The 61700-nt window shown below is 37.9% G+C and overlaps 4 protein-coding genes across 5 annotated transcripts in view; 3 read left to right on the forward strand and 1 right to left on the reverse strand.

The window, feature by feature from the left end:
• LOC125177825 (zwei Ig domain protein zig-8-like) overlaps window positions 1–10394 on the forward strand; it is an 84336-nt gene extending 73942 nt beyond the window's left edge. Inside the window, exons 5-9 of the mRNA XM_047880302.1 lie at window positions 2693–2749; window positions 6146–6318; window positions 9252–9411; window positions 9766–9891; window positions 10255–10394. Coding sequence (XP_047736258.1) covers window positions 2693–2749; window positions 6146–6318; window positions 9252–9411; window positions 9766–9891; window positions 10255–10394 — 656 coding nt within the window. The remainder of the gene's footprint in view (window positions 1–2692; window positions 2750–6145; window positions 6319–9251; window positions 9412–9765; window positions 9892–10254) is intronic.
• Window positions 10395–19691: 9297 nt separating this feature from the next.
• Window positions 19692–24060, forward strand: LOC108679397 (V-type proton ATPase subunit F). Its single transcript, XM_018168014.2, has 5 exons — window positions 19692–19861; window positions 21737–21818; window positions 22163–22245; window positions 22736–22861; window positions 23583–24060. Exons 1-5 carry the CDS (start codon window positions 19811–19813, stop codon window positions 23610–23612), a joined length of 372 nt encoding a protein of 123 aa, XP_018023503.1. The 5' UTR covers window positions 19692–19810; the 3' UTR covers window positions 23613–24060.
• Window positions 24061–24511: 451 nt separating this feature from the next.
• On the reverse strand, window positions 24512–50658 carry LOC108679396 (polycystin-2). 2 transcript variants are annotated; one of them, XM_047880297.1, is made up of 19 exons: window positions 50552–50658; window positions 45243–45428; window positions 40572–40682; window positions 39921–40054; window positions 37561–37692; window positions 36378–36505; window positions 35824–35908; window positions 35196–35335; window positions 34178–34406; window positions 33275–33394; window positions 32283–32393; window positions 31688–31777; window positions 31146–31298; window positions 30593–30822; window positions 29970–30100; window positions 29361–29466; window positions 28355–28512; window positions 27799–27869; window positions 24512–27031 (listed from the first exon to the last, which is right to left on the reverse strand). In XM_047880297.1, the coding sequence occupies exons 2-19, from the start codon at window positions 45424–45426 to the stop codon at window positions 27026–27028; spliced, it is 2319 nt and encodes a 772-aa protein (XP_047736253.1). In that variant the 5' UTR covers window positions 45427–45428; window positions 50552–50658; the 3' UTR covers window positions 24512–27025. The 2 variants fall into 2 exon arrangements, with proteins under 2 accessions (XP_047736253.1, XP_018023502.1); XM_018168013.2 differs by having other exon boundaries at window positions 45243–45445.
• A 1807-nt stretch (window positions 50659–52465) lies between these two features.
• LOC108679398 (inactive selenide, water dikinase-like protein) lies at window positions 52466–60658 on the forward strand. The gene is made up of 7 exons (XM_018168015.2): window positions 52466–52955; window positions 53679–53783; window positions 54122–54270; window positions 54646–54758; window positions 55496–55686; window positions 55966–56156; window positions 57381–60658. The coding sequence occupies exons 1-7, from the start codon at window positions 52931–52933 to the stop codon at window positions 57585–57587; spliced, it is 981 nt and encodes a 326-aa protein (XP_018023504.1). The 5' UTR covers window positions 52466–52930; the 3' UTR covers window positions 57588–60658.
• Window positions 60659–61700: the final 1042 nt, after the last annotated feature.

Genomic DNA, 61700 nt, shown 5'->3' on the forward strand with positions numbered 1-61700 from the left:
TGGACTATGGGTTGTCAAGACGTAGAGTTTGTAATTTTTTACAAATTAGAATAGAATAGAAGTGTCGGCGTTGAAGAAATAGGCCCATGGCCAACAAATTAAACTGAATTTGTTCCGGAATACAATATTGTAAGAAATGCGTTGTCTCTTGGCAAGTTTCCTTTCTCAAATACTTTTTCCCATAGCAAAAAAATATTTTTCCCCTAACAAAAAAAAATTTTTTTTAACACACGGACTGACAAGCTACACCCCGCACACGGGCTGACAAGCTACACCCCGCACACGGGCTGACAAGCTACACCCCGCACACGGGCTGACAAGCAACACCCCGCACACGGGCTGACAAGCAACACCCTGCACACGGGCTGACAAGCAACACCCCGCACACGGGCTGATAAGCAACACAACCCTGCACACGGGCTGACAAGCAACACCCTGCACACGGGCTGATAAGCAACACCCTGCACACGGGCTGACAAGCAACACCCTGCACACGGGCTGATAAGCAACACCCCCAATATATATTTAACCAATATATATTTAACAAAAGTAAATAGCATTTTCCCTTAGCAAAAAGTGTTTTTTTCCCTTAGCAAGAAATACTTTTCCTTTTGCAATAAGTACTTTTTCCCATAGAAATCAAGATTCTTTTTGCAATTCATTTAACACACGACAATATTTCTAGTAAAATAGAACGTCACTTTTACATGAAATTTGAATACTTTTTTTCCAATCATCGATGTCAATAATCGCCAAAGCTACATTCTTTTCTGTGTACAATTTTTGTATACTGACATCATTATGAGAGCTGTGATGCAATCGTTGAGGGCTGTGATGCAAATTTTGTGGGCTCTGATGCAAATTTTGAGAGCTGTGGTGGAAACATTTAGGGCTTTGATGCAGACGTTGATGGCTGTGGTGCAAGAGCCTCACAAACATTGAGGGCTATGATGCAAACATTGAGATCTCTGATGCAAATATTGAGAGCTTTGGTGCAAATATTGAGAGCTGTGAGGCCGACGTTGAGGACTGCGATGCAAACATCACAGCTCTGTAGGCTCGGGAGGCCTAAGCTGTCCGCATTAACCTCAGTGCGACTACAGGCGCTGATAAGGCGTGTGTGCCAAGACAGTCGTGCCTGTTCTCAGAAAACTTAATGGATTATATTGTCCAAATGGTGACACGCTTACTCGCCAACAGCACGAGAAAGGAGCGGTCGTAGCACTGATGCCTGGTTATTCTGGGTCCGGATAACCTACACACGGGCAAAAAGTGCATCTTTATTTGAACAAACCTCTCTTGTTTCTCTGTGTGTGTAATCTTTGTAATTCAGCTCCACCAAACTAGTTTTTTTAAGAATTTTGTTGTCGCTTAGGCTCTTAAAAGTGATATAAAAGTTGCGTAAAACTGAGTTCACAATTGCAGGGGCACTACGAGCCTGAATTTAATCAGGTGTTACCGGCCATAACGACTTTGTTTGCCGGTTCACTTGCGTTTGTTTCGCTCGAAAAACGTTGACCTTTTGTTAATCTCATTCAATTTGTTCTTCGATTGAATCTGATTCTATTTCGTGACTATAGAAGCCTCGTTTGTTATTGATCTGAGCCATCAAAATGTTCGTGATTACAAATTTCTTCTTATTTTTATTTTCGGAAACCAGCAATTGCGGTGATTGTTCCACGACTGGTTTTCGCTATAAAATTTTCGAAATTGCAGCTGAAACCTTCGAAAGGATAAGCTATTTGAGTCAAATGACCTGGCAAAGACCTAAAATTCTGGCTCATAGAGTAAATAGAAAATTTGCTGAAAATTAATCTTTGAAAACGAAGCCTATTAAGGGAATTGGTAAATTGTACCGCATTCTATGATCTATGTTCTAATATTTAGCTGCCTAAATAAAGCCTCACTTGAGACAACAAATGAAGTATTGTAGAAATAAATTGAACCAAAAATATTAGGTGGATCTGTTGTAATTGGCAGATAAAAAAATCATTAAAGATGCTGCCATTGGATCCGAGTTTGTTCATCGAATACATATTAATCAAGCATCCATATTATGCCTTCGTTTGTTGCTCATTTTATGAATGAAGAATCACATAAGCTCAGTGAAAATTCATTAAGGCAAGATAATCCTTTATTCCGTGCATTTTATTGGTACAATTCATAAAACTGCTCCGTTTTATCTACTTTCATTTTGAACTATTTACTCAGCTGTCCCATTGCCATACAGCTGAATCTCTTATAATCCCCGCATTTTATAAATTCAGTTATATATACACGCATGCCCCATTCACAGGATGGTACTGATGATTTTATGCAGCAACCGATCTTCAAGTTAAAATGTGACATTTGCTTCATCTCAATTAATTGGGTGGTTACAAAATTTGTCTCTCGATACTGCAGTGGTAGCTAATTATTAGAAAAGTACGATTTGAAGAAAAGCGGCTATAGTTCAAAATGTTAAAATATAGTACCACGGTATTTCCAACATTCCACATAATTCGGGTACATAAATATAATATTTATCTTCATGCCGCTCCCTTCAACTACTTTCTGGAAAACTCGAGAAACTTGTTTATTCAGGTGAGGTTGTGGCATCCAATCTTCCTTTAAAACTTCGCCAAACTAACCCAAACTTTTACCCCGCGAATATCACCTGAAACTTAACTCTTATAAAACTTTGTTCTTTCAGATCGAAATCTGCTGGACAAATCCCTGTACAAGATTCCTTCGGAGCATTCCAAAGAAGGTAAGTCTTGGAGATTTGTTCTTCCTACATCGAAGGAGGCGCCTGAAGGAAACGCCTGAATCCTTTACCATCAGCTCGACCAAACCCCACGCATTAACGTGCAAATTCGCTCTCCGCAGCGTCTATTTTCTGACTTTGTTCCTTCACTTCGTTTCGCTCATTAACCGTGAAAGGATTATATCAACTGGAAAATTTTCAACTTTTTTACGTGAATTAAGATGAGAAATAAAATTTGGTCATCTCTAATATAAAAAATAATTTATAATCCCCTCACTAATGACCGATCAGCGTAGACATACACTGAACTTTGCGAGATCAGTAAAATAAGCTTAAAAGTTACAGAAATTTTATAGAAAGAATAATAGAAGTTTTATTTTTTATTCCCTATCGTGAAATATAAGAATTGATCTTAAGAGGTAATGAATCCGAACTTTAAAAGGCCCTAACATCTTTTGTAGCGAAAAACCCTGCTGGCAAAATAATTTAATCTCTCCCGAGAAGCACATATTTTTTTCAGGTTTAATAAAAAAGAAACCTTTATAAAAGTTTCATAGTGCATGAAAAGTTTCACGAAACGATTGTGTTGAAGATTGAGATTATTAGGGCAAGTATTAATAATTTCACATTGTCCAGCCTCTCCATGAGCCAGGACATCGATTAAAAAAGTTTCTTCGTTAAATATTGAATGGTATAACTTCACTATGAATGATGGAGGAGCGTGAAAGTTAATTTTGTAAAACCAAGGACAAATTCAAATAGAATTAAATCTGTATGACGAATTACCAGCCGCCCAATTTTTCTGTAAGGAAGGCAAATTTAAGTCAAATATGCTCTTTATCAATTTTAATCAAGGCTCACACTGGACAGAGCGTCCACAATTAACTATTTTACGCGCTCAGAAGCAGACAGTTGAACATCAACTTTAAATTCGAAAAAGACGTTGTCTCAGCGTGGCTTATGACTGCAGCGTTCACAACGTTAACAGCTAGTGAGGAAACTTATCAATAAAAATTGTCGGTTACGATATCTAAAGTTCCTGTTAGGAGAGTCGATAGTGATTAGTAACAAGAACAGTAAGTGACAACAAGAACAGCCAGTGACAACAACGACAGTAAGTGACAACAAGAACAGCCAGTGACAACATGGACAGTATATGACAACAACATCAGTAAGTGACAACAAGAAGAGTAAGTGGCAACAACAGTAAGTGACAACACGAATAGCCAGTGACAACATGGACAGTAAGTGACAACAAGAACAGTAAGTGATAACAACACCAGTAAGTGATAACAACAACAGTAAGTGACAACAAAAACAGTAAGTGACAACAACAACAGTATGTGACAACAACAACAGTAAGTGACAACAACAACAGTAAGTGACAACAACAACAGCAGGTGACAACAACAACAGTAAGCGACAGCAGCAATAGTAAGTGACAACAACAACAGTAAGTGACAACAACAATAGTAAATGACAACAACAACAGTAAGTGACAACAACAACAGTAAATGACAACAATAGTAGGTGACAACAACAACAGTAAGTGACAACAACAACAACAGTAAGTGACAACAACAACAACAGTAAGTGACAACAACAATAGTAAGTGACAACAACAAAAGTAGGTGACAACAACGACAACAGTAAGTGACAACAACAATAATAGGTGATAACAACAACAGTAAGTGACAACAACAGTAAGTGACAAAAACAATAGTAGGTGACAACAACAACAGTAAGTGACAACAACAACCTTAAGTGACAACAAGAACAGTAAGTGACAACAAGAACAGTAAACTGCACCATGGACACTGGACAGTGAGTGTCAACATTGAGTGGTGACATGACCTCTACCATTCACAATTACCAAATGCATTTCTCATAGCATCCAAACTTAAACTAAAATGGAAGCCAGAAATGACCGTTGCTGGTGGTTAGATGGCAGCGGCCGTTGCCGAGACATGTGATGCCCTCGTGTAGGCAGTAAACTGCCGTATCTGAAAACTTTGGCTGCTCCAATTACTGTACGGATGTTCGACTGTGGCATCACGACGCTCGCTACGAAATGGGTTTCCGCTAGCAGCTCCACTTCGGTATTTTATTCGATCTTGAGACGTGAAATTTAAAGCCCTGACCTGACAGGTCCAAAGCTTAGAGCCAACCATGCAAATTGATTTCCACTCCTTGTTCCCATCTTGAATTTCCATATTTTTTAGCTTCCAATCGAATATCTACGGAGGAATCTCCTTAAATCCTTAGAAGAAATTACCTGTTGTGAATTCACGGAAATTCTGTAAAAAGAACTCGGCATGCACAGTGAACGAAAAAAAAAGATTTTCCTAGAGTCGGACAGAAAAAAATTTGTATTACGTACATTTGAAGCCAGTAGAGAGTATGAGCTTTCATTCTAATTTTTAAATTTGGACACTTTTTGTACGATTTTCTTGTCCGTATTGTTATCTTCTTAATTAGTTAACGTTTTGACCAGCATCTCACTTTAGTATCAAAATCCCTTCATTCGTTTACAAGTGATTTCGAAAAGTAAGCCGGGTTACACAATGTCAAGCGCCGGTGTAAGTCCACTGACAGTTGTTTTCGAGAGGTCATGTTTCCGAAGGTATGCCGCCAAATTAATCTAGTTTAATTTGACTACAATTAAGGGGCACTACAGGATCATTCTCCTGCCTCATTCCGCTGCCTCATTCCCTGCCTCGTTTCCTGCTTCATTCTCCTGCCTCATTCCGCTGCCTCATTCCGCTGCCTCATTCCCTGCCTCGTTCCCTGCTTCATTCCCTGCCTCATTCCGCTGCCTCATTCCCCTGCTTCATTCCCTGCCTCATTCCCCGGACGATATTTAGTCCGCGCCCAGGCTCGTTTGTCTACCTCAGGCGCTCGTACGTAAGGCCCAATGTCCAGCGAATGTTCTCCATCGCAAGGCAATTTCTACCAATGTCCAGTGAATGTTTTCCGTCGCAAGCCAATTTTCTACCAATGTCCGGCGAATGTTCTCCATCGCAAGCCAATTTTCTACCAATATCCGGCGAATGTCTTCCATCGCAAGCCAATTTTCTACCAATGTCAAGCGAATGTTCTCCATCGCAGGCCAATATTCTACCAATGTCCAGCGAATGTTCTCCATCGCAGGCCAATATTCTACCAATGTCCAGCGAATGTTCTCCATCGCAGGCCAATATTCTACCAATGTCCAGCGAATGTTCTCCATCGCAGGCCAATTTTCTACCAATGTCCAGCGAATGTTCTCCATCGCAGGCCAATTTCCTACCAATGTCCAGCTACTGTTCTCTATTGCGGCAACGTTTTTTTAAATTTCCAGCAAATTGTCTACATCGCAGGCTTATTTTTTCAATTTGTATAAAATATTTACCATCGCAGGCGTATTTTCGACGGTGATCGTGGGCAAGGAACAGCGATTCCTGCAGGCGGGTTCACTCCTGTCGCTCGACTGCGTCGTCCGACACACGAAGAACCCGCCACCCGCGGTCCTTTGGTACAAGAACGGTGAATTGCTCGATTATGACTCACCGAGAGGAGGAATTGCCATACAGGTAAAGTGTTCTATGCATCTAAAATAATCCAGGTCTCTGTTAAACTTGAACTAATAACTTAAGCCTGAAAATCGGACTGAACTCCAAAGGTAGCTCTAGCTCCATGGGTAATAATTTACAGAAAATTCGTACCTTGGTCCGCAGGAAATATTCTTAGATGTAACATCTTTTCGTTATTAAATTTTATTTGAGAAAAAAGTGGGAAGCTTTAACTATTCCTCCATACTTGGATGGACCACAAATTATGCAGCAGCATAGGCTGGAGCGTCGGATGAACTAGCGACACAATGTGAAAGATGTACCTTTGCCAAAATACTATTTTAGCTTTTTGACCCATGCACCCAATAATCATTTTGAGCGTTATTTTTTACTGAAAAATATCGACCACACAGACATCTGAATAATTGAGAATATTACGCTGAAAATTTGCGAGAATATTACGCTGAAAATTATAAGTGAATTGTCTCTGAATTAAAATTGAAACATGATTCCTCTGGAAATTGAAAAAGTAAAAATGAATAGAATTTAGAATCAAGTGCTCTACTTTAATTGTTCTGAGAGAACAGCGGTTGAGAGAACTGCAGTTCATTTTAATTCGCATTTATGGCTATAATAAGCATAAAGCTTCGAGTGCATTACAGCCACTCCTGTCGGGAGCAGCTGCTGTGTAGAGAGCTCCGCGCCTCAAGTTAATAACAGTGAGACTCATCTAGCGAAGTTACCCTTGAAGTAAAGGAATATCCTCTGGTAGCGGTGATACCGAGACGCTTCATCCAGCAGAGTTACCCTTAAAGTAAAGATATATCACTCACTAGGAGTAATACCGAGGCTTCAGTTCATCTAGCGAAGTTACTCTTAAAGTAAAGAAGGCCTTGAAGTGAAGGTGTATCCTTCTGTAACCCTGATACCGTGGCGTCGCTTTACTTATCAATGTATGCCTTAAAATATTGGTGTATCCCTCAAAAGCGTGATACCGAGTCCTTCTTTTAGCAAAGTATCCATTTGAAGATAGATTGATCGTTTTGTAGCCGTCTAGTAGTAGAGTAAAATAACATTAAATTATAAATTGAATTTATGTTGCCACTTCCATTTTTCAAAAAATATGGGAGGAGCATAAATTTCACTGTCCGAGTCAAAGCTTCTATTTCAATATTCATATTTTAATTTTTGGACATGATATGGGGTTGTATGGGTTGTCTTGACACATTTTGGACTGACGAAAGAACATGTCAGAGCTACGCCATTTCTCTGCTCGTGCTGTGGGTAAGATAGCGTTTCACTATTTTAACAATCTGACCCGTTCAATTTTATGATGTCAGAGAGTCGGTCTACATCCAAACAGTTGCGGTGCCCATTGAAGAAATGCATCTTTCCATCTATGCTAAACTTACAAATTGCAGAGAATCCAAATTTTAAATACCTAGAAAGTAAACAATTGTACATTTATATTTAACATTGCTTTTTAACCTGTTAAAGCTAACTGCTGAGCTCAGGTCATTGATTTCTGTCTACACACTGAACTGCTGCACAACATGACACGGCATGCAGCAAGATTGTTACTTGTGTAGCGTAATTATACATAATCACGTCTCTGATGTTTATCTTCTTGACTCGTTTAGTTATCTGCAGGTCATGATTGCTGGGTAATGTAGGACGAGCTAGGTACTAATAGCCCTGGTCAGTGCGTGACACGAAGCTGCACGCTAGGGTGGTCATTAATTTTTAATTAAAATGTCTGTTTAATTAGTTTCTGTACAATGAATATTTCAAATGTTGCATCTTAACAATAACGAATAATATATATTGAATTAATATTTTAGTAAATATCTTAAATGCCGCATCGTGATCACGGTTAAATGCGTAGCTTGGTTTATTGCGTTTGAAGTCGGGTTTAGTCAAATTAAAAGTTATTGATCAACAACTTTTAATTTCCGCCCAATAAAGAGTATTTCTGTACTCATCAGTTTAATTTTTTAGCTGAGAAGTAAGAGGCTAATTAATCGAACTTTCAACCAACCAATACAATGTTAAGCTTGCTAAAGAATATATTGTGATTATTTATTGACATTTATTGAACTGATGTTAATTTTTTACAAGAAAGATGTTCGACTGAAAAAATCTATACTTTTTTATGTACGTTCAATTATATTGGTCGCCGAACTGATGCTCTATTCCCGAACTCAATTCTATTCAATGCAAATAAGTCGCTATGTAACTTGTGTCTCCGGACCTTATTCTTTTTATAAACCTAATTGTTCTTCAAATGTCCACTTCAATTATTTTCATATTTGTATGATCGTTTCGACCGTGTACGGATGTGTTTATTTTATAATTATTCGCCATTATTTATGAGTACTTTCTCTTCATTTATTGTTTATTCATCATCATTAATTACTTCTTTGTTGTCATCCGTTACTTATTTTTATCACATAATATATCATTGTACTAATTAATTTTCATTTGCCATTATTAAACATTTCTTTGTCATCATCAAATATATATTGATCAACATTAATAAATTATGTAATTCCGCGGCTGCGTTGAGAATTGGAGAAGACGGGGCAGTCAAGCTCGCATTTGCTGCTAATAATATATAATTTTATTAATTATCATTATTCTTTGTTTTGATTAAGCATTTGTTGGTTATTATTTATTTTGTATCGCTGTGATGGCAGTTGAAGAAGCACACGAGTGCGTTTTGCGGCTATTAATATTTAATTCTATTAATTAATTATTTTCTTGTTCTGTTTAAGCATTTATTATTCATTATTTATTAATTTTGTATGGCTGTGATGGCAGTTGGAGAAGACGGGCGCGCAGACGAGCTCGCATTTGCTGCTAATAATATTTAATTTTATTAATTATTTAAATACTTGTTCCGATTAATCATTTATTTGTCATTATTTATTTATTTCGTATCGCTGTGTTTGCAGTTGGAAAAGACGGGCGCGCAGACGAGCTCGCATTTGCTGCTGTCAGCGATGAGGCTCTCGGACGCCGGCAACTACACGTGCGCTCCCGTCGACGCCCCAGCGGCGACTGTGACTGTACACGTGTACAGCGGTGAGTGGGACTGTGATGAGTGGGACTGTGGTGAGTGGGACTGTGATGTGTGGGAGTGTGATGAGTGGGACTGTGATGAGTGGGACTGTGATGAGTGGGACTGTGGTGAGTAAGAGTGTGATGAGTGGGACTGTGGTGAGTGGGACTGTGATGAGTGGGACTGTGATGAGTGGGACTGTGATGAGTGGGACTGTGATGAGTGGGACTGTGGTGAGTAAGAGTGTGATGAGTGGGACTGTGGTGAGTGGGACTGTGGTGAGTAAGAGTGTGATGAGTGGGACTGTGATGTGTGGGAGTGTGATGAGTGGGACTGTGATGAGTGGGACTGTGATGAGTAGGCCTGTGATGAGTGGGACTGTGATGAGTGGGCCTGTGATGAGTGAGACTGTGATGAGTGGGACTGTGATGAGTGGGACTGTGGTGAGTGGGCCTGTGATGAGTGGGACTATGATGAGTGGGCCTGTGATGAGTGGGACTGTGGTGAGTTGGCCTGTGATGAGTGGGACTGTGGTGAGTAAGAGTGTGATGAGTGGGAGTGTGATGAGTGGGACTGTGGTGAGTAAGAGTGTGATGAGTGGGAGTGTGATGAGTGGGACTGTGATGAGTAGGACTGTGATGAGTGGGACTGTGATGAGTGGGCCTGTGATGAGTGGGCCTGTGATGAGTGGAACTGTGGTGAGTTAGAGTGTGATGAGTGGGACTGTGATGAGTGGGACTGTGGTGAGTAAGAGTGTGATGAGTGGGAGTGTGATGAGTGGGACTGTGATGAGTGGGACTGTGATGAGTGGGACTGTGGTGAGTGGGACTGTGGTGAGTAGGACTGTTATGAGTGGGACTGTGATGAGAGGGACTGTGATGAGTGGGACTGTGAAGAGTGGGAGTATGATGAGTGGGACTGTGGTGAGTGGGACTATGATGAGTGGGACTGTGATGAGAGGGACTGCGATGAGTGGGACAGTGTTGAGTGGGACTGTGATGAGTGGGACTGTGATGAGTGGGACTGTGGTGAGTAAGAGTGTGATGAGTGGGACTGTGGTGAGTGGGACAGTGATGAGTGGGACTGTGATGAGTGGGACTGTGATGAGTGGGACTGTGATGAGTGGGACTGTATTGAGTGGGACTGTTATGAGTGGGACTGTGTTGAGTGGGACTGTGATGAGTGGGACTGTGGTGAGTGGGACTGTGATGAGTGGGACTGTGATGAGTGGGACTGTTATGAGTGGGACTGTGTTGAGTGGGACTGTGATGAGTGGGACTGTGATGAGTGGGACTATGATGAGTGGGACTGTGATGAGTGGGACTGTGGTGAGTGGGACTGTGATGAGTGGGACTGTCATGAGTGGGACTGTGATGAGTGAGACTGTGATGAGTTGGACTGTGATGAGAGGGACTGATGAGTGGGACTGCCATGAGTGGGACTGTGATGAGGGGGACTGTGATGAGTGGGACTGTGATGAGTGGGACTGTGATGAGTGGGACTGTGNGGTAACTCCTGATAGCGCCTCACATGGTAACTCCTGATAGCGCCTCACATGGTAACTCCTGATAGCGCCTCACATGGTAACTCCTGATAGCGCCTCACATGGTAACTCCTGATAGCGCCTCACATGGTAACTCCTGATAGCGCCTCACATGGTAACTCCTGATAGCGCCTCACATGGTAACTCCTGATAGCGCCTCACATGGTAACTCCTGATAGCGCCTCACATGGTAACTCCTGATAGCGCCTCACATGGTAACTCCTGATAGCGCCTCACATGGTAACTCCTGATAGCGCCTCACATGGTAACTCCTGATAGCGCCTCACATGGTAACTCCTGATAGCGCCTCACATGGTAACTCCTGATAGCGCCTCACATGGTAACTCCTGATAGCGCCTCACATGGTAACTCCTGATAGCGCCTCACATGGTAACTCCTGATAGCGCCTCACATGGTAACTCCTGATAGCGCCTCACATGGTAACTCCTGATAGCGCCTCACATGGTAACTCCTGATAGCGCCTCACATGGTAACTCCTGATAGCGCCTCACATGGTAACTCCTGATAGCGCCTCACATGGTAACTCCTGATAGCGCCTCACATGGTAACTCCTGATAGCGCCTCACATGGTAACTCCTGATAGCGCCTCACATGGTAACTCCTGATAGCGCCTCACATGGTAACTCCTGATAGCGCCTCACATGGTAACTCCTGATAGCGCCTCACATGGTAACTCCTGAAAGTGCCTCACATGGTAACTCCTGATAGAATATAACTGAAGCTAATTTAGTTTTAATTTATTATTTTATGTGTGATGAACTGGCGTTTAATTTTGGATATGATATGGAAATATTTTAAATAATGATGCTAATACGAGGCACATTTCACTTTCTGCGATCATTTTAACCTGGCTTTAGAAAACTTACAATTCACTGCATCCTCAAAGATCGCGGCTCTCAAAAAATTGAATTTGTGTAAAACATCAGTTATTCTTATGATCATCTATAATCAAATATATTCATACGATGCATTTCTGATAGCGACACAACCGATGAATGTCTAAATACAAATCCCTCTGTTAAAATTCTATTTTATTTTCACTCATCTGATGAAATTCAAGACTTCAATATCAATTCTTTTTCTTCAATTCTATCACACAAGCAGACTTCTGATATTTATAGTTCTGAAAAAAATTCATATAAACTTCAAACACCTATACTTTAGAGATACTTTTAAAAAATCTTGACACAAATTCATGCATATACTCCTGATAAATTTTTTATATTGTATACTTCTTGATTTCTCACAATTTCAATTCTATATTTTTTAGATTCAAATATTTAAGTTTTTTGCATATTCGGAATATCGATCCCTCTTGTAAACTTCAAACATCTATGTACAAGTATGCTTGTGAAAACTGAAGGATATTTTAGTCACCTCAGTCGTCTCCTTCAATTCAAACATCTGTTCTCCTGATATATTGTCAACTGTGTAGTGTGTACTACTAATTTATTTCAAAATTACATGTATAATATCAATTGTTCTGGCAAATTTTTAAAATCGTTGGCCCGTGGAAAATTCAAAAATCTTCATTCCTAATAAATTTACAATAGTTCGTCACCTCTAGTTAAATGCATGCATTTAATTTCCTGATGAATTTCTAAAATCTTTACTGAAGTAGTAAATTTCAATTAAATTATTAACTGAATTATTAAATTTCAATTACCTTATTAGGGGAATTAGTTAATTTCAATTGAATTATTAAGTTAATTAGTTAATTTCAATTAAATCATTGCCTGAATTAGTAAATTCATTTAAATTAATACCTGAATTATTAAATTTTAATTAAATTATTAATTGAATTAGTGAATTTTAATTAAAATTAATGTAACAATTATTATTCTAATATCACTGATAAGAAACGAACATCATTCTACAGGTGAGACTCGACGAAACGGAAGAAAGCTTCGGTCGACAACCACAGCCTGCAAATAAATTTTCTTTAATTCAAATGTTTTGGATGATAAAGTGTTTTGCACGTTCAGATGTATAATAATATCACGACTAATTTTGTTTTTTCCAAGTCAGCAACAATGATTTTTTAATTTAATTTTATAGTCTACGCAATATGCTCCAATTTTTTCTCGAAGCCGTGAAAATGAAGGCATTCTTCCAAAAGGAAACTGATTGGAAATTCGCTTACCCCGATCAGTGACAAATATTTCTCTCTTTTTTGTGATTCCGACATCCTTTAGAATTTCCGAATTTCTGTAATCTACCGCCGAAATATTTACTAGAATATTAACATTTCGGTTTGGAGTATTTTCATTAGCCGATCAAACATCTTCTAGAATCATACTATTTCTGTTATATATTTTTTTCATATCTTTCCGATATTCACTAGAATATTCTAACACATTAGCCAGCTTTGCCGTCTTTTTACCCACTAAATTCATTTAAATTTAACGAACAATGCATCCTCTATTTTTATAATGTACATAGACATAGACATCGTAGTAGTTGTACTGACTTCATTCAAAATAGGTTAAGCTAGAATAGATCCTTCTTCAAAGTCTATTGATACACTCAGAGCAAAAAATGGGTAATAGTGTCTAAATAGTGAAATACTTTCTCACCGAAAGCATGAGCAGAGAGCGGAAGCAGATACGATGAGTCAGACTGGGTCAGGATGACCCACTCAAGGGTTAAAAAGTGCATTGTAATTGGACAAAGTCTCACTCATTTCACTGATTGTAGAAATTTAACTTTTCGATGAGAGTGGAATAATTTGTACGTACTAAATAAGATCATCGATATGTCAAAGTGTCTATTAAATTGTTAACTCTTCGTTCCGCATCACCGTATAATCACCGATGTGCTCCTGATGAATATCTTCTCGTAATATCCCAAGCGACAACGTGAAAGAAATGGTATAAACAAAATTAAAAATAATGAATATTTAAATGTTCTAATGTTCATTGCGAATAGATAAAAATTGCATTGTGAAGATACAATGATAATATACGCACCAACTGAGTCATTGATCAAGCATTCAATGATAATTTTATTTTGAAAAAGAAGGTTGCTGTATTACCATTAGAGATTTCTTGGTTATTTCTATTCACTCAATGGAAGAAAAATATAAAAACTCTTACGACAGCCATATTCAAATGATTCCGTTATTCAAAACATTATTAGTGATGCTGTCTTGAAGTCAAGTGCTCATCACTAACTTCATGAAGATTGAATTAATTATCAAAGCAGTGTAATTAAGATGGTCAACGTGATAACCTTTCTCGTCTCTAAGCTCCGGCATGCCTCTTAACTCTATTTTATTCGCTTTCCGTGTAAAGTAAAGTCGTATTTGTGAAGTGTGTCGTAAAGTAAAGTCGTAAGTAATTGAAGTATGAAGTAAAGTCGTAAATAAATCATTTGGCTTGCTGGCGTTTACAGCAATTGAAAGACACTTGATATTCTAGCAAATAATAATTGGATATATTAACGTCCATTGTAATGTCAAAGATCCTACTGTCGTGAACAGTGTCACTCTCAGAGAAATTGTTGTGACTTTGTCCAAATAGCATTTCACTATTTGGACATTCACTATTTTGGACATTATATTTGGACATTCACATTTCACTATTTTCACTCAGTTACGCCCCGTAAAAAAGAGAACTTATGCTATGGGCAGAAAGAATGTCACTATTTGGACAATTTAATCCATTCATTTTTTTTATTGGTGTAGTTTGGCAGAAGATTTTCTTTAATGTAGGTTTCATTGAGGACCAGAGAGTTTTTTAGTGCATTTTTCAAGAATTTTGTTAACATTCATTGAGTGGATAAATATACTTATTACACTGTAAAATAATTTAATTTATTTTATTTCATATTGATTTTTTAATAAAGTGTTTTACTAAGAAATATAAGATAATTTGAATCCCTAAATTGGAAATTAACAAAAAAAAATAAATGCAAACTTAAATTAAAACTTACATTATTTTCCGTTCTACCTTTTTACTAGGCATTTAGGTCAACTGTGAATTACTTTGTAAATTTAATCATTATTTGCAGACGTATAATTATTCGAAAAGTAAAATCGAACTCGACTGCTAATTATTATAATCATTACGTTATTATTATATATGACCTTCGTTAAGTTATTGTTATATTTGGACTTTGTTACGCTATTATTTTCCTTGGCCTTCGTTCCACTATTATTATATTGGGCCTTTGTTATTATATTTGACCTTCAGTGTTTGTTTTCCCCCCTAAAAACTACTTCAAACTTTGAGCATTTGTATATAAGTGAAGACTCATGTGTTTGCGAGCTTAAAATATTAAGATAAATGTATAACCTGTCGCATTTAACAATTGTTATGTAAATAAAACTAAATAAAATATATAATACCTTTCTGGCAGTGAATGGCTTGCGATCTTCCGAATGATCCCCATTATCTTAATTAACTTCGAGCTATCTTATTCATAGGGCGAAATATACGAATTATGAATTTTCCATGTCTTTTTTGTAATAAAATATAAAGATAATTACATATTAGTGTTTACTGCCCCACTTCATTATACATAGGCGCAGCGCATCAACTCCGCGGATAACGAAACAAACTTTTAACTTACTTAGCTTGTTCAAGTTAATTATACCTATCAAACTTCGATGCCACAGACAAACTGCGGCATGTAACCTTATTTGTAGTGTCTGAAAATGCAGTATCAAATATTTAATTCGAATAAATTATATATTTCAAATATATGCAATAAGTTTTATATTAGTGTTATTTACTAATGAATTGCACTTAATGCTATTTCAATTAAAACTCGAGTTCTTAGTCATTAAACTGTTATTTGTCTTGCTGATGTGATATTAAATTAGTATAATAGTTCAGTGAAACTCAATGGGTTTATTGATGGGAAAAATAACATGGATGCTCTTGACCTCTGGAACATGTATTACAATACAATTTGCGTTGCAAAATCTGATCAATGCAGTAATGTAATGTAAAAAATCAATATTCTTGTCACATGAACTCAATTAAGTCTCAAACCCCGCACACCAAGAAGCAATCTTTTTTTAGCAATCTTTGCTTGGCTTTATGACGCCAAGAAGCAATCTTTTGTGCAAATTTTTCTATATGTCGATACTAATGTGTATACATCTAAGTAAAAAATGAATTCGTATATCAAGTATTTCAGATACTTAGGATGTGAGATATTATATTACATAAACCAATATTGAACACTTATCCTAACAAAATTTTCGGCATGCTAGATCGGATGTGAGAGAATCTCTCGTTAGGTTATTCAAGAATGAAATTTTCAGTATCGAATTTTCAACGATGCCTGGTCTTTGGTGTCTACTCGTCGGGAATTCTGAGAGGAATCTTCATGTCCTTGCTTCTCACAACCAAGAACTATCTCGTTTAGTTTCAAGTCTTCGTCATTAATTTCTTCAACACCAACCACGCACTCGTCTCACCGAACTTCCACTTCAGACTCGGACGAGTATGAAGAACAGCTCGGGAAGATGCACCATGGCTGTCAAATTATAAATATAGCTTGAAACATTCTGAAAAATTAAGAGCTTTAATTGAACGAACCACGATGTGCTTCTTGTCCTTGTATGATCAGTCTTGGCCGGCCAAAGGGCGTATCAGTGCTACGTGCGAACAGTTTGTCACTATTTAGACAATAAGATCCATTCATTTTCATGAGTGTTAATTAAACGGCTCCATTAAATTCCTGCAAATCAATGTAGTTCAATAAGATATTTACCGAATTAGTTATGAAATGATTTTCAGTAAATCCCCTAGCAAAAAACGCTCCACTTTCATTTGTGAAATTCAATCCAATTTCAATAGATATTTACACCTTAGATACTCAAAAGTTGTGTCATGAAGCATATGTAAGAATATAACTCAGTAGTCAGTACTCACTGCAGTGAGTGACAGAGAGCGCATTTTCTCGTCGACGAAAACGTGAAGTCACGGACGGACAGACAGACAGACGGACGGATGGACATGGCGAGCTCAATAGCGCCTTTTTCCCGTAAATCAGAAAATGCGCTAAAAACACTTTAGTGATCCCTCGTACAAAAATGGCCCAACCGACTCATCACTAAAGTAGCATCCAGACTCACGCTCCAATCTGTTCGCTTTCAGCGAGAGTCTGTGTCAGTGGGCATCCTGTCGTCTCCGGTAGGAATAACATAGAGAGAGCTGAAACCACGGCGAACATCCCGAATATGAACAGCGGAAGAGCAGGGTTAGTCTTGCCCTGTGGGTATGAATGAAATATATGAATAATAGTTCTAGCACTAACAAATGAGACGAGCATTTGTTAGTGTTTAACTAATTTTTGACATAAAGAAAATTTTTAGTTGAGGTCATTCATGCCAATATCAGAAGATCTCTCGAATTTTTTGTCCGGCAATTTGAACGAACAATAAATGACCATATAAATCTTTCACTGCTAAAAAATTATTGATAATTATGTCTTAACACAATATATCCACAACAAAATAATTCAGTTTAATTTCCATCAAACAATTTAGATTCCAGAATTTGCATGCATGAACAATATCTCTGAATCAAAAAGATGGAAAGAGATTGTAAGTGAATACTGAAATTGTTAGAATAATCGACCTCTGTGAACGATAAGCTAACCTGGGCGAAGGATTTCAAAGCAACTGTTCATGACCCATTTGAACGTTTACGTGGGTGTTGCAGCTAGATTTCCATCAAAAAATATGATCGAGTTCTAGCATTAGAATAAAAAATTTAATTGTAAACCATGTGATGTTACCATCGTTCCGCATTACCATACACTTAATCATATGTTATAGGAACTTTCAAAATTTTTTTTTTTCATTTTTTCGTCTGAACTGAAGCAAAAATTTAATTTATGAATAATCTTCTCACGATAAACATTCACTTTCCGTACCTATGAGCAGGAGTGTAGTTAATGAAGGAGTCTTGCACCGCCGGCATGCCGTCGAAGAATGAAGTGAGGTAACACAGAAGGGCTATGAAGAACTGGGCCCCACCAAACCCTCCCAGACTGTTGAGTGTCGCTTCCACATCCATCTGAGCCTTGATTTTATGCATCAAACTTAGCAGTTTTATATGAAAAAATGTTACTGAATGACTAATTTTTAATGATGTTCCGAACGATGCATGTGAGTTGAAACTTGAAGCCGGTGAAAAGAATTGTCCAGGACAAACATGCCAGGTTGAACGCACAACAGCGCAAGCGCGTGTAATTTGTTTCTGCACCTTATTAGGTTCCCCGCACACGGGCCATTATTTAGGAAGGTTAGCTTCATAATGATTAACTCGCGATCTTTTTACTGAGAAACATGAGTCATTTTAATTCTGTTTCAATGAAATAAAAATTCAAAACGTTTGTCCATGTACTCGTCGTATCTTTTAAACCTGCTGATTTATAATATAATCCATGGACTAAGAAAAATGTCAAAAAAGTTATATTCACAATTATTTAAAATTCTTACGGCAAAATTATTTTAACATAAAAATTTAGCTCTCTACATAATTGATGCTCGAAATAAATTTCAAAATTTTATTTTAAATGTTTAATAAAAATATATTTCAATTATTTTAATTTTTAAATTCAAATTTTAAACTAATCGAAAGTCAGTTTAAAATTTGCGATTTTTATACATGCAACTCGCAGACAACTTATACGAGGTAGGTCAGAATAGACCCCTGACAGTAGCAACTCCATGCAAAGACTGAGTTTAACTTTGAAAGAACGCAATTATAGACAACAAAGACAGCTCCATCTTCCTAATCTCAGTTTCTGAGTTTGGAACCTACCAGCAACAGCTTTTGCGTTGCAGAAAGATAACAATTAGGAGCACGTGTCTCGATTAAGCTTGGACTTGCTTGTATTTTTGTTGAGTTTCACAATTAATAAAGAGCTATCTCTGTTTTTTTTCATCGGTTGGATATTATAACTATCCCGATATTCAGATTAGAGTTAGCAGCCAATTAGATTAGGGATTTGTTATGATTTGTATATGCGTAAGGAGAAAAATCCTCTCACAACACAGATTAATTCCTGCAAAAGAAAAATTCGCTACCCTTGGAGTGAATTCTTTGTAGATTAAAACCGCTTAAGGTTTCAAATCGGTGATTTTCAGGACAAGCTTGCATGCGAAAGGAAAGGAACTATTCACATCCCTAGTTAATAACACTAGTAATTAATAGTTTCACAAATATCGATGCTTTCTTTGGTAAAGTAGTGCCAACGTAGCAGACTAGGCAAATTATTTGCATCTTGGCATGTCAAAAGCATCACATATTGGTGAGTCGCTAACCCAAAATTCGAATCTTGCTGCTTTCGAACCCAAACTCTCTGCTCTAATTTTGGCGCTCGACCTCCGGTCGCTCGCCCGCACATATATCCCAAGCAAAATGTTCCTTGGTAAAATTGTATTGATTTGCCCTTACAGCATTACGAAGTGGCTGATCTCAATAGCCACATAACCATATTACCTTATGAGAAGTAATATGAATCAAGTAATTATGTACTAAAATTCGTTCCGAAAAAAAGTGTCCCAGCAATTGTCTATGAGTGAAACATTTTCTGCTCATTCATTAGTCATTCTTGTATATTATGAGGCTTGAACTCTTTGTGTTGAAAAGAGTGCTTGTGTTGAAACAGTGAGAATAAAACGATGGACAATTCTATAATTGGAATTCTAGTTAAAAGTTTTATTAATCATCCATATAATATAAAGTGTTAGATTCTTTAACACTCACTGAACAGCATCTAATGCATTTATGAATCGGTCATGTGAGCCAGCTGAGCTTTAAACTGGCATCAGCTGAGCGTGAGCTGTTGTAAACATACCCCTAACTTAAGCCTTTGTTTACTTCGCGCCACAGTGCATTAGATTTTGTATAAAACGTGCCATCATGGCTGTTGCAGCTGCGCAAGGAAAACTCCTTGCTGTTATTGGTGATGAGGTAATATCAATACTCTGAGTTATTTATGACATTTTGAGAATTTAACTTCATTTTTATTCACATTCGCAATTTGGCCTATAAATAATAAACTAAGCCACTTGCCGCTGTGGTCTGTGGAAAATTGATTAGATATTCAAATTTATAAAGAGATTATTTAATGCACCTTCATTGTATCTTATGCTTTTAGAAGGTCTTGATAATTCATTTGCCTCTAGTCTAGTAAGTCTTAGTCTTTACAATTGTATAACATGCTACCACCTAAAAATTAGGCTATGAAAGCTAAACAGTAGCTGTGGCCTGTGGGAGAAATCCATGCTGGAAAAACTTGCAGAAGCCACCCATGTGGCTGTATCTATGTTCAAGATGCAACTAGAACTTTCCCAAATTCTCACTATTTCTAGAACTACCAGATTCAGATTATCTATCTAATTGTTGACCAAAGTGTACAAATATGTATAATCTGGCAACAAGATTCTAAATTGATTAAAAACTCATGATGGTAGCCATAATTTTGTATAATTAATAGAAATTTTCCAATCTACAGCAAAAATGCATGCTAGAATTGTTAAAGAATTCTATGGGAAGGAACCTTCTTAATTAATTTTTGATCTAATTTGATATTAATAAATGCAATTTTTATTATTATTTTTGCATAATATTCTGTATTGTCTGATCTTGTTTAGATTTTGTTAAACCTGCAGCTCTGATTTGTTAATGAAATATCTTGTTTCTATCAAAGCAGGCATGGAATTATCTCTACTTGGCCAGTCGCAACTGTATTTTTTGAGCTGTGGGTTTATGGGTTAGCCAGCTGTGATTCCATTTCTTTGAGCCTTGAATTCCATTTCTTCAAGCCCCTAGCCGTGTATTCCATATCTTGGCCATAAAAAGCCATTTACAAGTCTGTCAAGTCACGAACTTATTTACAAAGTCTCTGCACGTACCTATTAACCCAAATCTCTAATTTTACCCTAAAATAGTCAAATGGCAACAATAACATTTGTCCTTACTGTTAGTTATACACAGGTTAATGCAGTCTGACCACTCTGACATGACTGCAAGTCTGCAACTATGGGCAATCTCCAACAAAACATTTAGGTTGACTTGTTACTGTTAGCATTACTTTCTTGACTATGTTCTGCAGAATATTTTGGTGGGACCATTAAAGTAAGGTAGATTGCAGAAGTTGAAAATTTTTTCAAAATGACATGTTTGCAAAGTGCGAAAAGTGTGTTTTTCAATTGTACAAAATTATATGACAGCAGAGCCCCGAGACTTCATACCTACTTAAATTATAGGATGTTAGAGCCACAATATTCGAGAAAAAATTAGGAATTTTCCTGACCAATATCAAAGGCTGGCAAAGCCATACTGTAAAGAACAGCAAGATTTGGTTTTTTAGCCAAAAATTTTGACAACTAATTAAAAATTGTGACCTAAATGTTTTTACTCATTCTAAACTTTAAAAGTTAGAAATAGGTACTACAAGTGGAAACTATAATTTTATGTCGTCTCAAATTAAGGCTAGCTGCATTGCTTGGTGTGAATGCACATAGCTAATTGAGGAGGACATGCTTAAGTTTGTCACACCAATAGCATTTGAAATTTTCAAATGAGTCCTCTCAAGAATTTTTTGTATAAATCAAATGTAGTAAATATTGAGCTTGAGCTAATATTTTAAATTTTATATTGTGATACCTTTGATCTGGTCCACCATAATAAACTAATGACTTTAACCTTAGCCCGTTTGTTGTTTTCAATAAGAACATATGACTTAATTCCCCATGGTTGCTTACTGAATTGCATGGCCATGAAGCTTCACCTTCCATAAATGCAACATACTTAATTCAAAGTAACATTATCACCATTCAACAGGACACATGTGTTGGCTTCCTATTGGGAGGAATAGGAGAGTACAACAAGAAGAGAGATCCTAACTTCCTTGTTGTTGACAAAAGTAAGTCTTGCATTTGTAACTTGAATATTGAGTGTATTAATAGATTCATCTTTTAATTTCATTCACACCTATAATATTATTTTAAATAGGGCTATGATGCTGTGCTAAATTTAAAAATCATTGGTGATTGGTCAATTGAGACTTAATGTGGTATTGACTAACTATTGGTATAACTTCCTTGTTGTTGACATGAGTACCTAAGTCTTGCATTTGTAACTTGAAGATTGAGTATTAATAGATTCAATCTTTTAATTTCATTCATACCTTGTATCTAATTTAAAATTTAAAAAAATTTTATTTCTAAGAATATACTATGAGTATACTGAAGTTTAATTGTTTTGCAGATACAAGTATTCAGGAAATTGAGGATACTTTCAAGAAGTTTGTGAAACGTGAAGACATTGATATCATCCTCATTAACCAGAATGTGAGTTTATACATACTACCTTGATAGATTTACTCTACCCTACTGCCTGCATTGACAAATATCCTTAATTGGAATAAACTTTCAATTACATTGTTCCATTTCTAATCAAGTGCCAGTTTCTATGTGTGTCAATGCTGGTAAATATTCTGAAATGAAAATTTTTTATTAATGTTCAACTTTTTAAAAAGAAATTCCAAGCACACTGATTGAATTTTTATTTTGATAGTAAGTAAGGAGATAATTCTATATAATATCATTAATATGGTACCTATTTAGGTTCATATTTCTATTATTTTCTCAAAATATTTACTTTAATGAATAATTTACATTTTGAAATAAAGAATGTTCAGATGCCCATTCAACTTTACCAATTTTTGTATTTTTTTGCTGTTGTAATTAGTGTTTGAATTGGAATAGTGTTTGAATCCAAGTTTCCAATAAGTATAGGATTAATTATGATGATAACTCATAATTATTTATCATAATTCAGATAGCAGAGCAGATCAGGCACCTCATAGATAGTGACAATGACAACGCACTACCTGCAGTGCTTGAGATCCCCTCCAAGGATCACCCATACGACGCTTCTAAGGATTCGATCCTAAGACGTGCAAAGGTAAGTTGTTGTTGTTGTAATTGCCCATCCTGGTAGTTGCAAGTAGATATGGTAGGGGAGGGAGATAGGTAAATTTTTCAGGGCACTAAGGCCTCAGGTACATAACTCTGGCTTGCTGACCTGCCAGAACCATTTGAAGAGGTATTAAGCACTGATATTGCTTCGTTGTGTCATGAACATGCAGCCGGTTGTCACCATTAATCATGTAGCATAGGTATGGCAAATGTATATTAATGTACGTATCCTAAGTCTCGTCATGAATTAGCAAGATCTGTTCAATGCAATACATTGTTTCCATTCAGTGCCAAGGTATAAACACATTACTTTCACTTCTAGGATTTACACTATTCAACAGTTAGAATTAAAAAGTATTTTTTGCCGAAATCCGAGTCACTGATGATAAACAACTTGTTGATGAGGCAATCAAGGGAGTAGCCACTACATTTATCCTGCATTCTAAGCAACGCTGCTCATTGCCTTTGATACAGTAGACTGCTCATTAAGGTGTAATTTTTATTGAAAATTTGTGTGTTCATTTCGGTTCATCTTGGACATTCAATGGCACGTAAATGTGGCTGGAATCTCAACTGTCGATGCTGATGAACACATGTTTCTAGGTACTTTCTGTCCCATATAGAAAGTTTTCCACGGAATTGTTGGAATGTAATTGCTTTGTTCCTCTCTAATAGTCTTTCGTAATAATTTTAAATATTTTATCCAGGGTCTGTACACCGCCGAAGACATGCGGTAAACTCGTCTGCTACCTCTCGCATCAGCCACATTCCTGTCGTCTAAGCCGCCTATTGTGTATGAAGAAAAAAAGCACGATAGTTTTACCCATTTATGTCGCCTACATGATTGTTGATAGTAGGCTTTGTGGCATGCATTGAGCGCCCACGTGTTGGTGTGTAGGCTGTCATAATAATATTAATGTGCAATGTATTTATATAGAGGCGAGGAATAATTTTATTTCTTTCGTGTTCCAGGTTTCCCTGTAATGTCATAGCTGCATTTCAATATTGTCCCTCAAATGTTTTTTGCTGAACTTTTTTTTCACTAATTTCTTGAATGCCTGCAATTTCTTGAATGCAATGCCTTGGCCTGCAATTCAAAGTTATTCTAGTCTGTATTACTTCTGGCTTTGTGAGACCAATTGAAATTCGCATTTCATGAAGTTCTGTATATTGACCCTTGCTGAATATTAGTTTCATTGTTCCAACTTCATGGATTTCAGTAGAGGATAACCTATTTTCTTGCAGCTAGTGTAACTTTCTCCTGGCAAACAGAATCCTTACTATGTTGTATTAACGCAGGCTGCTCTTTTTGAAACGCTGAGCTCGCTTTCAATGATCCATCAAATGAAAAATGAATAATTCTAGCTGTCACTTGCATGTCATTCTCCTATGATCGGTTTAGTGATGGCAATAGCAATGGAACGAACATACGGAGTTGATTAGTCCGAAACGGTCCGATTGCTAATTTTTACCGCTTGCTGAAGCTTCGAACAGCCAATCACTGCTCCAATCCTGTTTTTAACCACTGCGACATTTATGACCAGGACATTTTACAGCTATCTATGATCAAACCCGTAAATTACGGTTTCAACTTACACACTCGGAACTATAACTGTAAGGTCAAAGCAAACAAAAATTTGCGGGAATTATCTTCATATCAATTCAAACAAATTCTGACAGATGCAATTGATTGCAATTTGCTGCTTTGAGGTCAGGCGAAGGAGAACTTAACATCCTCTCAACACGAGGATCTAAATTTGTAAAACATGCCGATCTCAAGGGTCCAATTTATGTAAGCAATAAATAGGTATGCATTAGGATTTTGTTAGCTTGAAAACATGTTGACGGTAACGCACAAACTTCAATTCTAATTTCAAGGTATAGGCAATCACAATAAGCTAAGTTTAGTGATTAGTAAACCGGCATCCCAGAAATTTTTATTTCCAGAACTTAGTGCTGTATCATTAGTTAGTCGACACTGAAAATAAATAAACAGCTTAGAATTAAGTAACATGGTAGCAGAAGGGTTGATCTCTCCTGTCAGGACTTTGCTCTTGTTTCATCTCCATAAGTCGAGGCGAGTCCAAATTCCATCATTAAAATGAAAGCTAATGATTCACGATTTTACCGAGTACAACGACGAGGAATTATAGATACGGTCTTGAAGAGATTACATCAAACTTTTCTAAAATGAAAATGCTTATGAAAAAGTAAATTTTCCTCTATATTAAAAATTTAATTAATTTTCAAGGACTTCACAGTAAACTAATGGCGACGAGAGTGAGCAGAACAGGAGCAGCAGCCTTGCAGCTACGCTTGAGATCGAAAGATTATTGCCACCCAACGTCCAGCAACTGCCCCTCTGGTTCGGATTATAATTTATTAATATCTTGAACATGATTATTCAGAACACAGTATGCTTCTTGATTTCTTGATTATTAAAATAAAGGTAATGAAATATCTATTAATGAACTGAAGCATGAACTATTGAAATTATTATCTCGACCAACAGCTGGTTTAATGAACGTTATTGATAAGTAAGGCAGGGTGATCGAATGATCATAGCGTTACGTAGACGTTGAGGGCAAATACGGCGTCACTTATATTAATGACTCAAGTCTTAACAATAGTTTTAAATAGGCAATATTATACGAGTAAGTTTGTACAAAGCAGCCATAGTACTCTCTCGGATGCACCTTACTGATATCTGCGCAGAATATACATAAATGAACACAGATTTAGAGAACACACAAGTGCAACGCTTATATAATGAGGAATAAAAACTGATTATAATAACAATGCTAATATTTAAATTTATCTCATTGCGGCTTTAAGTAATAGCTGTTTCGAACAGCAATGTAATTACACAATATCAAGGCAAAAACAAACTAGCATGCCAACACCCTCTTGGTAGGTACTAGCATCAACAGGGTCTGATGCACTGCATAGATCAAAATAAGTGGTATCGGCGCATCTTATAGGTTGCGTTTATACAGCAAGCCAGTCATGAAATGCAACGAACTACAACGTATTGGCAAATGCCGAATGAAAACTAACTATAAAACTGCTCTTGGTGATAGAAAAATTTAAATTGTTAATTCCTTTATACGCTTAAATCTCCTAATTGTGTATAAACTTAAGTGTGAAGAATTGCTAAGAAGACGCGAGACAACTGCATTAGTTTCAAGCAAGAGATAAGTCACTTTTTCTATTGACAGAGATTTTCTGCTTTAGCAAACTCAGACATTTAAACGTGACATTTTACGACTAGCGTAGAACTCGTAGTGCTAAATCAATCTAATCTGCATATCAACGATTTAGTTAAGCATCGAAAAATACGGCTGTAATGACTTCAAATACCGGTATAATGAACAGACTTTTTGCAAGCAATCAATTACTGAATGGTCTGGTGTAAACTAAAATAACTTTTAATGAACTTGTAACGTATACCATAGAAGTATACCAAATAGGACTTGCGGATTGAGGACTGACATAACACTCATGTAATTAACGTACAATAATTTGATCCATTTTCAAATGTCCAATTACCAAACGCAGATCTCTAACATCGGCGCCATGCAAACTAACTTCAGAATAAAGCAGTAAGCAGAAGAATAAATAGTGCAGGCCAATATATATGTCACGTGAAGAATAACCAGCCCTAACCACGAGTATAATCACAAGGCTTTGACGAGTCCTATTGAATGCAGAATGCGATTCTAGAAGAAGCTCCTATCCGACGAGTGTAAATCTAACACTCAAATAAAACGCATAGATTTGAATTGCACTTCAATATTTTCATCCAATTTATATTAAATTTTCAATGAGTACTTATGAATACAATTACAATCAACCACTAATATTTCTGAACGGTCTCGGTAAATGCTACTGGCTAATGCGTCTAAGCACTACACAACTATTTCGTTGCTAATAGAGAGCTGGATATTCGCGAGTGTAATGAAAAATTTTCCCTTGCAACGTCACAAGGATCCAACAATTGCCAATTAATTATATTCTGAAACTCATCGTAGCGCTGCGACCGACTCAACTTTAAGATATATGAGAAGAAAATCGTTGATGTAACGCCTCTCGTGCAACATCCTGTTCAACATCTTCCTAGCTCATCTTCACGAGGTAGCAAGAGAAGTGTCTAATTCTGCAAAAAAAGACCAATGTTCGAATCAATCATTACTATTGAATTATAACATACACTATAATTATAACATACAAAAGTGCCCGACGCCCCGACCGCAACTTACAATCAGATTTACGGACTACTTTACTGTTCGCTGGTGTATCCGACCTGATCTTGCAGTAAGATTCAATAACTGCATTTAATCAGTAATCAATATATCAATACATTTTAAATAGGGACTTACAAATACGAAAGTACGACCTGAACATACTATCAGATTCACCGACTCCTACCACTTGTGAGCCACTCATGGTTGAACTATATAAGGTTGACCCACGAGAAGTTCCGCCTTTCAGTTCAGCTTTCTTGTTACGTCACTGAGATCAAGAAACGTAAACAAATTCGTCATTCCCACGACGGATTGGTTGACTGGTTTGATCGCATTTCGGTGATTGGTTAATGCCCGTGATGTCACTGAGATCAGTGACGTCACAGGCGAACAACGAACTACATCCGCACAAATGGGCTTTTGATGGGTCAACTTTATACTAGTTCAACCATGTGACATGTGAGCCACTTACCAACACTTCCTACATAACTAGCGATATTTTTTAGAAAAAGGCATTGCAGTTATTAAAACAATTGCATAATTGTTACTAATGAATGAGAATGAAGCTTTGCAGTAGTGAGGAAGAAGAATGCATGGCAGCTACGTCTTAACAATTATCAATATTATTAACAAATATTATTTTTGTTAATAATAAGGTATTAATCTTGGATTACTGTACCTTATCATCCCAGTCGCTGATCTCCTCCCTCACCAACTTCTCCATGTGCTTCCTCTTCTCAGCCTCGTCCACTGAAACCGAATAACATTATCAACAATAATAATATAATGTAATCAAATATAATATACTTTAAAATTATATGATATAATTAAGTGGTGTCAACTTTGATTAGCCCGTGTTGGCATGTAGCCGATTTTGAACCACAACCCGGTCGCTATGCCTATTTTGACCAGAACTTTCACACTCAGCGCGAGTCTCAAAGCCGTAACTCGTTGTTTCAATCTTCGATATCTAACCCACCTGCCAGACACATTAATATCGACTGTCTAAACCCGTTTGTTTTAAAAATTATTTTTCCATCCATAGGGTCTATTTTGTCAACCATTCTTTGACGAATAAAATGTGGCCCATAGAGTTTACTATTTTGGTAATAAAAAAAGCTGCCCTAATGATTATCCTCAGTATTTTTCGACACGAACCAAAGTAGATGGTCACATTAAATTCTTCCCATTTAAAATTATATAAATTAACTCTGGACAACTGCTGAATTACGTACGTGAATCATTCTCAGTTATTGTGTCGAGTATCTTCGACATGACGTCACGTCGCTTGTTCTTGGTTTTTTCCATGGTACCGAGTTTTACGAGCACTGCGTCTATCTTGCTTACGATGCTGCCGATGCTGTGCTCCAGTCTGTCCACCCGACGCTGCAGGCTGAACAACGCAAGTATATAATGTAAATGAAGTCTCATAGAAGTTGATACAAGGTGAAACGTACACAAAAATATGTAAATATCTAAAATTATCTTCTATATTGTATCAGATAATACAGAGGAGTGGGAGATGCTCACTGAAAAACGCATATATATAATGTACAAGGGAAGGCTCATAGAAGTGGGGATAAGGTAAAACGTACACAAAAATGTCTAATTTAAAGACGGCCTGGCACTGTTACGTCCGAAACCCGTACTATAGATACTACGGACACATAGAATGAACCAGATAATAGAAGGTTGAGAGGAAGAATGTAGGTGCCTAGCATATAACACACCCAAAACTGCAGGTTTTTCTTCAACTTCATAACCTAAAAACGACTTCATGCTATACAAATCAAGCATTTGTACAAACGCTAGCGATATTAACGCACTACCTTCCTTCAAGAATTCTAATTTTTTTACACATTTCTTTCTTGGATACAGCAGTTGAAACCGGAGCATCATGTTCCCAGATAAACCAGTGAAATATAGTACCAAATTACGATGAATTTTTGCCGTCGTTTGGGTCACACTGACCTATTTTTGGCCGATTAAAAGTCGTATAAGTTCTATGTCTGCTCTTTGCTCGTTCTGTGTTCAAGAACTATTTGGAGGATGTCACTTACTAGGACAATGTCCCATACATTTTTCTTAGTGAGAGGAACGTTGAACGTGACAATTTTATAAGCATGCAGCTTGCTCTGTGCGTGGTCGTGGTCAAGAAAAACTGTGTCACTATTTGGACAATGACCCATTAACTTGTATTACTTGTATGAGTATGGAACCTATACAAGCACACAGCCTTACACGGAGAACTCCTCGAAGGCGACGCCGCTGATGGTGGTACCCACTGCGGAGGCCGAGACCGGACGCTGTGGCTTCTGTTCTTCGGGCTGCTCGCGCCGGATTTGTTCTGTAGCACGAGACGAGTGAGAGAGAATGTGCTTTAGGGAATTACAAGTATGGGAATAATCACAAATAGGAAATATGCTCCAGCTCCTACGAAGCCAGACTGGAACTAATATCCAAATAGCAATACATTTTGCATTTACAGCAGGTAAAATGTTGTTCAGACTTGTTGTTCAACGTATTGAAGTAGTTCAGTAAATTTTTTGTGGTTAAGTACCGGTAGCATACTAGATCCAGAATAGATTTGTCCACTTTACTTAGGTGTAAAATTCAAGAGTTTTTCTTTTTCTATGATGTATACACTTTTTCATTAGATCAAATACCGAAACAAAACTGGCTTATGGTTCCTGCACAAAATCCCACGCTGGATCCTCTCAAGACGTTCCTGCATAAAATTATATCCTGGATCCTTTCAAGAGGTTCCTGCACAAAATTATATCCTGGATCCTTTCAAGAGGTTCCTGCACAAAATTATATCCTGATTAGTGGTGCAAAAAAAGCTCTCACTCTCGATGTCGATGCGCTGTCCCTCCAAATCCTTGAGCATCATCTTGACTTCGTCCACCTCGAGCGTGCGGTTGCCGTCCAAGTCGTACTTGGCGAAGAACATCTCGATCTCCATGTCGGAGAAGTTGCACCTGTGTATTGTACGCATGACTCGTGTAAGTTTAACTCACAATACTGCCTTCGATATCCGAATGTTAAAATTTACCGAATGGATGTCCGAGGCGAGTTAAAGGTTAAAATGATAAATCCTGCCTTCAATATGCGAAAGCAAATGGTTATCGAACGTTTAGTGAAAACTAAAAGGAATTATATCACTTTTCATAATCGGACTTCAAAAAACCTAATTTCATAGTAGTATAATTTATTCCAATCGCAGCAGACAGTATAATAAAAATGTTCAAGACAAAAATTTAGTTTTCGTACTACGGTAACAAACAATAATATACCTATATAGTTATTTCCTTCATAATCAATTCCACGAACAAACATATGATGAACACAGTTTCCCTTCTTCAAACTAAGTATATTAGCGCGTTTGTAAAAAAATACCATTATTTCTTTAAAAGCCAGGCGTAAGTAAGTGAAATATCACATGAATGACCTAATGAAAAAATAGCACGAACTTTTTGAGGTTGTGTCTGATTTCCTCGAAGGTGAGATGGCCATCACTGTTACCGTCGGAGAGCTTGAGGGCGTTCTCGACATCGAGCAACTTGTCGCGCTTGCCAAGCTTGCCCATCATGTTGTTGTAGCCGCGCTTGAAGTAGTCTGCGATCTCGAACTCACTTCGCTGGCTCGCAATTTCGACTTTCACTTCTGAATACGTGTCGTTGATGATGGCCAGGAACATGTTCTGCAAATAAAGTACAATGTTGAAATGGGTTTAAAAATTCAGTGCAGACGTTTTTTTCCATAACAACATGACTTAGATTCATATTTTGATAGAAACAGAAAATGAATCGGCAAACTGTTGACAGTTTAAGATCTATTATATCTATGTAAATATGCATTAAATATAAATTTGGTTGTATGCAGAGACAATTCGATCCGTAAATCACTGACGCTTTTGAAAATGAAATTGTAACATTTTTCCATTGTTTATGAACTGATTTAAAAATTAGGACTAGAAACGAATAGTGACAATTTTTTAGAAAATAATGTATGAAGCAGACTCACGAGCAGCACGAAGAACACGAAGAAGACGTAAGTCAAGAAGAAAATAGGGCCAAGAATCCTGTTGGCTTCCTCCATGTCTTGGAAGTTGAAGTCTCCCAAGATGGTGCGCAGCAGCGTGAACGTCGAGCTAATGAACGAGTTGTAATCTTCGACCTGATATTGGGCAGCAATTCTGATTAGTAGCGATGAAAATTCCAATTGAAATTGTATTATCTCATTAGATAATTACAATAATTAAGTGAAAAATTAACGGGAAATTTTGTCCATAATGCAGAAAGTTCACCGAGCGCTCAAATTAGAGGCGTATCGGAAAGACCTTCTGCATTGCGTCGAATTACTCCTTTCCAAAAATTGTAGATATTAAGGTTCTCATGCTAAAAACTCACGTCTGGGAAATTAATTTGAAACCTTTTAAATTCTCAGGAATTTACTCTGGACAGCGTAAAAATTTACGACGAAGAAGTACGACGTAAAAATTTAGTCGTACTTCTCCTTAGTTGTATCTTAATTTGCCTAAGGTGCTAAGAATATTTTCGACTAACCTGCGTGCCGAAAAGAAGGTAGCCGAGTTGAGCGTACGCGAAGAAGACGATGAAGAACATCACAGCGAACCCTGCGAGATCTTTGGCGCACTGCAATATAAGGGCTTGGTTAAAAACAGTCCTCAGACCATTACAGGCAATTATGTGGGCACGAAAAAACAGTAATTATTATAACGGCGTATTCTTAGGCAAATACGGGAAATCAGAGACATGCAAATGATGAATGTAAATTGCGCTGACTGAAGGACCGTGATACTTGCAGGATACAGTCATTAAACCACACGAAAAATATCATTGTGCATGAATAAACATGAGAATGAACAAAAATAAATCATTAGTAACATAGAATTTTGACTTTATATACCTACCTACATTCACTTTCATCACATAATCATGGAATACCACATTAAACAATCATGAAATTTGGTTTGGGTTCATACATGACGGATTGACGGTACAGAAAATGCTCAGCCAAAGTTTTGAAACCGAGTTACTGATTGCTAAACAAAAGTAGAAAGCAGCAACGCATAACATAAATGAAATAGGTAAAAAAAGTAACTCAATTGTGATTTAAAAACGAAACGTAAAAGCTCACCCTTGAGAGCGTGGAGCTTAGCTGCGTCATTGTCTTATTGAAGGAAATGTACTTGAAGAGCTTGAGCCAGGCGAAGAACACGCACACCGCAACCACGCTGTTGTATTGCACCTGCATGACAACATCACGTTAACATAGCGCCACCACGCTGTTGTATTGCACCTGCATGACAACAACACGTTAACATAGCGCCACCACGCTGTTGTATTGCACCTGCATGACAACAACACGTTAACATTGCGCCACCACGTTGTAGTATGTCGCATTATTTGCTGTTTAGTGTATATCAAATTATATCTTATTAGGGGCAAATACCAGCAAGCGAGTTCCAGCGATAAGCCCAAACTCCCACAAATTATTTTACAGCTATGCAGGAGCATATGTTCAGTCTTAAAATGCCTAGCAAATTACGGACCAGGCAATAAGTCCAGACGAAGCAATGCAGGAGCATATGTTCAGTCTTAAAATGCCTAGCAAATTACGGACCAGGCAATAAGCCAAGCAGCTGTCTCAATCAATCGTCAGTTATGGAAAGATCGGGTTCCAAAGGCCGGATCCCTTGTGAATCAAGTCACGAAAAGTTCAAGAATCGGCAACAGGCCATGGGCCTATTTCTTCAACGCCGACAATTACATTCTATTCAATGTTGACAATTTTAAGAACCTGCTGCTACAAATTCGAAAAATTCCTGCGGATTGAAGTTCAGGTGAGAAATTTTGCTCGGAAAACATCATCATCTCTGTAACTTGAAAAAAGGCTTACAAAATCAAAAAAGTAGACTATTTTAACAACAAGCACGAGCACATAGAGTTTTACTCGTAAGAATGCAAACGAATGATCATTTTTAGCGCATGGTTATCACGGATCGTAATGGTTTCATATACAAGCACAAGTACATCGAGTTTTACTCGTAACAATGCAAACGAATGATCATTTTTAGCGCATGGTTTGGTATTTATTATATTAGGTATGGTTTGGTATTTATTACAAACCGCGGCATATCCAAGAACTTCGAAGTTAGCGTAGTCGTTCGGGTCGTGGAGAATCTCCTTCAGCTTCCCCGAGATCGTCATGGTGGAGTAAACGCTGTAGCCAATGCACCCAAGGGAGAGCTGTCGCGACAATCATGTTAAAAACATATCACGAACATAAGAAAATTAAACAGATATATAAGTTTTCGAAGAATAAATATAAGATTTTTTCATCAAATACAAAATTTGTATCAACTAAATATTAATTTTATTCGGTAAATTTCAAGATTTTGTGACAGCATACGAGATTTTGATTAACAAATTTTAAGATTTTGTTCGACAAAATACAAGATTTATTTGAAAAAATAAAAGATCTTGTTCAACGACATAAAAGTTTTTTACGTAAAAAAATTGTTCAACAGACCCGTAGATACTGCATAGCTGCTTGATACCAACCGTATGAAGTGAAAAGCAAATAACTCACTCAAGTTGTCGACACAAGAAGTTAAAGATTGAATTACTCCACAGTATAAACTATAAATAAACCAAAAATACACTATCATTCATTCCTATAGGGCAAAAAATATTCATGTACCAGCTTTGATGAATATTTTTGTGGCGACCTTCAAAAATATATTTTTTAAAAGGTCGCCACGTGGAAGGTAAACCAAATAAACGTCGCATGCAAACGATACTTTGTTAATCAAAATGTAAGGCTGATACCCACATATGCGATGACATGAAAGGTAATTGTATAATTTGAAAATAAACTAGGAAAATTAAAAAAGAATAGTTACCAAAAAATAACATGATACAAAGTGCCTAACTTGATACTTCATGTTATCTCAGTATACTTGACCTTTATTTTCATATACTTGAACTTCACTTCATACTACATACTGGAACATTTGTTCGGGTACTCACGAGAATAACTAAAAGATCGAGGATGTTCCACACGGTCTTGAAGTAGGACCACTTGAGCACGGATATCTCGATGGCCTCCTCAACCAAGTAGTAGAGGATAAAGAAGCAGAAAATGAACTCGCACGCCATGATGAAGTAGTCGAAGGCGGAGACGTAGCGCAGCAGCTTCACAGTCCTGAACGTCCACGACGGGATCACACCTCCGGTCGCCGGCAGCTCAAACACCAGCCTGTAAGTACAAGGGGCTGTAATATCAAAAAATATTTACGAGTTCGTAATTCCATCAGATCACTGACTGCTAAACCTAACAATTTTATACAATAAATTGACCATTACGTGTACTTCAAACGCTACACGTACATGGGCCGCTATGGGTACTACTTAGGCCGCTGCATGTACGAGTATTTATAGTACAGTCCCACGACGTGAAAGCAACACGTAAACATAGTACTATGATGCAACTCATAGACAAATTAAGTAGAAACGAAACAAGAATTGCACCAAGTTAGAAACAAATCAATTGACGATCGATAACGAATGGTAACTTTAACCAGTTCTTAAAGTTCAGAGTACCAAGATTGGCGCAGAGAGGTGCGGGTTCGATCCCAGCTCTGTGCGCCAGTTTCTGGTCAGAGTCGGCGAGGAGGCCGGGCGGTTAAGCAAAGAAAATTTTATGAAGTGAGTTGCGAGTTCACGCCCGCAACAAGCTGTGAACGTTCTGCTATGATCAGAATCGGCGACAGGCCTACGGCCTAATAAACGCTGAAACCAATACAACTTGACGGAGAAGAGCTTGAGGTTGGCGTTATAGACGTTGTCTGACTTACTTGATGCAAAAGAGGTTCTCTGACTCACTTGATGACGTAGAAGAGGTTGATGGCCTATTCTTCAGTGCCAGCATCACTATGATATGTTGGCGTTATCTGACTCACTTGATGATGCAGAAGAGGTTGATGTTGGCGTAGTCTGACTCACTTGATGATGCAGAAGAGGTTGCTGTTGGCGTTGTCTGACTCACTTGATGATGCAGAAGAGGTTGATGTTGGCGTTGTAGACGGTGAAGTCCAAGAAGACGGCGCGGGTGCCACGTTCGATCCAAAGGTTGCTGCGGAGATCTGCTAAGATGGCCTTCGATTCATTCTTGTTGTCAGCCAAGTTCTGCACATCAAATCATTACAATCAATAAAATGAGGGGAAAAAACAGGCAGAGAAATAAGGAAGAAACAGGGAATAATATCAAAATGCGCAGCTTTTTTCGCCGATGTGTTTGGCGTACCGACCAAGTTTGGCGCGAAGAAAAGGGCGCATCAATGCTATGTACAAAAAGTACCGCACTATTAGGACAGTATTACCCATTTATTCATTTTTGTAGTTAGTAAAGAAAGTATTATTTCGCTACCAATGCCATTTAATGATTAATGATTGTGAGAAATTATCTAAACTTCTTCTCCTATATGAAACAATGTTGTACTCAGGCGCATCACTCGCCATCATTCGCGCTGGTTAGTAGGAAGCAACATTCGTTATAATTAACGCAGGTTTATCAGAAGAGACGCATCATTCGTTATCATTCACGCAGGTTCATCAAAAGCATCATTCGTTATCATTCACGCAAGTTTATCAGCAGCATCATCGTTACCATTGACCTTATATGACCCGCCGCCGCTGTACGTGGCAAGTTTGCCCCAGTGAGCGAAGCCGTTCAGCTCCTGCTGCGACGAATAGCTCCACCTGAGGCAGAATTTCTTAATTTTTAATTATTTTACATGTATTAGACATGCGCGTGATTATGAATAGGCGTTTATGAAGGTCCATTTTTCGAAGAAATTGAAATTACTTTCTATATAAACAGCGAATGCGCCATTGCCGGTTGCGAATCTTAACATAATCATGCTATGCTCGATGAAAATTTATAATTTGCCGCACAAGATGAAACCTTCTCGAAAACTATCAAGTTAGGTGTAAATATACTTTAGCTATTATTAGGAAAATGCAATATAATAATCCTATGTTAGTGAAGTTTACAGCATTCAATTTGCAACACATGCATTTTGCTCATGATCCAAGCGTCGCCAACATTAAGAGTAAACCTGCAGAAGCAATGAATTCTTAACATTAAGAAGTACAAAATTAATGAATCTATTTTTAATCCACATGGCGTTCTCAACAAAAAAATTGATGGTATTCATCAGTGGCTTACGCTGAAGTGTTGTCCATTTTGCCGAATGGTTGCTTGTCGACTTTATTGTCGTCGTATGGAGCGTAGCACTGACGGATGGCATTCTTGAAATCAGCGTGCACTTCACACGAGTTATTCGTCACTCTTACCTGTAAGAATTAAACAATTTAAAACCACTGCTCATATGTAAATTTATAAAGAGACAATACGGAAAAATTCCGAGGCGTGAGCCAATATTACAGCGAGCATTATTACACAGAGGTTCTCGCACTTGTTCTATATACCATGCTATGCACGCTGAGTTTTAATTTTTACGCAATATTTTCTCGCTTAATGGATTTCCGGCAAATTTGGTGTTTACCCAAGTCAAGAAATTCATGTCGAAGCGATACAGCGAGGTTGCTCCCGAGCGCGATAGTAAAAACGTAAAAACGTTATTTATTGTTATTTTCCATACTTCGGCCCTGCGTCCGAAGCTATGTCAAGATAATTAAGAGTCTTGTGCGAAGATACTTTCCAAACGTCAAACTTCATGTTGTTCTGGTAAACAGTTTTAAAATCGGTTCTTTCTTTAGATATAAAGATATGTTCCCTGCTCATATGCGATCGTCCCTGGTTTATCAATTTCGTTGTACACAATGTGCATCTGCGTACGTCGGGATGACGTCACGCAATCTTTATTCCAGGGTCGCTGAGCATATGAGCAGGAGTTGTAGAACCGGACCGTTGCTATCGCGCCCCCCTCATTCGGCTGTGTGCATTCACGCCGAGCAGTGTGATGTCCCCGTTTCTGACAGTGACTTTAGAGTGTTAGCTTCCACCTCCGGTACTTCAGATTTGCGTATTTTAGAATCCTTGTACATTTTTAAACTTGAGTCCAGTTTGAATTAAGCTCTTAGTTCCTATCCCCTTAAAATTGTGAATATAGGTATAGGTTTTTGTGTTCTAGTAATTGTAAATTTGTTTTTAATTGCGTTCTGTGCTTTTAATTGTATTAATTTGTGACTCTCTATATAAATTCTAGATTCTACGAACTGACGATGGAGCTGGACTCCGAAACGTTTTCTATAAATATATGAATTTTTGTGGACTATTCTTTGCTTTAAAATTTTTATTTATTAAACTTGCAATTTCAGCAAACATGTAACATCAATATTTTGATTACGACTATATAGAAATTAACATAAAAGTAAAGAATGACAACCTGTCTGACTCGCGGCAACCCCAGCAGGCGGTTCTCGTAGAGAATGTTGCGGTCCTGAGGTGCAGTGGGCGACTGTTCAGCGTCATACCAGTTCTCCCAGTACAGTCCGTCCAACATCACGTTCTCGTAGAACTGAGGTGAAACTCAACGTAGAATTTGCAAGCGTGATATATCAGCAGAAAATAAATAACAAAATAACGAGTTTCGCCTTGGAAGTAGGAGAAAATAATTAACTTTAGCCATGCTGATTAGGTAAAACTGTACCTACATACATTCAGTATAATTTTAGCGTAGTAAGAAACGATTTTAAACCTACCATCCGTTGAAATGGTTCGATCACAAGTCTTTGCGAAAAACTTCGCAGTCTTTTAGATCTGCGAACTAGTCAAGAAAAGTACAAGAATCGGCGACAGGCCTATCCAGGCCTATTCTTCAATGCCAAAGATACTATACTATACCCTACTATACTATACTATACTAACTATACTATACTCAGAGGTGGGCAGTAGCGCGCTACATGTTCAGTAGCGGTAGCGGTAGCGGCTCTACATTTAAGGCAATGTAGCGGTAGCGGTAGCGCCCGCTACATATTTAAGTAGCGATACGAGGTTTTGCCGCTACAGCGCTACCGCTACATTTATAGATAAAGCCTTTAGATTTTACTTAAGGGGACCGGCTACCCTCCAACAAAACTTTTTTGTTTACAGACGGATCGTTTTGAAACTTGGTACACAGATGTAAAACAGAAATCTAAGACCTTTTTGTTCATGTAAATTTAATAAAAAAATGAAAGAAAAAGTGGAATTAATAGAAAACGGCAAATAAGGGGTACTCTAAATAAGTTTATAACTTTTTGCAAATCACTTGCTACAATGTCGAGACACATATCATTCGATTTGTAACAACAATATCTAGCGACTGTAGAGCCCCGATTTTTTATTTTCCTCGTCGTTTTTTTCGCGTTTTTCCCATTTTTTCACATTTTTACCCCCTCCCCCCAACCTTCCTCCCCCTCCCATATATAAGTCAAACCATGCACATATTAAAAAAAAGGCTTCTAGACTCGCTAGGTATTGTTTTTACAACACTTCTCTTTAACTTCACTTCTTGTTTGTCTGTCTGTCTGTCTGTCTGCTACAAATCTTGTAATCAAAGTTTAATACACTTCTACGTATCCTATTGATCTGAAATTTTGCAGACTTGTGTAAAGTTGGAGACAATGCATGAATCAAATGTCAAAATAAATGATTTTATAAATTAAATTTTTTTTTTTTACAAATCGAATCGTATGTCTCTCATTGCCGTAGATTAAAAACTGTTGGAGTTATAATTTTTTTAAGATGGCGTTTTTTTATTTTGAAATTGTTCAGGGGTGCCAAATAAAGTAAGATTCATGGAAAACAGAAGAATATGCCCAAAAAGTCTTGATATTCAAGGTACCAGCACACGTCTTTAGACGCATTTATGTTCAATTTAACGTGAATAATAGGCTATAAAAGGGACTTTTTATAAATAAATATATACATAAAATATTCATTTTACATAACTTTACAACTGCATTACGCAAAAACTATTGCATGAATATCCATGGTAGTAGCTTTGTTAAACGCGTCTTGTCTATAGCTTTCGAACGAGTGCAAACACTTCGCAATTAATCTAAATAATGACGTATAAATACCATTTATTTGTAAATAATGATATAAAATGATCATTTTTTAAAAGTTCAAGACTGCATTACACTAAAGTATTGCATGTACATCTATGGTAACGTAGTAGCTTTGTTGAACGCGTCTCGTTTGTAGCTTTCAAACGAGTGCAAACACTTTGTAATTAACGAGAGTAATGATCTATATTTACAGATTTAATTCAAATAAATCTTTGTACATATTGTTAAAGAATGTTCATATATATATTTTTAAAGTTGTTTTACGCAAAAATTATAGCACGCACAGGCATGCGGTAAACTGCGTTAGACGCGCCTTTTCAGCAGCTACAAAATGATTCAAGAAAACGGTAAAGGCAAAATTTCCGATTTTTAGGGTAGCCGGTCCCCTTAATAGTATTAAATATTATTCAAAAACCAGCATGATACATACATAATATAAATTACAGAATAAAACTGTACGAAAGATTTCGGTGTAATGTTGTCAACCTCAGCCTGTTACTAGTGTCAACATAGGCTAATGTAGCGCGCTACATTTTACTGTAGCGGTAGCGGTAGCGCCCGTTACAATCTAGTGGGTGTAGCGGTAGCGGTAGCGCCCGCTACATTTAGAGCATGTAGCGGTAGCGGTAGCGCCGCTACATTTCCAAGTAGCGCTGCCCAGCTCTGACTATACTATAGTTGAGAAGGCACTCACGTCCCAGACGTCAGAGAGGACAGCAGCCTGCCTGAAGGAGGCGGTGTTGTCGTCAGGGAAGGGCGTGTCCAGGAAGAGGTTCGTCAGGACGCTCGTGTAGTAGTACATGGACGTCGACGCCGAGCCAAACGTCACTGGGCAAATAAACGTTCGTTTGACAAACGTTGGAGACGCCTTTAATGTCTCCGAATCGCGGAAGTCTTACGGTTCTAATGTCAATGAACTAATAAAAAATAAAGGTTCGTTTGACAAACGTTGGAGACGCATTTAATGTCTCCGAATCAGTGCAGTTTTATGGTTCAAAAGTTACTTAACAAATAAAAAATGAACGTTGGTTTAACAAACGTCGAAGACACCTTTAATGCATATGAATCAGTGCAGTCTTGCAATTCAAAAGTCACTGAACAAATAAAAAATGAACGTTGGTTTGATAATTGTCGGAGACGCTTTTGATGCCTCCGAATCAGTGCAGTCTTTTAGTTCAAACGTCATTGAACAATTAAATAAACTCTGAATGATGACGTCGGGATGACGGAGTTCAGAATGGTGAGCTTCAGAATAACGTGATTCTCAAATTGCAAAGATAATCTTCATCAGGCAACTCCGGGCTGCTGGTTCATACAAGGACATAAGTATGGTCATTTGGCTCACTGATGCAGAGGATGACGAGGAAGAGCAAATAGACGACGAGCTCGCGCAGAGTTGTCCTCACGTACACCTCCCTGTCGTCGCTCTTGGTCATCTGACGCGTGGCCCACATGCCTGTACGTGTAAAAAATAAAACACTGATTTCATTTCACTTAAACCCTGAGCGAGGAAAGGGAGGGTGAGATATGAAAGTATACAAGTTTAATACAAGTATATGTATAATAACGAATAATAATAATCACTTACAAGCATAAAAAACGCTCAATAACATTCGTGACAATGACACATTTTTAAATTAGACAAAGATTTCAAAACAAACACGAACAACGGCAGCATATTTCATTTCCCAGATACATAACGTGATAAAAAAAACGAAATAGGAAGACGACAGGATGAGATTCACACGCCTTACTCACTTCTGAGAACTGAAGACATTACAAGAACTTTGAGAATCTACTAAGCGACCGAACATCGTGCGGGCGCTGTTAACTTAGGTGCTTAATGTGATGCAGAAACTGAATAGAATCTTCGGCTCTCTATGTAATGCGAGTTTATAAAATAATAATATATAATGATGTCAGTATTCACTAGGCCATGTTGGCCTGTACATATGTAGGCGATTTTTCACCCGGCCACATTACCGGCCAGAATTTCCACAACTAGTTGCGGGTTTCGAACCTCTAACTCGCTGCTCTAATCTTGATGATCCTAGACCCACTCGGCCACTGATCGTGATAGCATAAGCATGTATTGCTAACATCGAAATACTAAACTCGGAGCTACCAATAGAGCACTAGTTACGCTTTAAACGATATAATTGATGAATTTCTGATCATTTGTTGAAGTCAACGTCAGCCTACAGACGAAGATCAACCACTATTAATTACCTAATCAATTATCAACAACTTAAACGGAGTTTTTGCACGTCAGGCAAATGAATTTATAATGAATAACGCTTCATGGCGTTGAATAACGTTCGGCCAGTGCGCACAAGTTGAAGTTTCTGCATGTCAAGTAAATGAATCCATCCTGAATAACGCTTCGTCGACGCTGAATATCGTTAGGCCAGTGCGCATAAGTTGAAGTTTCTGCATGACAAGTAAATGAATATATCCTGAATAACGCTTCGTCGCGCTGATTATCGTTGAGCCTGCGCGCATATATGTTGAAATTTCTGCAAGTCAAGTAAATGAATATATCCTGAACAACGCTTCATCGCGCTGAATAGGTATCGTTAGGCCAGTGCGCATAAGTTGAAGTTTTTGCATGTCAAGTATAAATGAATCTATCCTGAATAACGCTTCGTCTCGCTGAATATCGTAGGGCCTGTGCACTGGTAAACACTCGTATCTTGCAGTTGATCGTCACGAATCGATGCGTGACGTCAGCAGAGGTCAGGCACGCGAGGGCGCTCGGCGCGGAGTCGTGGCAACGACACCAACATCTCACTTCCCGCTGCACTGCCACGTACCTATCAATGCCTAAAATAATACCGGACCTATGGAATTGATTCTTTACATTTATTTTGAGAATTGTTTTGTGGAATATGAGAGATTTTGCGGATTAAAATGCTCCCGAAATTGAACCTCATCTAAATTTGTGAAGTGGCCTCCGATGACGATGCGTTAACAGACACGTGCAGCAACCTAACTACTTAGACAGCACAGCTGACGATATATAGGCAAATCAACGAGAAAATAACGTAAATCGACTCTCCCCACCACAAATGACTGAGGGTAATTCTCATGTACGGCAAGAAGTGAAGATTTGGTCATAAGAGCTGTGTTGTTTTTTTCAATTGCCTGTTGAAAAAATTTAACATATGCTCGTAGATGAGGCCTTAACTAGTCGCGGCGCGCCTGGCAGCAGCAACTAGCGGTCATGTTATTGATCAATCAATGGCATGTGCAATCATTTTCGGCGGTTGGCCTTGGCTGTATAGTATATGCATTGAAATCTTACTGGTGACCTCATACCTACTAGGGTAATGAAATATATTTTCAAACTCGTTTAAACATTTCAGTTCAACATAAACGCATGATGTAATTAAAGGTTTTTCTGAAATTAAAAATTTCACACTCTTATACTAGGTACTTGTTTACGAGCCTGAAAAATAATTTTTTTCAAATTTGTTCCAAACTGGTACCTACTCAGATTGGTCCGTTTTTTTCAACGGCTAGTGAAATACATGGTACCTAAAAATATGTTCCGTGTTCACTACCCGAGCGGGAACATATGCAGAGGTGCCTTGAGCTTTCGCCTATACAGGGCTGCACCAGCCAATAATCGATGATTGGCGATCTCGACTAGCATCGCATGACTACACTACGATAGAAATCTTCAAGCCATGGCCCTAAAAACTGCAAATTGAAGTGCGTTCTTTAACCTGACGAGAGTTTATCAAAGAGGCTATCGCGTAAAACTGCGAGTAAACAGCGAATTCTCGTTGATCGCTAAACTTGGCCTTCATAACCGCTGGTTGACGTCAATGGTTGAAATGCGCTGTAAATATCCCACTGACGTTGAACTGAGTCAACTGAGGCATATAGGCTTCTGAGTGAATTGGCGTTAACTATCTACTATCTAAGCCGCACTGATGATTGATAAATAGTGCAGTCGCCATCGCTTAGTAAAATACAAAAAATGCTCAGTACACACTGGTGATTCACGTAATTGAAGAACAAATAAAACTATGTTGTTAACTTCTAAACAGAAACATTTCGAGGAGCTCTTTGTGACAAGTGTCAACAAAGTTTTAGAACACATTAAAAAGGAAGAAAAATATAAATACATTAGTCATTTCCACGTAAAGGAGGGAATGCATTACATTCAATGACCCTAACAAAATTTAGAAGCGGGTCAGACTCTGATATTGGTGCCGCCTGGGACTCACACGAGAATCAGCCGCTCTATACTGTATATAGTATCCGCTTCGGCATGTATTTGAATTACAACTTATGAGTAGCTTACAAGCTCGGTATAACTCGGCTGGTTAACCCAATTCTTATACTCTCACGAGACTATAAAGTCGGAAAGGAGATTCTGCCAAGACGATGACTTCCATCGGGTAGCCAAGTAGACCCAGAAAAACTCTATGCCGAATGTAGCGACTCCTGAACAGAAGCCTAGGCGGTGCCCGAATTTTGTAAGGGGAGTCGATTTCATGGTCTGGCTAAGGTTCCATTTCTTTAGCGTTTATGAGGCAACCTCAACAGTGAAAAAGGAGCGATCCTGCAGCCTTGGAAGGATCGATGGAACAACTACAGGAGAGCGCATGGATGCGTATAGTGAGGAAGTGAGAGCCTTCATGCGCATGAACCAAGGGGCGGGATGATGGGATGAAACAGACCATCTAAATAACTGGGGGATGAGATAAAGCAAAGGCTTGGATGAAATATGCGCGAGAATGAACAAATATGGCTGCGTTAATTTGAACAGGCCCTTTGGGGGCCAGGAATGAACCAAAGGCTGAGATCAAATAATAAGCTGGCATGAACTATATATGCGCTAATATTAAATGAGAACTAGGATGAACAGATAACTGATATTATTTGATGGTTTGGATTAACTTGTCATGAAGTTGAAACGAACGCTAAAAAGAATTATAGGCTAGAATCAACAACTAGGATCAATGAACGAGGAGCTAGAAAGAACTTGAGAGCTAGGAAGAACTTGAGAGCCAGGAACAAGGATGCAGCACGAGCTAAGAAGCGTGTAAGAAACGCAACATTCAGCGCCAGAGCGACCAGCAAGTTAAAAGACGTCATATGAGCCGTCGGTACTTTTTTCAAGTTTTATAATAAAATTCGGAATTGGAACCGTACGAGAGAAGGTAAAAGGTTAATCTCACTGTCTCTGTGAGCGCGTAACGTTATTCAAAACATAAATAATCTAATGATTTGCATTCCATTCCATATTGCAAATATTTTTATCTTCAATATTAAATGAAGCAGTCCAAAATGTAATAGAAAATGTCATTACACGTTCAAAGTAATCGAATAATCAGTTGATTAAAACGAGAAGACCTCAACAAGAGTCGCACTGATAATATGCAAGATGAGATGTTGTCAGGTGTCACCATGGCACCCAGAGACTTCCATTTGCCAGCAGGACAAACTTTTGCATCGTTGCTACAACACTGCACTCACCTGCCGGTAGCTCCCAATACTTGCAATGAGTGTTCTTCATATCCATTTACGAACGAATTAACTATGTGACTTGATGAGGCCAGGCATACTTTTTTTACTGATTGACACAGTTATTTTTCGTTTCCTGTACAAGGCTAAACAAAATCACGAAAAACGAGTTCCATTGGGCAAGTTGGTCGGCATCGGTATCCGCACTTTAATAATAATATTATATGAAAAAACAAAGAAATATAGTGATGTCAACTTGTTTGGAGCCACTCATTTGCCGCTTATTCTCTGTTTTGACCATCTTGCCTGTTTTGACCAGATCGAGTTCCACAACTAGTTGCGAGTTTCAAAACCCCCCAACTCGCTGCTCTTGTCTCAATGGTCTTAACCAACCGACCAAATTGAGTTTAAGAAGTTCGCATTTCAATAGTTAGAATTAGGAGTATTATATAAATACTTACGTCCTTAAAGCAGTTAGTGATGTTAGTATTATTCCAAAATCCATTAAAATATAGCTCTAAACTAGAATAAAACTCACCACAGAAGCATTCCGTGAACTTAGGCCAGCATCCCTTTTTGGGTTCGACTTCGCCTACGAAATCCTCGTCGCCCACGAGGGCCTTCTTGTCGGTGAGGGCGGGCGGGCCGCCGCCCCTGTTGCGGCCGCCGCTCCACGCCTCGCGGCCGCTGTTCTGCGTCGACGGTCGCACCGCGTCGCCCATTTCTGCCACGGACGGATCACTGCACACGATTATTAATCGTAAAATTATTAATATTAAATGATTATTATTCTCTCATCGCCCATTTCGGCCACTTACGGATCACTGCACATGATTATTAATGGTAAAATTATTAATATTCTCTCATCGCCCGTTTCTGCCACGGACGGATCACTGCACACGATATTTATTAATAATAAAATTATTAATATTAAATTACTAATAATCTCTCATCGCCCGTTTTTGCCACGGACGGATCACTGCACACGATATTTATTAATAATAAAATTATTAATATTAAATGACTAATAATCTCTCATCGCCCGTTTTTGCCACGGACGGATCACTGCACACGATATTTATAATTAATAAAATTATTAATGTTAAATGATTAATATTCTCTCATCGCCCATTTCTGCCACGGACGGATCACTGACACCATCGGAAGTGTTTTGTGACAAGCTTATCACCAGTTCTAAAATTTAGATAATACAAGAGACAATCAGAAAAGCCTAATTTAAACGAAGAAGGAGAAAACCTGGCAAATGAAGAAAAAACCAAGGAACATAAAACCTAACGATCAACAATTTCAAACGGATAAAAACCTATCAAATGATTCATGTCAATTGATGATTATGATTAGATTTGTTAGCTCGAATAACATAGCTCGATATGTATCAGTCAATCCATACCTCAAATGGCTCATGACAATTAAGAGATTGCGGTGGGAATCCAGAAATCGATCCAAAATCGACCTGAATTTTTTAAACAAACGACCCGCTATTTCGCCCATTCACCGCCAGTTTACGTTTTTTTTTTTTTTTTTGCTAAGTTTTACAACATCCCATCGAGCTTAAATATGATTCAGATAGAAAATGTTTGAGCAGGTTACCGTATTGCACAGTCATCATTATACGACCAATTTGTAGTGCTTGACCTAAATACCGCAATAAACAGCATGTCTGGTACTCAATGATGGTATTTTTTGATGCGTAAACTACACGTCTACGAGAAAAAATATGGAAAGAAGTAGTTATAAAATCATCAATGAGGTCCTCCGTGTGTTGTTTTCCCATGCGACACATGGACACATCACACGGAGCATTAGATATAATAAACACATAACTGGTGCGCGTGTAATCTTTGGTTCAGTGCAGGATTTCTTCTAGTGGGGATCGGCGGCCACACAACTTTTGAAGTAAGTTAACGAAGTAACTTGGACACATACACTGCATCAATTTCCATGTTACTCTCCAGTAAAATGACGATAAAACAACGTTGACTACGAGCAGATTTCGTTAAAACAACGTTAATACAACGTTATTTTCATTTCAAAGTCAGATGCCTGTTGAGTATGAATTGCTTCGACTTTTGAATGTAGCTCGAGACACAAAGTAATTCTAACGTAATATTAAATTAATGTGCACGTTTCGGGCTAGGTAATCGAGGAGAAATGGATAATCTTGTGCCGAAATCTTGATTAAAGATTTCTGTTTCTCTATTCCAATATCTCTAGAAGAAGTAAATTTTATAGCAGGAAGGAAAGGGAACATTTTCCACTTAGCGAGCTTATTGTGAAATAAAAATCACTGGGTTTAATTAATAATCAATGCCAAGTCAGAACGTCAACAAACATCTTATCGTTGAACTGACCTGTCCAAGTCCGTGAAGCTCGTAACAGTCGACATTTTGACGTTAATACACTAATTGTACTCGGTTAAACTCGTCTATAATTAAGTTATAAACGGCGGTATTTTGCACTAATTTCTCTTTGTACACAAAGCTGAAACTCATTTTTCTATCTAATAAAAAAGCATACAATCTTCTTATAGAGGAGAGGTAAAATATTTCGCATACAAATCATGCGTCATGGTTACAAATAATTCAACTCTTGCAACGGTAAACGTGGAAATAAGCAAAAATTTAAATTCTGAGGCTAGTGCAAGAAAGTGCCTCGAATTCCAAGAAACATCAACTAATACGCATTTCCCAAAATTACGTCGATTGAATGCGCAAATCGCAGTTGAAGAATTTCTCAAATCAGGTCACCATGCTCAAAACGTTCGATATAGGTATTACGTAATTGAACCAGCTAATATCAAATTAAAATGTGCCTTCAATGTGATTCGGTATCATTAAGTTGCTGATATAAATTCACGCTGTATATATAATTTTTTATTTCGTGATTTAAAAAAATCGTTACAAGCATCGCTGCTTGCGTTTGAGCAACAACTCTTTTGCAGATGTCATATTTTAATTATTCAGCGTTTTAGAGGGTATTGCTTGGGAGAATGATTAGCAGAGGCTTGGTAATTGCCCGAGGCATGATAACGTAGCTTTAAACACTAAACGAACCATGCTCAATTAAATCTCTTAAATATGTTAAACTTAATTCTGTTCATTTTTATTAATAGCTGCGCTCGCATGGCCATCACATGGCATTCTCAGTTTCGTTTTGATTTGAAAAATATTCAATTCAAAGTGAATTAAAACTATTAATTTAGATCGGAAACCTTCGTAACCACATGTCATATCAACCGGTAGGTAATAATCTACGGAGGTCCCCTTCCTTACATTTTACTTTACTACGCAGATTCAAAAACATTTCTCCAACCCGCATTTCAAACTGAATATCACAATAATATACTTTCGAGAGTTTGACGGGATAACATTTGCAAAATTTAAGCATCAATAATTAATTATCAATACGAAAATTGTAATAGTGGGAACCGGCCGCACCGAAAGAAAGTTAACAACCGCGATCAAGTTAATTGTACCACACAGGAGGCATGACACTGATTCGACAAAGTCGAAACTGAACAGAGCTTATTTCGCCACCAAGAACAGTAGACAACTGAGAGATAAATTGCTGTGATATAAATGAGTGGTTATTATCTTATCAGTAAGGAGATCCTCAAAAATAATGGAGCTTCAGGTGCGCGCTCAGGCGCAATTAAGCTGGCTGACTTGGTGCGAGAGACTTGATGGTTCTGCGACACAAGCACTCTGAAATATGAGTGAGACTGTCCAAAAGCGATTGTGTGGGTCATCCCGACTTAGTTGTGCCCGGTAAAAAGGTGTTTCGGTGCTATAGTGCAAAAAGTGCGTCGCTATTTGGAAACATAACCAATCATTTTTAGCGTATTTTCTCATTTATGGAAAAAGGTGCTATTGTGCTCGTCATGTCCGTCCGTCCGTGACTTCACATTTGGCGCATTTTCTCATTTATGGAAAAAGAGGCCTGCCCGCTGCACTTATCGCAATGAAAACTGATCTACGTATGAGATAATGCGCTCTGTCACTCACTGCAGTGAGTACTGATCTAATTTTTAGCGCATTTTCTCATTTATGGAAAAAATGCACCATTGTGCTCGCCATGTCGATCTGTCCGTCCGTCCGTGACTTCGCGTTTTCGTCGACGAGAAAATGCGCTCTCTGTTGCACTCACTGCAGTGAGTACTGATCTAATTTTTTCCTAGTGTTAAGATCGCATGGAAGGCGTTATTTATGGAAAAAATGCACTATTGTGCTCGCCATGTCCATCTGTCTGTCTGTCCGTCCGTCCGTCTGTGACTTCACGTTTTCGTCGACGAGAAAATGAGCACTCTGTCACTCACTGCAGTGAGTACTGATCTAATTTTTTCCTAGTGTTACGATCGCATGGAAGGCGTTAAAAGTACTACCCGGCAAGCGCGGCTGCCTCTCAAATGCATTCTAAAACTTCCCGAACGAAATCTAATTTGGAAGTAATTGTTTTATCTTAATGAATTTTTTATTCCTTATATTCACGTGAATTCGACGAGAATGGGAAAAAGAGGCAAAATGGACAAACGGTTCTGCTCTTAACGTTTTTGGCTTGAAGCATAATGATAGAGGCTTATTGTTATAGCGGCTTCCAACGCGCATGATTGACAATAATAAAAATGCTGTTCTCTATTTGACATTATTCGCACTCTATAGCGAATAATTTATGTTCGACACAAATGCGATAGAAACAAAATGGTAGCCTTCTTAATTATTCCGTCCTGGTCTTTCTGTGCGTCTCCAGGGTGCTCCACCAAATACAAACTTGTCAATGGCGACCGGTAGGGAATATCCGAATATGCAATAGTATTGAATGTTTCTAATTCTAAACGTATCCAGAAAGTGTGATAACTTGACAATATTTAATAGTGGCATCAATATAATAATGTCTGTTTGTTTGAAAAAATGAAACTACATTAAACTGTGTAGATGACTCCCAACAGTACGATAGTAGAACAGATTCAGCAACTGATATTCAATAGGTAGCTATATTGATCACGATTTGGATTTGAAGTGGGCTAAATATCCATCGCTGTCAACGTCGAAATTTCAAAAATTTTAAATGTAAATAATCAATAATAATGATTAATGAATAGTTTATTTGCGAGACGTTGGAGTAACATAATTTGTTAGAATTAGGTTATGTTAGTTTTCTAGTAGTTCTTAAAATATGGCTCTAGCACGTGTCAACAACACTCAATCGCGGACGCCAACTACCAAATTGCGAGTTCCTGGGAGGCTGGGATTGGTGAAATTTGGTGATAATGCCAGTTCTGAGATTCTTTCGTTTGAAAGACAAGATTACTGTACCACTACATTCAGAAAACTAATTTCTTTGTGGTATTATTGCAGATTAACTACATCCAAAAAAAGGGTGTTTTTTTTTTAATTATATGTTTTTTGGGGTGTAGATTACGAATCTGATATCCATTTTTGGCGGTCGGCATCGGAAAACCGATTTAGAAAAAAATCGGTTTTCCGATGCCGACCGCCAAAAATGGATTTCAGATTCGTAATCTACACCCCAAAAAACATATAATTAAAAAAAAAAACACCCTTTTTTTTGGATGTAGTTAATCTGCAATAATACCTTCTTTGTTTATAAGAGAATCAATTCAAGTAGTCGTCAGATCATGGAGCTGAAAGAGAATGTGCGATCGTGAGCAGTAGGTACGTGTGTTCGATTATACCCTACTTAGAGTTAGATGCATGAACAATGTTAGTCACTGACGTGCAAAACTGTGCCAGTGTAAGAACAGTTAGAAACGAACGCCAAAATCTTTCATTAGTAGCAAAGAAAATAGAGTATAACTGTATACTTTACCTGATGCAGACGCTTCGCGTATGAGAAGATCTGGATTCAGGTCTGCCTTGACGAAACAACACAGTGCAATACCAACCTCACGACTGCCGTAAGGCTAATGCCCAGTTAGTGTCGAGTCGCCCGCTGTCTAGGTAGCCGTGAGCCACACAATGCAGCCTCACATGACTACGCGTAAACACAACCACGTTCAAGGGCCAATTTTTTCAACCGCGCATTGCAAGGCAAAATAAAGATATATACTGACGTTATTAAACCTTGTCCTTTAAATCAGTTCGAAACTAAAAAATGAATTTAGAATCACTTAGTTCCTCAAAAGACGTTTAAAAAACTAGATTTATAAATCCTAAGTAGGCAATTATTCTTTCGTTTAATAATGACTTCTATGCAGATTAAGGGAACTAAGTTGCTCTTTTGCGTTTAATTTAACTGAAACAATTATAGCTCATGCATTTTCGAACATATTTGAATGCAGACGAGAAGAATGCAGAAACTAAACGTCAGTGCGGCCAGCCCTAACCGCTCAAGCACTTTTGCGACGCATTTTCATACTGTTTTCCACGCTTAAGTTGAATAGCTTTGTTGTTAATTAGATCGACATCGTTTTCGATTTGAAAAGCTTCTGCGGGGGAAAACCTGTTAAAGCTTGTCGTTTGCCGTGCTAACTAAATACGAAGCGGACAATAAATTCTTCGACGCCTACAGGATAGTATTGTAAATAAATAGCTGTGTTTTTATTGGGTCAACATGGGTTTCGATTTGATAAACTTATCTTCGAAAACTGCCGAGAAAATTCGTTTCAAAGTGTCGCCGGAGCAGTCAGCATGTTACCATTAATTTAGAGAGGTATGGGTAGGGCAAATCTCATTTTACTGCAGCAGCCTCCATACTTTATCACTCTTTTTGATCAATCTGGCGTTCCTAGATGTACATTTTACTTTTTACCTCGTTCACAGATGTCGTCAACTTTGATACAAGCATATATTATAAAGGTATACATATTTTCATCTCTCTATAAGCCCAGGAAAATTGAAACTTGAAAAAGGAATTAAATTTCATCCAATTGGGCCTAATATATGTCTATTGAAATATGTTGTGTGAATTTTTTTCCAATATAAACCGGTTGAGTATAATAAGAGCGATTCACGGTTATTTAACATTTAGTCTCACCAAAGTGCCAGAGTAGCCAGACTGATCAACTGTAGTCTAACTTTTAAGAGGACGTAAAGCTGTCACGATGTTTTCAAAAGTTTAAACTGTAAACAGACAAACCTTTGAAAACGTTACAGGAGGAGTGTTGTCAAATTTAATCAATTTACGCTGCACGAAGTTTTACAATGTAACTATATACTTACTTTTGAAATACATTTTCTGGGCAATTATCAGAATTGGTAATTCATATAACCTTTCGACACTTTATGATTTAGTATTGCCATTTAGTACATCGTCATTGTCATGCCTTGGTTTCCAATTTATACGAATACGTGTCGAAACCCACCGCTCGGACACATTAAGGACGATTTTTCATAGCAAGTTTACCACACATAAATGAGCATCTTAGCACTATAGGCACACTAAACGAACTTTGCAATTAGAGCTGGTCGGAGCAAGCAATAAAAAAATTCTGTCAACGTACTCAGGAACTTATTGTGCACAAATAGTTCCGAGCGGTGTCATGTCAAAACAGGTTGTCAGTAGTCATAGCGTAGGCACCATGTGTCACGCTATTGGTTGTCATAAGATTGCTTCCTACTTTCTTGTCAATGTGATAATGATCACAATCTGCAGCCAATTCCGCAGAGCTACAAGTTCAAATTTGCCCGGTAAAGTAAAGATATACTTCACTGTTCCGGCTCCCTGTATGTGCAACTCACTGCTCCCTAAGTTGACGTCATGATGATTTCCTCCAATCACATTGTCTGAATCATCACGGGTTGCGCTGTCCCAGTTGCTTGGGGAGTCGCCATTTTGAGACCGGTTCGTGGCACACCGTGGGTCAGCTGTTCATAGTTGTGCTCCAATGTCACTAATTCTGTATTAAATTTACTGAACGGTCGTGTTGAAAACGAAATTTAATTGAACTCATACGTGTTTTATTTCTCTTAATTACTAATGATGTTCATGGAAGGTCACACAACTGCCGCGGAAGCATTAGCAGTTACTGCTCAACTTGAGATGACGGGTGCTCCAGCAACCTTGCCGTTGGCTCTTCCTTGTCCGTTTGATCCTGTATCACACGAATTGGACCGAAATTTCCGACTCACAAGATTCGCTGATCTGAAAGGATGAGGGTGTAAGGTCCCTCAGGCTGTGCTAACGCGCTTGCTTGAGGGACTGCATGATGGACAAAGTACTGTCGATCATGCACACCAAACCCACTACATGCACATACCACAGACTAAAATAGGTTAGTATATTATTACTCTATAATTTAATTATTTTTTAGCACATAAACTTTATAATGGAATATTTGCTAAATTTTCTCTGTTCAATATAATTTTTTTTGATTCACTTACACCTAAGTCCTAACCATAGGCTAACTTATAACTAGGCTACCTAGTTCGATAAGTTGGACCACAAAAATCATTATAAATAAATGGTTAAGAAATGAATATTAAATGCATGCTTTGGGCTATTTGAATGCTTGCCTATTTTATTTTTCTATATTATGTAATACTGTTCTCAAAATCTTGAATTGAGAAATTAATTTGCTAGCATTTGGTTTCATAAACTGACTGTCACAGTCTGTCGTCTGACTGTTATTATTATAATAATATAATATCATGAATTTTATTAAATATTTTATGTATTCTAATGATAATATACCTGATATTTGCTGTTGCTGATCTGATTACTGAAATCTAATCTATAAGTATAAGTAAGGTAAAAAATTAAAAATCTAATAAATTACACTGGGTCAGAGTGTCTCATCAGACATCAGTCATCACTCTCATGTCATGAGATTATATATAGGCTATGTTCGCTCTCTTTCTTGAATCTTACAAAAGATCAGGAAACTACTACTAAGTATATGAGCAATATATATCAAACCAATTATCAAAGATATTGAATGAAACCTTGTGTCCTTAAAATATATTATCAACTATTCTCTAATGAGAACATTTTTCAGGTATTGGAATGGACTCGTGTGTAACGCCTCTGCGACATGCGGGACTGTCCTTAGTTCAAACTACAGACTTCTTTTATCCTTTAGTTGATGACCCCTACATGCAAGGTAACTGAATTTTTTCAATTATATCCCTTCATTCTAATAAATCTCTGAAATAAATTTATATTTTATTAGTTTGTGCTGGCTTTGTTCTTGAATATATTATCTATCACCAGAGAAATGACAAGATATTCACTCTATTTATGCAAATTCTTATTTCTAACTTCATGTTATTACATAATATGATGCATACCATTGTAAACTGTAGGTCTGAACTTCTGATACTAAATTATAAACTGTAGTTCTTCTCTGTTTCCTTACTAATCCTTGAACAGATTTTAAAACAACTATTATCTATCAAATCAATATCAAATTGGATCTTTTACCTAAAAATTATTTTTCAGGTAAAATAGCTTGTGCAAATGTTCTAAGTGACTTGTATGCTATGGGAGTAACGGAGTGTGATAACATGCTAATGCTGCTTGGAGTCTCCACCAAAATGAGTGAGAAGGAGAGAGATGTTGTGGTGCCTCTCATGCTCAGAGGCTTCAGGGTTAGTAGTTCTGATGAATTAAAGAACCTTATTTGTTGTTCCTGCTCTATATATATTTCATTGCACATATTCACTTTAGAGCATGGCAAAATATCTAAGTGTAAAATGATTTTTATGTTTTGTTTGCAATTTATTTTATTAATTGATCATTGATTTAATAACATAGTTTATGGAATATTCATTAACTAACTTTATATTATGGCCCTGTGGGTTTTTAATGCATTACCTATCTCATGTCTTGAAATTTTGTTAGTATTTATGAAGTGTTTCTTTTCCAGATTTCCCTAGTAAAGTTATTAGTTTTTTTTTTCAATATATATTTTGTATTGGTATATCGTACATACACGATTGACGAATATATTGGTATGCATGCAGGATGCAGCTGCAGAAGCCAACACGAGTGTCAATGGAGGACAGACAGTCATGAACCCTTGGTGTACCATAGGGGGAGTTGCATCCTCCATCTGCCAGTCTTCAGAGCTTATAGTGTGAGTAATTGGGCTGGCAATTTTACACTGCTTTGCACTCCATCGGATAGACTTGAAAGTCAATAGATATGTACAAAGTGTGGGTAATGTGGCTCAGTTCTCAACTTTTGTTAGTATCTTTCAAAGCTAGCATAACTTTAAAAAATTCCAAACAGATTGAGAATGTGTCTAAGTTTCTATGATTGTTCATTTTGATGTGATTTTAATAAGCTTGCAGTTAACCTTCTGATATGTATGTTAATTCCTTCCATAGACAATAATTGTAAGCACAAGTAGATTTATATATAAATTATCATAAGATGGCAGAATTTTCTTGTTTATATGCGTACAATTAATGACTAGAGAATGTATTATAATTTTCAAGGAGTCTAACAATTCTTTAGATGACGTTGGTAGATTAATAGGCAGATTTAATAAATAATAATAATATATTAATGACGTTTTGAATGTAGCGACATTCATTTTCAAGTTGAGAGAAGCATTGTATAGTGAAATTTTGTTGGACATAAGTACATAATACACTTAATAGGATACAACCCAACACAAAAATTTTGAGCCAGAAAGTTTCTCCACCAGCAATCTCGTTACATTAAAATATATAGGTATACTTCCCTACCATTCATTAACTTACGTTTCTGGCAGAATATGATGTTTGATGAGATAGATTATGTTGATTTTGAACTAAATATTGATAAGATAATCTTGAATTTGGACTAAAGGATTTACATGGTGTACAGGCCTGACGGTGCTGTGGTGGGTGATGTGCTGGTGCTGACAAAGCCCCTTGGCACTCAGGTGGCCGTCAACGCTCATCAGTGGCTTGACCAGCCTGAGCGTTGGAACAAAATTAAGCTCATCGTGTCTGAGGAGGACGTCAGGAAAGCGTATTACAGGGCAATGAACAGCATGGCAAGGCTCAACAAAAAAGGTTCAACTTTGTTCTAAAGTATTTATTGTTGATGATTCTTCAAAAGGAGAGTCAGTGATTTATTACAGCTTACCAGGCAATGTATCATTGTATGAAATGTTTCCCAAATCACATTTATTCAACAGTATTTCTATGCTCTGCCTAAACCATCACATCAATTATCTCATGTCCAGGATGTGTTCTTACTCTGATTTTTATTTACAAAGCCTAATTCCTATTAGTAATGTTGATTGATTTGTCCGTTCAATGCAATAACGAAAGAAATTTTGTTCACTGCAGCTGCAGAGCTGATGCACAAATACAACGCTCACGGCGCCACTGACGTGACCGGCTTTGGTCTGCTAGGCCACGCTCAGAACCTGGCCAAAAACCAGCGCAACGAAGTCTCTTTCATCATACATAACCTCCCCATCATAGCCAAGATGGCGTCCGTCGCTAAGGCTTGCGGCAACATGTTCCACTTACTACAGGTATTCATAGTGGTTCTTATCATGGATTTGTTTCACGTTAGGTATGTTTGGGGTTGGATTGGGCTTGGGTTGGTTTGTGTTAGGGGGCATTGGGTTCCTAATTTACAGCCTCCATTTTTATTATGTGTGTTCAACCCTTGTTGCACTGTAAATCTAGGTACAACTGTACAGACAATTGTTACTATTATAACGTCGTAAAATTATGCAATCTGATGAGAGACATGAGGCAAGTACTCATCATGTGATTATCTTTGATGTACTACTTCAGATCTTGCCAATCATAATTTGATAAGGCATGTAAAATGCAGCTAAATGCAGAGAGTTGTGATTTTATGCGTTTTAATTGAGATTTTGAATTTGCTCAAGATATCTCCCAGAACAGCTACCTACTGTATATACTTGAAATTTTCGCTAGTAATTCTTGTAAAATTTCTGTTCACATATATAAAACATCAAGGTTCATGACAATTTTTCCCTCTCAGAGCTCCATAAAGAAAAAACATTTCCGTTGTTCTGTACTATTTTTGAGACATTTATTTTCTAACAATTTTTATAGAAAATATAAGCTAAATAGATTAGAGCTTACTATTTTAAAATATTGTTAGAAACGCTAGTTGATCATTGTAGAGAGCTAAGCTGATTATTCTTTAGATATTTCGCAAGTTTGTTTCAGCTATGAAACAATGATAGCCGCACTGCTCAACACTATTAAATAAATATAAAAACAACATTACCTCCCTTCGAACTAAAATCTGTCAAATGCCTCTTAGGCGCTGACTGAAGCTCATATCCAAGCACGGAAATACGATGTGCGTTCAATTCAATATATTCATTAACACGGACTTGACAAGTTCCTTCTAGCAACTTGAGGTGATGTGCTCTTATGTACTAACGCTCTGTAATGCTGTCTCTGCAGTCTGCCTATGAAAATATTGATGTGTGTGCGTGGTTCAAAAGCAGTGATTTAAATTCTGTGTATACAAGCCTCAAAAGATGCCCATTGAAATGTTTATGTGTGCATGGATCAATGCTGCACATTAAAATGCTAATTCGTTTACGGGGCTATAAGTGCTCCATATTTACATGTTCTTTGGTGTAAGGGGCTCAAACTGCTGCATATTAAAATGTTCATTCATGTACGGGGCTCAAAAAGCTCCATTTTAACAGGCTCATTTGTGTGCGGGGCTCAAAAGGCTTCATTTTAAAATGTTCATTTGTGTACAGGGTTCAAGTGCGGAGACGTCAGGCGGTCTGCTGATCTGCTTGCCGCGGGAGCAAGCGGCCGCGTACTGCAAGGACATAGAGAAGCAAGAGGGCTACCAGGCCTGGATCATCGGCATCGTTGAGAAGGGCAATCGCACTGCCAGAATCATCGATAAGCCGCGCGTTATTGAAGTTCCAGCTAAAGAGAAGGAGGGCGAGCTTTGGTAAACTCATTGTTCAAATATCTCACGTGAATAATTTATTCACCTAAATGAAAATGTTTTCACATTCATGAATGTCTTGATTATGTGCTTCGTCCCTGAACGTGTTAACTTCAGTCTGATCACGTCGCCGAAAAGGATCTGAAGTATGAGTGTATAAAGTTGGAATTGATAAAGTGATTTAATTTATACGAGATTCATTCATTTGCTAGAAAATTCAATTCACTTCTGAGTATTTATCAGTTTTAATTTTTATTTTCGTGCCACAACCTGATCCTTACGAAATACGGTTTTGAAAATTTCAAAGTCATGTTCTATGTTCAATGGAATGTCGATAATGACCACCTTTGCTAGGACTATGGTGAACTGCGGCAGATTCTGCTCGCAAAAAAAGATTTGTGACCACCGCACTTCAGGGAAATGTCTTATCCTAGTCTTCATGTTAGCAAGAATGTCGAAGCAAGCTCTCGATGCTTGCTCATTCAGCGTAATCTCATTGTTATCTTTGTTGATTTTTCGAAATCTCAAACTTTCCTGCATATGTCTTGTGAAAAAGTATACAATTTGGTCAAATGCAAGTCTAATATTGTTGAAACTTTCGTTTGACTCTTTCTCTTTTTTTTACTGATATATTCGTTATGAAAGATATCCCCTAGCATTTGATTTTGCAAGTGCTCAGCAATTATGCGTTTATCTATATCTAATGCGACACGTTACGGTTACCTACTCGCATCGTCATCAGGTATTAGAACAATACCTAACTCGGATGTGGGAGCATCTGCCATGCTGGTAGTTTACCCAATTTGTTGATGATTGGTTGAAGCTGATCTGATGTCATCGAGCTAATAACGTTTGAGCCGAGATATTAGCTGAGGGCCTAACTCGTGGAATGTTTTAACTTGAAATGAGTAACTCGTTTCTGATTTCACCCATTGTCTACTAACGGTAATTCAAGTTGCTAGGCTTCTAGATACTGTTAATATTGACCGGTAGTGGGAACCGTGAAGATAGAAACTACCACATTCTCCTTACTTTAAGGAAACCAGGAGTAGCGATGTATTCACAGTATTCCGGTGTGCTTTCCCGTTACGTCTCAGTGTTCGCCCTACAACGAGAGAACATACGAATAACCTACTATGGTTGTTTTCCTACTAAGTAAGCCGAACTGTGTAGGTCAGCTAAGCGTACACCAACTTCCATCCCGTTTTAATGTTATCAATGGATCCTGGACTTCTTCTTTATAATATAATGAAATGTTTGTTTGATGAATTTTTTCTGGAAAGAACGTTGATGCCTCGAGACCTCATCCAGTAGTATATAATTGTAAAGTTGCCTTCCTCGTACTGATGTACTAGTTTCGCTAATTAAAAGCCTCATCTCGGTGGTTTACTCCTGTTAATCAATACTTTTTGACATTGAATGTAGTGTGGCAAACAGCAGGTATTTACCTCGAATGTTATCATTTTTTTTCTTCTGTTGTGATTTTTGTTGCTTAACAACAAATTGACTTGAAGTTTTCCAATCAGTGTCTTCCTATGTTTGGCTGGAACTACGATCGTCAAGATGAAAACTGGGATATATTATCAAAAGCTTCGAAATTGGCCTTGAAAACTGTATCCATGTGTATCACACATGTAGTTCTCGGAATATATACTTTGAAAAAACTGACCAAAATAGACATTCTGCTCATGGTCTTGAATCTAAGTCGAATCTCTTGTCGAAATATTAACTTGACTGAATGTTGCGTTGCGTTCAGTATTGGAAGACCAGTGTGTTCTGGCGCTCCGTTTCTGACGCATTAAAGTTAACGTGTGACGACGATTTCCTGTAACGCTCCGGCTGTGATAGAGCCTAGAGCTCTCTTCTCACGTCACTGGTGTGTGGCGGTGGCGTCTGTATATTTCATTGTGCACTCTGTACATAATCATCTTCATTGCGCCTGTTATGCTTCCAAGTTGTTACTATGATTCGTAGTACCTACAGCTGACTTGGCGATCATTTCTCTTCATTTGTCCCTAGTGGGTACCATATTCTAAAACTCATTAAATTAGGTCCATAAAGCTCAACCATTGTCGTTTATTTGGGAACCTTGATGGTTTTGATTTATTTGTTTGGAGTTAGTGTATTCCACGTCCCGGTGTCATCTTTTGTTTGCGATTGCAAGTGTGATCATTCGTGTGTGTCTATAATGTTTGACACCGCGAACTGTGTGAGACTAGTTTTTATTGTGTAACATCTTTTAGTTCGTACTTTATTTCTTCTATGCATTCCTGTGTGACGAGTATTAAGAGTTGTTCATCGTTGAGTTTTGCTAGTGATCTCCACAGTTGAGAAACGAGGGTTGTAGTCTCAGTTGAGCTTTATAATGAGAGACTAAGATGTCAATCTCGAAATCGATCTGATTCTGCATTGTACCAAAAATATGTATTATAGAGACAAAATACCATCGGGTTTTTTAAGACATTTCTATTCTCAATGCGAAGATCTAATCAAAGTAATGCTACATTTTCTGGAACATGCCGGAACACTATTCAAGATGCATATCTGGCCTTGCTGTGTATAAAATTTAAATAATGGCGAAAATTTTAGGATACAAAATGTCCAGTTCCATTTACTGTTGCTCGGTCCTCGAAGTTTGCTGTGTAGCAGAGTGTGGGGTCAAGTGTCGGTTTGCGCGGGTCTCTGCTCACCGACGCAGTAGGGCATTTCTTTGCATTTATGTTTCTAATGCTAAGTTATTCCGTAAATGTTGCGTTAAACAAAAATGTGATGGTAACCTCGATTGGGTTGTTTCTTGGTCTGAATGATTTACTTATATTAATCATAAACTTACGTTGTATCTAAATTTGGTTGAATTTTCAAGTTTTAATAGATGCATTGCAGTGTAATCAAGTGAAGGATGTGCTGATGAGTCGGTGCTGAGAAGCGTGCTGTGCGCCGTCACTCGGCCAGAGCTGCTATGATGGTTTCCCTGTAAAGCTTCGGTCAGGGGAAGCCGGAAGTTTTTTCTCAGTTTCTTGCCCTCCACACCTGCCACAGTTAATGTGTGGTATTTTTTAGTAAACCTGTTGGACCCTTTTTGGCGTTCATTCTCCCAAGTGATCAAGTTTCTTGAAATTCTCAAGTTCGATAGCGGTTGCATTTTTCTTTGCTTATGCGTGTTTCATCGAATTTTATGTCGCACAGTAAAATTGGCGTCATATCGTGTCAATCTAAATGCGCATATTGGTGAAACCTTGCAACTGAACAAAGTGAAAGCGATCTGAGAGTGGATGGGTTGAATGTAGAAGGAGTGTATGTAACTGAACGAACAATGTTGGCGGAGGCTGTGAAGAAATTCTGGGAAGACATTGGTGGGATGAATGACTTATTTACGCCTGGTGAAAATGTTGTTTCATTAGAACGCAACAATCTGAGTGGCATGGACGAGGAAATTACAAATGAGGAAGTGAAACAAGTGGTGGAGCGATTGAAGAATAATAAGGCAGCTGGAATGGATGAGATACCGTATGAGATGTATAAGTATGGAGGTGAGAGTGCAATTGGCAGACTGACTGATCTTTTCAATGTTATTTGGACAAATGAGTGTGTACCTGATGCGTGGAATGAAAGTCGTGTCACCTTGCTTCACAAGGGTGGCCACAAGAGCAAAAAGGAACTTAGGAACTACAGACCGATTGCCCTTGCTGACACCAGCGGTAAGATTTTCTGTGCGGTTATGAATGAGCGGATGCAAAGATGTATTAGGAACGAAAGAGTGTTTGGTGAAGAGCAAAATGGTTTGAGATACGACAGAAGAGCAGAAGATAATATATATGTTGTGAATGAACTGATAGGGAGAATGAAAAGAGATGGAAAGAAAGTGTACTTGGCATTCCTAGACATAGAAAAGGCGTATGACCGGGTGGATAGAGGGCTTCTGTGTCAAATACTGGGAAAAATTGGAATGAGTGAAAAATGTGTGAGGCTTGTGAGAAGTATGTATGTGAATACTAGAGCAAAATATAGACTTGGGGATACTGGGTGAGGAGCAGGAGAGGCGTACGACAAGGCTGTATCCTGTCTCCGCTTCTCTTCAACCTCTACACAGAAGAGATGGCCACGAGGGTGAGGAGAATGG

This window comes from Hyalella azteca, unplaced genomic scaffold (assembly GCF_000764305.2).
Source record: "Hyalella azteca isolate HAZT.00-mixed unplaced genomic scaffold, Hazt_2.0.2 contig5139, whole genome shotgun sequence".
Classification (NCBI taxonomy): Eukaryota; Metazoa; Arthropoda; class Malacostraca; order Amphipoda; family Hyalellidae; genus Hyalella; species Hyalella azteca.

Excerpts from the sequence above, each read along its gene's own strand:
- LOC108679397 (XM_018168014.2), top strand. The coding sequence starts at position 19,811 with ATGGCTGTTGCAGCTGCGCAAGGAAAACTCCTTGCTGTTATTGGTGAT. Across the intron at positions 21,819-22,162 it reads CTTCCTTGTTGTTGACAAAA|ATACAAGTATTCAGGAAATT; the intron begins GTAAGTCTTGCA and ends ATTGTTTTGCAG. Across the intron at positions 22,862-23,582 it reads CGATCCTAAGACGTGCAAAG|GGTCTGTACACCGCCGAAGA; the intron begins GTAAGTTGTTGT and ends TATTTTATCCAG.
- LOC108679396 (XM_047880297.1), bottom strand. The coding sequence starts at position 45,426 with ATGGGCGACGCGGTGCGACCGTCGACGCAGAACAGCGGCCGCGAGGCG. Across the intron at positions 40,055-40,571 it reads CCTCGTCATCCTCTGCATCA|TGACGTTTGGCTCGGCGTCG; the intron begins GTGAGCCAAATG and ends TTATTTGCCCAG. Across the intron at positions 35,909-36,377 it reads AAAATGGACAACACTTCAGC|GTGGAGCTATTCGTCGCAGC; the intron begins GTAAGCCACTGA and ends ATTCTGCCTCAG.
- LOC108679398 (XM_018168015.2), top strand. The coding sequence starts at position 52,931 with ATGCACATACCACAGACTAAAATAG. Across the intron at positions 54,271-54,645 it reads TCATGCTCAGAGGCTTCAGG|GATGCAGCTGCAGAAGCCAA; the intron begins GTTAGTAGTTCT and ends GTATGCATGCAG. Across the intron at positions 54,759-55,495 it reads CAGTCTTCAGAGCTTATAGT|GCCTGACGGTGCTGTGGTGG; the intron begins GTGAGTAATTGG and ends CATGGTGTACAG.